The sequence below is a fragment of the Lampris incognitus genome, chromosome 6, assembly GCF_029633865.1.
Source record: "Lampris incognitus isolate fLamInc1 chromosome 6, fLamInc1.hap2, whole genome shotgun sequence".
NCBI classification, from domain to species: Eukaryota; Metazoa; Chordata; class Actinopteri; order Lampriformes; family Lampridae; genus Lampris; species Lampris incognitus.
The window spans coordinates 48,679,231-48,743,881 of NC_079216.1; the positions used below are offsets into that span (position 1 = coordinate 48,679,231).

Sequence of the window (64,651 nt, forward strand, 5' to 3'; positions counted from 1 at the left end):
ATGACCATTTCAAACACTCTACTGCTAGTCGGGGGAATTCATGCTAGCTGGTGGTCACTCGCAGCCTCCAAGCAGGGCACCTTCTCCGACGCACCCCAGGAAACACGAATTCGTCCCAAAGGGTTCTTGTAGACGGTAATGTTAATACAATAGGTAACACATTCACTCCACGTACAGTACGTGTCTGTCTCTCTAGTGTAGAGTTCGTATTTCCATTCGAAAAATTTTTTTGTTCAGCGACCCACACACAGCGGCAGCGCTCTCGCTCACCGCGCCTCTTCTTTTTTTTTCTCCCTTCCCCCCGGTGTGTTACAGAGCCTCACTCTGATTGGTTACAATGGAGGACGCTTGCCTGATACTAATCCTATAATATACGACTATACTCAGAATAGTTGCATACCCTGCATAAAACACAGTGACGTCAGATGGTATCTGAATAAAGAGTCTGGCCATCCTTTGATTTTTGCAACACGCGTTGTGATTGGCTGAGAGCCTGTCACGTGCTCGACCGGCGCCATATTGCCTACCAACGTCCGACTGTCAACATGACGTTTCAATGATTTTTCCTGCGTTTTCGGCCCATTTCTCGCCGATTTGTAGCAGTTGAAGAGGAAATTGTGTGTTCTGCAGTTTGGGGCTGTTCCGTTCGGCCGGGACAAGGCCGTATGATGCATCGATTTTCACAGGATGCAAAGGAGGGCAGTTTGGACCGTGAAGATTCACAGGCTGGACTGGTTCCCCTCAGCGTATTCATACTTGTGCTCAGTGAGTTCATTTCAGTGTTTACGATTTTTCGATGAACTAACTTCCCTAGAGCAATCCGAGAGTCTGTAAGGTATTTATGTGTGGAAATCAGTTGTATAGCACATCCAAGCCATGTATAACCGTTGACAGAAATCAGGCAAATGTAAACAGTGTCAGATTGTCATATGGGATGGATTGAGTGACAGGCCTGAGCCTGAGCCGAGGCAGTGTTGTAAACTAGACATGAGCCCCGATACAGAACTGCACTGGCTAAACCTCAAAACAGGTTGGCCTAATATTTCTCAAGTGTCCCTGATATTATTGCTAATTAATTATCATTCACTAGTTGCCTACTGAACGTTGCAAATATGTAATACTGGTACTGGTCACCAATTTACCCACCACACCAGTAGTGCAGTGGATAAAAACTAAAGTCTCTGGAGTAAATTCTTTTGGTTGAAATCTACATGTATGCAGAGGCCCCTGCTCAGTGTCTGTGACTGTGTTATGATCGTTGATGGACGACTTCCTGATTTCATCACCTTCATCATGGACTGAAAAAATAAAATATGTTATTACCATAGCCTCTACTCCTGATCTGGTGTTAAACCACCTACTCTGACTACTGGTATGCAATGATAAAAAAAAATTCTGGTTCTCTCAAACTAGGATGGAAAATCCATAATTTCTTGAACCCCAAGTACTGGTACCGAATTACGTAAAATACATAAAGTGCCTCTCAAATTTATTTATGCAGTGGTGTGGCCTTAAAAGGCCAAACCCCTTTCTCAATAACTTCAATATGTTGTCTAAATTTTTAATCTAATAAATTCTTGTTTCCTCTAAATTGGGGTCAAAGTCTAGTCATAGAAATTAACAGAGTGATCCATTCATGGTACATTACACCCACAAAACAGGGTAAGCTGTGAGCCTGATTTTGCCATGTGATCAATTAATAAGGTGACAGACACAATAGCCATGTTAAATTCTTATTTAACAGTAGTCAAAAATGAAGCGACTTTCGGTCAATTATCTCATTAAGCTTGTCATATGACATAACACAGCTCATAGCTTACCCTGCTATATGTAGTGCTTACCCAATTAGCTTACCCTATTATATAATCGTCTTCCTGATTTCTATTACTGCACTTAATCTGTGACCCCCGACTTACAGGAACATGCATTTATTAGATTAAAGAATTTAGACAACATTTTGACACTATTTAGAAAGGGTTTTGAGTTTTTCTGAGGCTGCCATTAGCATTTTTAAGACTTGCATACCACTGCATAAATACTTCTGAGAGGCATTGTAATTTCTGGTGCGTACTGGTATTGAATGATGGAAAAGACACAATTTCTGGTACTCTGACTACTGATAATGAGTGATGCAAAATACATAATTTTTGATACTCCAAGTACCTGACTGCATGTTGGAAAATTCGAAATTAATGATAATCTTTGGTACTCAGTGATACAATATACATAATTTCTGGTATTCTTCATAACATGGAATGATGCAAAATACATTGTGCATCATTAAATCTTAAGTTGTGTACAGAAAATACCATAATCTATTTCCACAGTGGCATGTGCTGTATGACTGATACATGGTAGGTGTGACTGAGCTGTTGGGCTCAACTGGCCTGACTGATTAATCTACCTTTGATGGTGTGAGCTGATAGTTGATAGTGGGGTGTGAGCTGATAGATGGTGTGAGCGGATAGCTCATAGTTCACACCCAACCATCAAAACACACAACAACCCACTCCACAGAGAGATCATGAAGTGAGCACAATTTTGAATAGTGTGCACATGGGGCTGTCTACCAGTTGGTAGGCAATATGGCGCCCGTGTAGCCAGTTGGCAAGACATTCTGATCCACACTCCATACCAGTTGGTGGCGGTAATGCACCAATTCGTTGTTTGCCAACTGCCAATAAACACCAAGTAGAAGAAGAAGCCTGTCAGCTCGTCATATAGACTTTTGGTAGCTGGATGCGTCATGTCTTGTCTCAAGCCTTCATTGCTGTCTGTAAGTTTGTTTGTTTATTAAAACATTGTTCTAGCCCAGTCTGTCTCCGTTGTCTGCATTTGGGTCCTAAATTCTTGCTCCCAGCGTGACACTGTATAGATGGTTTGCCGGTTTTGTCTAACAAGTCACAGACCACACAAAGGATGGATTCTGTGGAAGAAGGAGGCAAGATGCGCCTTAGAGAGTGGTTAATTGCGCAGATAGATAGCAACCGATACGGAGGGCTCAGTTGGGAGAACACGGACAAAACTCTGTTCAGGATCCCGTGGAAGCATGCTGCGAAGAAACTACAATGAGAATGAGGATGCAACTTTTTTCAAGGCCTGGGCTGTGTACAAGGGTAAGGATGAGATAAAGCCGACTCCACAATGTGGAAGACATGCCTCAGCTGTGTGCTCAACAAGAGCAAAAACTTTGTGGAGGTCCCTGAAAAGAGCATTTCTGACATTTCTGAACCCTACAAAGTCTTCTGTATCTATCCAGACATCAACCCAACAGAGTTGCTGCAGAATGAGAGTCAGATGAAGGTCCAGGTGAGGAGGCCCGGTTCTCCTCTGAAGAACCCTATTCCTGTACCCACAGCTTCATTGTCAACGGGAACCATCTGAAGGAATGCAGGAACCAAGGAATGTGAATGCGGCTCTGTTGGGGGAGCACATGTACTGTAAGTTTGGAAAAGTGAAACCATATACCTCAGCCCCTTCGGTCCTCCTCAGCCCCATAAATTCCATATCTGACTTTCGCATGCAGGTGAAATTATTTTACCAAGGCCAGGTGGTGACTGACGTGAACACCAGCAGCCCAGATGGTTGTTTCATTCTCCAGGGCAGCTTTACTTTGGGAAATGAGAAGATCTATGGGCCGTGCAGTGGCCAACAGGTTTCCTTCCCTACGCCAGACCTGGTGCCCCTGCAACCAGGCATAGCTGACACAATGGGCAGCCTCCTGTCCCATCTAGAGAAGGATGTCCTGGTATGTGTGGCCCCAGACGTAGTCTTAATCAAAAGGTTTTGCTGGGGTCGCGTATACTGGAGCAGTCCAATGGCTGAACACACTGACAAACCCAACAAACTGGACAGAGAAAGGACCTTCAAGCTCCTTGATATGCCCATATTTCTCAACAAGATCCAGCAATACCGCCCTAGGATGGGACCATCACCCCGGTATAAGATCGAGCTTTGCTTCGGGGAGGAGTTCCCAGATCCCAGCAGTGCCTCCATTTATATAGCCCACCTATCCCTAGTCTAATCAGGGAAGGGCCCTGAGTTCTTTAATTCACTTAACTTAATGTACAATACATAATACTTTTAGATAATGTGCTCCTGTTTCTTTTACCTATATAAACCTTTTATTGTCTTGAGTCCCTTTATGCACCACTAATGAACGGCAACACACATTAATAGGCTATGTTTACTTAATCCTCCTATCACATCTATACACTGAACTCAACCTTTGAGCAGTTAGACTAATGCTATTGCAATAAAATGTCTATCACTCCTTTTATGAAACTGTCACTAATATCCATTTCCTATGTTTGAATACCTCTATTAAAAAGGAGTAACTAAACATCGTACTGGAATCAGTTTTAAAATAATGAATTCCTGTTTACTTTTAAAATGTTATAAACAAACAAATGAAATAATATTTAGTAAGAACTTAGTTTCATTATTTTTTTTACATTCCTTTAAAATTCCAAAGGACAAGGGGTTGTTTAATATCTGATCCCTAACAGTGTAATACTCTACAGAGATTCCTCTCTTTAACTAACCACAAAGTGACTGGTTTTTTTTTATGAGTAACTGGCCACTTCTTATTTCTGGCACAATTTCTATTGATTTTACTTGTCAAATGACATTGTACACACCTACTTAAAATATTTGCATTAGACAAACTTAAACATTAAAAAAAAGGTTCAAATTGTTTTTGATAATTAATTTTCTGCAAAATAATCATGTTTTTTCATGTTGCATTAGTTCAATGTCAAGTTGCAGACGACAGATCTCTTACTGAGGCCCTTTCCGGTTCTTGAAAGCAGAGCATCCAACATATCAGATATGGTTATTGACTGAGATTTAGTATGTCAATTATGGGGAAATCTCAAGCAAAATCCAGTGTTTGGAAGAAGAAAAAAAACCATCATGACACTGATGCCGTAGACACTGTCAGTCTGTCACAGTGTATGATGTTGTCACTCAATGGCAGTCGCATCCATTTAACCAGCATCCAAATCAAATCACAGTACAATGTACAAGTGTCTTCCACATGAGGGTGCAGCTCAACACTCAAAAGCATAATTAATTAACAGTCTGCCACACGCTTCCCTTCACCAGGAGGAATAAAGTTGTTTTTTATTTATTTAGTCAGTCATTTTTCAGTAATGGCTACACAATTCCCTTGGCTTTACCATACAATAATCTGTTGCAGTGGTTATCTGGAAATTCCCATCACCTGTCAACTCCATGAAAAAGTAAACAAAATCAGAATCGAGACAGAAAAGGAAATAGTCATTAATCCACATCACTCATTCGTTGTTGCCTTGAGATAATTCTGCAATGGCACTTCAATGTTCAGATAAAAAAAAATCACTTGTGAGCTCTGCTAAGGGCAGTTTGACGCAAAAATGTTCAGACTTTTCAGCAAAAATGTTTAAAGTGCTTGGGAAGAAAACAAACAAACAAACAAACATATCTAAGGATCTTACACAGTAAACAGGAAGCGGTGTTTGGTTGTTGTTTATTCTTCCTTTTTAGAAGATATTATCACTTATTAGAACTCATCCCTATGATAACAATGACATTTAACATTGATAGCTACCCTCCACCCTAGCTAGAGAAATAGACTCTTGCAGGGAAATAGATTCATAACTTTGTATATAGTTGACATATCTGAATACATTCTAATCACCCTACGACGTACTTAATTATACTTTGTTGAAAAGTCTTGTTTATTCTGGTAGGCTTTCTTTGTGATCACCACCACTGAAGTTGGGTTTTCAGTGACCTGTGCCTTTTATAGATAAGTATGTTTGGGAGTTGTGTTTTAACACTAGTAGTTAACAGTTGTTGTATGTCAACTGTTATTTCCCGTCTCCACAAGTGATAGGTTATCTCCAAAATGTGCCAAGGAAATGAAATAGTTATATCAGATTTATGGAATTATAGAACATGTGAGTTTTGGGTTAAGCCATGTGCGGTATATGTGTATGAGTTATAGTACCTATATACGGACAGACGTGCAATGTAAATTAGACATAAATCTTTTTAGTTTGGCGGGTCAATGGGTCTGTGTCATTAGAAAGTTACTTTCCAATATACTCTTAAACATTCAATATGTCCACTCTTGTATTCAGTTGCATTCAGAAATAAATACATTGGGAGAAAAAGAAAAAAAGTAATATGGTCAAGCATATGGCTTTGGTCCTGTGATTAAGGGTTGTAAACATCAGCAAAGGAAGGTTTTACCTAACCGCCTAAGGTGGTTACATACAGTCAAACAAAACAATGCAATATCGTGAAATGTAATGGGAGACACAGAACTTCAACACATCATGAAATACAGTTGCATGGTTTTGAAATTTTGCGTTAAGCTGGGTTTCCCCCTCCAACGCATAACAAAAAGGCCAGGTCAAGTGACACTAACCACCATCAGTCACAATTTACATGTTTATAACAAATGTGAAATGTCAATAATCCCTCACAAAGACATTTTTTTGTCATCAGGCGCAACACATGCACAGTGCCTATTTTTCCCAGCTGCCATCTGAGGACGACAGCCTCATCTTCCTCCTATCCTAAGATGAAGGATGAAAACTACTGTGCCGTCTTGAATACATGGTAGGATGACTCAAGAAAGCTCGTATCGACTAGATCCATGTAGGGGTTTTTCTCACTGGCTTAACAGATACTTTGGCAACATCAACTTAAGGCTGTAGAAATCAAGCTTAAGGCTTCAACACACAGACATCAAGGAAAGCCAAGAATGCAGAGACAGTTGTAAAAACATCTGCTCTGTGTTAAAAATATGGTAAGAGTACCTGCAAGGACAAAAATGTTTTTTGAAGAGAAAAGTTGTTCTACAGTATTGCATGAATGTGTCTCTAAATGTTAATTTGTGCGCCTTTTTTTTTTAAATACAAAATAGAATAGTGACAGGCCTAAATTCTAAGCTGTCCACTCTTTCAGATAAGTTCTTATTTACAACACATTGTTGTTCGAAAATGAGTTGAAGAAATGCTTTTGGAAGGAAAAGCAGTTTGAGAGAAAGTGCAGTTTGGTATTGAGATTACATAGTGAAGAAATTATCATTGAGTTAGCTTTAGTTTCAGAGTATACTTTGAGCCGCCACTGCAAGAGTTTGACGAGGAGGCATTTACATCAATCATTTAACCAACTAACATATAATGAGGTGTTGAATATCTGAACCTAACTGAAATAGAAGCATTTTATTCTTAAATATATGACGTGCCATTTTTATTATATTATTGGGTTTTACTGGATTCCTCCCGATCAAAGTCAAGCCCCAGCCACAATCATTCACCTCTTTATCAGCCTAAAAACAAACTCGACAACAAAAATACTTTTTTTGGGAATGTAAACCAATGTCTGGGACTCAGTCGCAGTGATGTCATGTGTCTTGGCACCTTCCACACACATAAGAAGCATCCAGATCTGTCCCTTCAATCTACCCTGGAAGCAATTAGTTTGGCAATTGTAGGACTAAGAAAATGTTTTGATTCAAAACAGCAAGAACAGAATGGTGAATGGGTCTCAGAGCTCAAATATAGTGGCAGTGCTCTTATCTCAACTCCAACAAATGACATATTCCATCCCATCCAGGATACTTCCCGAAATCATTTAAGGAATGTACTTGACAACCTTGTGAATTTTACCATTTCAAACTTAAAGTGATTCTTACAATTCGACAGCTTAGCTTAAGGTAAATTTGAGATCACTGACATCATTGACACAGCTAATACAGTGTATGCTTTTTTTTGGGGGGGGGTATGTATTTTCTTTACCTCCTGAAAAAACTTGACCAGACTTGATCAATCTAGAGCATAGGCCCGACTCTCAGCACATGCTTAGCCCATCGCATTCACACCCCAGAGTCTGTGTACATCCCGTTGATCAAGTAGTCCACCTGTGTGTAGTCCTTCCTGCGATAGCTTTCATAGGCCTGTGTCACAAACACTGCAACTGTAACCAAGAAGAAGAGCAAACCAAAAAGCAGGACAGCCAATAAGGAGGAAGTGTCCACCAACTGGCTAGTCAGAGCATCCCCAGGAACCGCTACGATGCTAATCCTGGTTCCGATGGCAACCACTGGTTTGTCATGATTGACAGGAGTGCCAGCAGTAGCGTTTGAAGTGGTAACAAGTCCTAGCGGTGAAGCGGAGGTGGATTTAACAGGTGGCAACTCAGTAAATGCGGCATTCAGTTTTGGAGTTGAAGATGTAGATGGCTTCTTTACAGCTGTAACTGTTAAGGCAACTGCTGTGGTAGCTCCTGTGGTTGTGGTCGTTTTAGATGGCATAGAAATTTCTGTTGTTAGTCTCAGTGCTGGTGATGACTGGGTTGTGAATGGTTTCGTTGTTACTGTAGTGTGATTTGAACCAACCACTGATTCAGTGGTATTAGCTGCCGTACCTTGTCCTGGTACTGTAGTCTCTAAATCTGTCTCATTCCTAGGCGCTACTGTTGTGGATACATTAGTTCTATTGCCAATGGCTTCATTGTTGCTATTATTAGCAGCCACCAAAGGAGAATTATTAAAGGGAATTGTGTTGTCATTGGAAACATTATCTAGAGGTTGACTAGGTTGTGATAAGGATGATGAAGACTCATTAGATTTTTGTAGGGTGTCTACAGACTGATTTATTTGTCGTGTAGATGTGGTGGTTAATGGTGTGAACTCATTTTGTGACTTGTTAACAGGAACTTGTTCGTTGTATGAAGGGGTGGACATGTTCGGCAGGGGTGGAAGAGGGTGTGCAGATATTGATTTTGAAATGTTGGTCTGTGGGTGGAGTTGTGCAGAAACTGTGGAATTAGACTCCTCAGCTTTGATTCCAAGGGTACGACCGTCATCTGCACCTGGGCAAAGGATAACACATGTCATTGAAGCCAAGACAGGAGAAATACAAGGATGATTAATATTGAGCAATTGCTCAAATATCGAAAACAACAAAAAAGAAAAAGTATACATACAATAAATAAAAGTCAGTCTGGGCGTATAGGACTGTAGTGTCAGCATTTTTTTAAACATTAAAACTCAACATGAATATTGATCTATGTAAATATTGATCAATCTATTGATATTTATTATTTAAACACTAACATATTTTGTGATGGATTGCTTAAGACCTTTTTGACAAACTAAACACTAAAAATATGTCAGCCAGATTATGTAGATTTCAAACACACTCGTCCATTTTAGGATAGGAGTTTGATAGCTAGTCAAGCATGGGGAAAATCCAGCTGACAATCAGCAAATCTTTTTTTTTTTGACAGAGATTACATCAATTAAAAAAAAAAAGACCTTCCCTTTGAGCTTTCTGACAATACCTTCTTCTTGAGAAGAGGTTTAGACATGTTCAACAAAACACTCTCAGGGAGGAGCCCCATGACTAGACTCTATGCTATATCTCCTTCCAAGTCATTTTAATATGGTATACATGCAGCTCTGCAGGAAAGGTGCACTTTGTAATGTACTTTCTCACCTGGCCAAAGACTGAGTTGCTGTTTCAAACAGCAGTAAATTGAAAGAGGCACAATGAGACACAGAAACTGAACTTGAAAATGGCTTTAAAATGACCATTTAAAACAGTACGGACTGGGTTTCGCAAGCTGTTGCTAGCTCACCAAAAACAAATTCAAAACTTGTCTAACTGCCAATATAAGTGTTTGCCAATCCATGTCAGACAGAGCTATATATCATGACCAAAATGCAAAAACAAATTCTTCAAATAGGATTTTCTCAAGTTCTGTGATCCGAGATAAACTCTGATAGTGTGCATGTGTAGATTATTTATGTGTGATTGCAACGCTGCTGTGGCAACAGTGCCACAAAGAGAAAACACAAGACAAACTGCTGGTTAAGGGAAAATGCTGCCAATTGATGAATATTTAGAATTTACATTTCTGTGTTTCTCTTCCATCTTCTCCTCTTTCTCAACTTTTCTCTATTCTGCTGCCTTCATCTTACTGCGTCTCATCTGTTGTTTATGGTGAGCTGTAATTCTTGGGAAGTGTTACGTATTCAAGGAAAGTTTGAGCACAGACGAGCGAGCATTGCTGGAAAAGGCTTCATATTGATTGTGATGCATTAATATAGTTACAGACTCACATCTGGGCACTGCTCACTTCAACCAAAGTCCAATAAAAGCATTCAAAGTGCACCGCGAGGTAGTTGTTGCAGAACAGGGTGCAATTCACTCACTTTCCCCAACTACGTGTTTTGATGCCAGGATTCAAACCAGCAAACTTCTAATCAAAATCCTGTAGACTTCTCATGTTTTTAGCCTACCACCAACCTCTAAATAGGTTAATTACACATCTGGCTGTCTGCCTAGTTCCCACAGATGTTCTTGCCCCGACACAGATGTACAGAGCAAAGGAGCAAGTGAAGAAACAATATATTTTATTTGAAAACATCTGACTACACTGAGCCAGATTATGTATTCCCATTCACAACTGCACTCGTGAATGGGAATTTTATTCTCAATACTACTTGGGATTTGGCAAGTATTAAGTTGACACATGAGGTCAATGTGTAACAATTAATAAAATGTCCTTCTTGTTGTTAAATGATCAAACCGGCACTGGGTCACTTTGTGGATTTTATTGTCAACTGTAGCAAAGACAACTGAGAGGCTTTATTTCTTGATAGCATAGCATATTTATTTACAAGCCATAGTTCAAAAGACTATCATGGGAGAAGAGGAACTATGATGTTCACGGATGAGGTAGAGTAAAATATCTATACTTGCATGCACGCCATAAAAATGCCAGTATGACAAACTGCATTACAAAAACAAGGCTTGTCATCGCACTGACCACAATCAATCTGTTAAAGCAAAAAAAGTTACCTGGTGCAGCTTTATTTCTGACAAATGACAACTTATTTGGTCTTGTTATTTTCAGCTAAGAAATATTGTGAAAATACGCTCAGTTTTATCCAGGATCAAATGTACTTTTGTCTCTTCCTGCCTGGAATTTAGAATGCATTATATACTCTCTTTAGCCAAACATCAGCTTAGCTTCAACTTGTTTGGGTCCGTGCTGCTAGATCACTAACAAGGGCTGAGTAGGGGTCCCGTCCTATCATCCCCATCCTGGCTGTGTTGCATTGGCTACAAATTTAAGTCAGGATTGATTTTAAAGACCTTTTCATTATGTATGAGGCACTGCATGGCTTGGGCCCCATCGTACATCAATGAATTGCTGATTCTGTAGGAGACTGCCAAAAGTCTTCAGAGCAAGGTCTCCTGAATGTCTTGCATTCCAGATTCAAATCAAGAGGCGACTGTGCTTTTGCTGTCCTGGCAGCCAGGTTGCACAATAGTCTCCCTGTAGGGATCAGGTAAAGTAAACTCTGTGGAAAGTTTTAAATCGTGCCTTAAAAAGATATGAAACAGCATTCAGAGCATTTTTTTTTTTGCTTCTTAATAGGATGTATTTCAAAGTAAAACAGGATATTATGGCAGGACAAAATGTAAGGAGGGATGTGATTTGAACCTTCAGGATTTGATTACTGGTAGGAATATTGCTCGCCCGCCTCCTCAGACTTGGGGATGCAATCACAAAAACTTGGCTGTTTGAGAAGTTATGATTAGAATTTGATGTGAAATAAGCAAAAAACCCATTTTTGTGACTTCTTTGGCACAACTTGTTGAATAGGTACGTAATGTAATGTGGTTGGGGGTAATGAGTTAAGAAGGTAAAAAAAGTAAATTTTTATTTCAAAATTTCTTTAAAACTTATGTTCACTCTGTGGCATTTTACAGATATGTGTGTTGTGCTTTTTATTGTTGTTTTCTAATCTAAGCACTCTGTGATTCGTGTTTTGAAGAGAGCCACATAAATTCCGTTTTACTCATTTGCTTAATTACTATGTCTCTTTAGAGAGGGGCTGTACGGTTGGCCAAGGGACTACATGGATCATGAACAAACAAATACAGACACCTCAGAAGCCCTTTCATCCTTAATGTGAACCACATGGCTAAATTCACAAAACCTCCACCAGGGAGGGAGACGTGATTAAGCAAATACACAAACAGGACACATAGATTTGGCTCTTTCAATATATACGCCTAAAACTAAGACAGATAATTCAAAACTCCCACTCATATGTGTCTCTACTGCCCATCTTTCCTTTACTTTCACCTTCTCCATATCTTTCTCTGGTCTCCCCACTCCCTCCTACAGTAAGGCTATAAGTGTAGGATCTGATGTATCTAACTGTTATTTTAGGTAGGATGTTCTCTTACACACACTTCAGAATGTAACTTTTGTTGCTGTGGGCTACATTCATAGTCTAAGTTGCAGTTTTATACCAAATGTGCTGCATCAAAGTGCAAGCAACCAACGACGACACTGTGGCAGACACTTTAGAATGAATTTAATTGATTGGCTTATGGGCATAGGCATATTTGATACTGTTATATGGTACTTTGCATGCATCTTAACATTGAGATCATCACAAATATTATACTGCCCACTACTAAATGGAGCACAATAAGCTGTCGCTGAGCCCCACTTGGCATGTAGCGTGACAATGCCTGGAATAATAGTGGATTATATCCAAATGCCTCCAATCTGCAATAAGAAATTAGTTCTGTTTTAATGAAACAAAATACTAAGAATCAAGCATCAATCAGTCAATAAGAGTTGTTGCTAAGGACAACAAGTGTCTCTAAGGAGACAGCAGAATTGGTATATTTTTATTTACAACGCCATACTGGGTAAACTCTCTCCTTATTTGTGTAATCTCCTATCACTGACCAACAGCTGCTGTGATTTTCGCTCCACTAGACGGCTGCTCTACCAGGTACCCAGGATTTGCACAGAACTTGGTAGAGCAGCTTGCACCTATTTTGCGCCCTGGTTATGGAATAACCTTCAGAACACACTACAGCTTAATGATTTTTTCTTCCTGAGAGAGTTCAAAGCGCTGATAAAAAAACTGTGAAACTGAAGAGTGCAATCGCTATTCCTAAAATGGATTTTGTATTATGCATCTGTTGTCCCTTGTCTGTTTTTGTCATGCTCCATTTTACAATTTTTGTAACTTTGAAATTGTGTGCAAGGTCTCCCTTGAAAAAGTGGTTAAATAAATACAACAGAATAAATTTCTAACTATCAATGGCTATAAACTACGGCTTTCTTTAGCTTTGGGTCATAAAAATTAGTCAGGAGAAAACCTCTACAAGTCTCATCACACACAATATGGTGATATGGTATGTGCAGTATTTGTCCTTGCGCTAACGAAAAGAAGCCTTAATTATTACCCTAACAATTTATTCGTACAATTGTATGAAATAAATACAACTACAGACTTGCACACAGTGAAGCAGTTGCTTTCTTATTTTGTGTTTAATGAGTATAAGTCTGTGGTGTTGCAGGTACCTGGAGGATTTTCAGCTGTGGTGGCATACACGGAGCTGTCTGGGACCAGTAGCACCATGAGGACAAATCCCAACAACAGACACAGTGGGAACAGGGAAGGATAAAGGGACATGGTGGGGTGGGACGCAGAAAACACAGCCACTCATATACTCAAATTTCCAAGAAAACACGGACAAACAGACAGACACAGGCCCATTTATATAGTCTCACACACAGACAAACACACACACACATGCACGCACACAACAGGCTACAGGGCACACACAGGTGATGAGGTTGTTTTAGAGCAGCAATGGAAGATGAGGATCGATGAGGAAAGGGCAGGGTGTGACCATCCAAGTTCTAGACCTGAACAAAACAACAGTGACATAAAGCGGATGACATACTTTGAAACCACAGAACCAGAGATACAAAAAACGTTCACTGGACAATATACACATAGGCCATTCATTTAGAAGATATGTATTTAAAAAAAAATGCTAAAAAGTGGGCAAGGGGCTGAGAGCGGGGAGGGACTAAGGAGGGGTGTGTGTGTGTAGATGTGTAAGGCAGGAGTAGCTATGGAGATCCTCTAGAGCAGTGTTTCCCAACCCAGTCCTCAAGGAACCTCAATCCTGCAGATTTTCTTTGCAACCCTGAATAGGTACCCGTTTGTAGTTAGTCAACCAATCAGCAATGAATTATGTCTTGCATAATTAAGTGCTGTGAGATGATTTATGTTCAAATTAGGATAAGGGCTGAACATAAGTAAAGGCTTCTGGAAACATCAGTATGCTACACCATTGTCCGGCTGGGGTCCGCTACACCGCCAACCTCCGATTAAAGGGTGTTAACACTTTTTTTTTTTTTTTTACATTTCATTACGTCGACAAGGCCCAACCGGTCGACTCTACGTCAGCATTGGCCTTGCAAGGTGGGCTGGTTTAAAACAGTAGATGGCGTGTTGAGCCATTTTCAACCCAAGAAATGCCGATTTTTACACATTTGAATGCCAATATTAACACCAGCAGAATCAGAATACTTTAGCATTGATGTGTTTCATCGCCATACAGTCATATTATTCAGTTTACAGCTAAAAATAAACAAAACACGTTTAAGTGTTTAGTACCTCTTTAAAGTCAAATCACTAAAGACCATTCTGGAACCGTACATTAGATATACACTAGAGGGAGCAGTTAACTGAACAGTTTAGCAGGGCGGTAACCTGTTACAAATGCTCTCTGAACTCATAGAAAAGGCAGTTTGTTCCTACTTTGGGATCATAGTGTAAACTACTAATAAGACGCGTTAGTCCCTAGATAACGGGTCCAACCCTTTAGCCGAGCGGTTAGTGATGTCGCCTTGTGGTGCAGTACACCCCGTATCGAATCCCGCACCAGGCAAGAAAATAACCGGTTACAATAGTATGGCTACGGTAATGTTAATGCAATAGTAAACCTAATTTTGATGTTGTTAACAGCAAAGTATGAAAAGTGTTGATTGTAGCGGACTATATGGGTACAATTCACCATAATTGGTAGACACGGGCCCTTTAAGAAAGGCTTTCCGGGTTGAGAGGGCGGAGCGAGGACTAAGTTGGATGAAGCAGCGCCATGTTGTTGGGGATGGTGATATTGTAAATGATACAGCCCTGTGATGGCCTGGCGGCCTGTCCAGGATGTCTCCCCGCCTGCCGCCCAATGACTGCTGGGATGGGCCCCAGCATCCCCATAACCCTGAGAGCAGGATAAGCGGTTTGGATCATGGATGGAATAAGTGATACACGCGTTCATGTAGTCAATGAAAAATTATCTGTCGCTACCTTCCTGCAATTCCCACATCGGGACGTTTCCAGAGACAAATCTTTATGAGCATGACAACCAATGCGGTTTCTCTCAAGCTGCCAGAGTTCCGGGAGTCGTCAGCCTCGGCTTGGTTCGCTCAGACAGAAGCGCAGTTCGCATTGCGGAAAATCATCGCGGACGCCACAAAATACTATTAAGTGGTGTCGGCTCTCGGCAGTTCAACAGCAACCAGAGTGGTGAGCCTTCTCCAAAATCCTCCGCAGCAGGATAAATAGAAGACACTCAAGGCTCACCTGTTGAAAACTCGAACTTTCGGACGCTGAGCTTTCTGCCAGCCGGCTTTTCTCTCTACAAGGCCTTGGTGACAGTAAGCCGTCTGAACTTATGGTCAGGATGCTGGATCTCCTGGGAGAGGCACAAGCCCGATTTCCTCTTCAACTGTTTCTGCGACAGCTGCCTTCTCAGGTACGGGCAGCTTTAGCTAACACCGCCATCACTGGCTGCTGTGCTCTGGCCGAGGAGGCTGATACATGTTTTTCTGGCTGGTCAACAGCACTGTGCGACTGCGTATTTTCCTGCCCAGACATTTTCATCACTGCCTGGAGACACAACAGCCGCAGCAGAAGCAGCTCCTCAACGGCAGCAGGACCATAGCCGGTGTTTTTACCACCGTACCACCCGCAGGTCAGTGGGTTGTGCGAGCAGTTTCATCGCTCTATGAGGCCGCTCTTCGGGCCAGCCTCAAGGACAGCAGCTGGGTTGACAGGCTCCCGTGGGTCATGCTAGGCCTCAGGACCTCCCCTAAGGAGGACCTCCAGTCCTCGTCTGCTGAACTGGTTTACGGACAGCCGCTGCGGGTCTCAAGGAGGGGATTTCATCCCCAACACCACAGCTCCCTGGTCTGCAGCCCACCAACGGACCACGCTCCTGGATAACGCCAGAGCTTTCGCACCGGTCCCCACTTCGCAACACGGCCTCCCACAGTCTCACATCCCCACAAGTGGTGGTGATTTTATACGGAAGAACAAATGATACACGTGTTCGTGTAGTCCAGCGGTGGCTAACCATGTGCCATATATAGCCATGTGTATGCAGGTTGTCATACCAACCCGACTCCACACCAGGTGATTTCACTGATACATTCTTCCTCTTTGGTTGTGAAATCACCTGGTGTGGAGTCCAGCTGGAATGAAAACCTGCATACACATGACTCTCCATGGCACATGGTTAGCCGCCCCTGGTATAGTCAATGAGAAAAATTATCCTACTCTACTTTCCTGCTTTCACCATAGGATGGTGGTAATGTTAATGCAATAAAGAAATCATTTGAATTGTGTTAACAATAAAGCACGATGCGTCTTTTAAATAAAATGTCGAACGCCCTTATCAGAAAATCCAGACTCAAATCCAGAATTTATATTTTCATGTTGTGTTAAATTACACACTTAAGTTGAAAATGTAAATGCGAATTGGCAATGCGTTACATTTGAATACAGTAAACTACATGCTTCCATATTTAACACGTCCAAAGTACTCACCCAAAACAGCACAAGGATAGGTTATGTCATATCAAGTGTATTGGTGAAATATTCCTTGTAGGCTATATTATCCGCAATTATTTGATCCAGTATGCCAGTATCCCAACAGACTGGAGGAAGCAGAGAAGCTCAGAAATTTAGGTCAACTGCTTGATGTCGAAGATACAAATAATCAAACTATATCTGGGGAGACACTAGGAATAAAGTTGATTAACCTTTTGCCCAAAGGCCGACGACCCAATTCAGCTGTAGTAGGCCAGTACACAGCGACCTGACCTCCCAGGACTCAGGAAGCGGCATATATCAGGTTAACGTTTTTGCCTACGTGGAGGGCTGACAGTCGCAACGAGTTGATAGTTTGCCCACACTAGATAAACTGCACGCTTGCTACACCCAAGTTAATCTGCAACGGTAAACTTCGATAGTCACCGATAGGAAACAGTCTGGCTGTCTTCGCAGTGTATATTTAATACCAAACTGGCGTGAAGGTTTACCAATTTGCATCCGAGAATATGAAACAAGAAACACACCAAATACTTGGAAGTTTGGTTTGGCACACTCGAAATATGAGAACGCAGTTGCCTGATTTTGAGAAAGTAATCCAACTATGGCCAGAGAAAAATAAACTTTACGTCAATAACCACACTTTCCTGTATCTAGCCAGCGCTCGGTAGTCCGTGACTTATTAGTGTTGGATGCTATATTTTGCGAACCCATAACGTTTAGTTAACCATTATGAGTTAGCTGTTAGCTAACTGACGTGCACATTGTAGCTAGTTGACATACATTGAGTGACTTACCAGTGACCAGCGATATGTTGTCTCTGTGATTACCAACACAACGAGCACAGGTCTAGCAAGCAAGGCTATCTTCTCCAGTGCTGCAAGACACGATGCTATGTGGGAGTTTAGCTGTGTCAGTAACCACCAGTGCGTGTAACGCCGGTTGTAACTTAACAGGGACTTGACTGGTTGTGCTCATTGGTGGCTGATCATCGATCCAAGTTAGCTTAACATATAATAAACGGTCCTTCCCGGATTCCGTTAGTGAGGCCGCTATTGACGAAACCCATAACAACGAACACGTAAAGCCTTGTGCTCCTGGCCGGGGAACGACAGCTTTCGCAACTTTCAACTATCAATTCAAGAGCTGTCCAAACGGACATACGTGAGCTTTCAGGAAGCGATCGCTACTTCCGCGTGTCGTCATCGGTTGCCGTGGAAACGAAGTGCGCTCATGACGCTACAGAAATTTTCGACCCCCGCGTCGGAATCCCAAGTCCCCATTCGCGTGAACGTGCACACATGCCGCACTCGCAGTCTTGGATCTCTGCAGAGTTCGATAGGGGCTAAGTCCTAATATTCGCAATTAGAGAAATGCATTCCTGCCGTGGCTGCTGAACCATGCTTATTCGGAGACTATTCGATAGAATCAACAGAATAAGACGTCTTTATTATTCACCGTGGGAAATCATCTACATTTGGCCCATCCTACTACGAGCAAGAGCGCTAAGCGGCCACAGTGCGGCGCCAGGGAATAACGTAAACGTGACAAAACTGTTCTGATTAACCCGTTTCTGTTACTCCCCCATTTGACACTGGAGAAAATGCATTGAGAGACAACCAAGATAAATTCACAAGTGTGCATAAAGAGCCCCCCCAATCCAAAAAATGGCACAATACTGGGCTAGAATGCAGCTTGCTTTGACAGATAAAAAGTTCGTTTTGCCTTCACAGTTAGTTATTATAATATAAACCTCCATTTAAATTGGTGAGGCATGTATTAATTTTAACCCGTTACATAAGCCTAGCCTGTTTTTCAATAAACGCACGACATATATGTAAATAATTCTATTTGATTACATAGTAGCCTGAGGTGAAATGGCATAGCCATTACAACCTGATCTATGTATGCGGACGGTTTGGTCCAGAGAAAACCACACCAAGCTAAACCCCTGCCTGGCTGCTATTTACTTACTTTTCTTCATGCCTTTAAAATCATCTATCCACAGATTCAGACCAGTAGATTCAAGGAACATTTTAATCTCAGTAATATTGACTGCTTGGATTGTGAGCTTCCTGACATGTGGACAACACACTATCACAGATGTGCGTAACATCATTTGGCACAGGACAGCATGTTGTCCCCTCTCCTCCACATCATGTATAGAAAGGTGCCCTGGCACTCCCTGGACACCACTTGGTGCAATGCCATGATGATAAAGCCTTGGTAAGTAACCAGTTATGGGAGGAGACAGATCACATTCCAGTTTTAAAAGAGATCATTGACAGATGCAAACTGTCCCACCTCCACTTGAGCACTAAAAAAAACAACAACAAAAAAAACTAAACAAACAAAAAACAAACAAAAGAGGAGCTTCTCATTGACAGTATGGACCACTTCACTCTCGTACCGTGATTGCCTGAGAGGCCGATGAAACGTTGGAGGAGTACAAACATTTTGGACTTATCACTGACAATCAGCTCTTCTGGGACTTGTGTTCAGAGGTCAGTGTAAAGGAAGGACAGCAATCCACATATTTTTTTCAGGAACTCTTTTAAAGTCTACCCAATAAACCTCTTGACTGCATCTGTATGATCTCATTTTTATAGTCAAGTCAAGTTAAGTTTATTTATATAGCACATTTAAAACAACCACAGTTGAACCAAAGTGCCGCACAAGCTTAAAATACAATATAAAACAAGTGACACATATCAATATAAAACATATGTAAAGAAAACATAATAAAATGAAGAATAGAGTAAAAGTAAAAGAGTAAAAGTACATTTGCACAATAAAATCATGGTATCAAGCTCAACTTGAATTGAATGCCAGTGAGAAGAGGTAGGTCTCTAACAAAGTTTTAAAAGTCTCTAGGGTCTGAGCAGATCTTATGTGTATTGATAGATTGTTCCAGAAATCAGGGGCAGCCACTGCAAAGGCTCTGTCGCCCCTATTCATAAGCCTGGATCTCGGAACATGTAGGAGCATCTGGTTTGTTGATCTGAGTGCTCTGACTGGTGATGATGTATTAGCTCAGATAAATAAGGTGCTGACAGCCCATTTAAAGACTTAAAAACAAGTAATAAAATCTTAAACTGGATCCTAAAACAGACAGGAAGCCAATGAAGCGAGGCCAGTACAGGTGCTTTGTGATCACGTCGCTTCTTTCCTGTCAGCAGGCGAGCAGCTGCATTTTGTACAAGCTGCAGGCGACGAAGCGACGACTGAGCTACGCCAGCATACAATGGTTTACAATAATCCAAACGAGAGGTAATAACTGCATGAATTACCCTTTCAAGATCATTTGGAGATCATTTCCCAGAAGTCGTAATTGAAAAAAAAATTGTCTTGACGACTGAGCTTATTTGTTTGTCAAAGTTAAAAGAGCTGTCAAAAATCACACCAAGATTCCTAACAGAAGAGTGACTGTAGGAAGCTAAAGGGCCAAGAGCGCTACCATAACCATCCAGAAGATCAGGTTGTCCATATACAATAATTTCAATCTTATTTTGATTTAGTTTCAGGAAGTTTAACTCCATCCATGTTTTGACATCCTTTAAACAACTAAGCAAAGCCCGTATAGAACCTTTGTTGAGACAGACAACATATCACAATGCAACTAGAAAAAAAATCAATGCCGACGTGTTTAAGTCTTTCACTTACTCCATCATGAAACATGTTGCCCAGAGTCATCATGGGATGAAACAACTACAGGGCTTAGCCACAAGACAACAGCATTAGGCAACAACAAACAGAAGTCATTCCACAACGGAAGTGAGAGATGGACTTGAAGTTGTTTTTTTTCCAGTAAACTTACTGTAACCTTGTTCGGTTTCAAAGCGCCGGACTCCTTGGCCCTGTTTATACTTGGCGTCAACATGCATCTTGGGTGATCCGATCACAAGTGGACAGTGCACCAGTGTGCGCTCAATGTGTCTTGAGATCCGATCGCTCAGGTCACATTCGGAGGTCGCCTGGGTCGCATTTGTCCACATCACATTTGAAGCGTAAATGCACGTGATCCAGGCCACATTAATTAAACAAGCGTACAAACTGTACAAACAAACAAGTAAACAGTAAAAGGACCACCTAGTCAACTGACGTCTTCTGCATAAGCAATCGAAATAATATCCAGTCGCGTTGAAAGGAGCCAGTTGTGGTGGTTCGGGCATCTGATTAGGATGCCTCCTAGGCGCCTTCCTCTGGAGGTTTTCCGGGCACATCCAGCTGGGAGGAGACCCCGGGGAGATAGACCCAGAACTCGCTGGAGGGACTACATATCCAATCTGGCCTGGAAACGTCTTGGGATCCCCCAGGAGGAGCTGGAGGATGTTGCTAGGGAGAGGGACGTCTGGAGTGCCCTACTTAGCTTGCTGCCACCGTGACCCGACCCCAGAGAAGTGGCTGATGATGAGAGGAGATGAGAAAAAATATCCTGCGTGATTCTGCAACTGAACTGTCAGAGATGATGGATCAAATGCAAACTGAACTGCAGGTAGACTAAAAAAGCAGCTGCTTAGTGAATAAAAACACCAACGCCTCCTCCGGGTTTAGTTGTTGTTGCTTTGTTTGTAATTTCTGACATACATCAAACCCACAACCGTACCGTATAAGAGCCCCCCACCCGCTTGCACATTCAAGTTCAACGTCAGGTTCAAGTTCATTTATCCACCGCAGCGCAGCGCAGCGCAGAGCCCGAGCCCCTCAGACCCGTTGGAATACTTTAATAATCTGAGTCTGAACCGACGTGATCGGGTTGAGCCTGACAGCGTTCGGGTTGAGAATAGTAAACTCTGGTGTTCAGACATTTACATTTTCCCACATAAGTTTTGAGAATGAGGTTAAACTTTTGCTGTGTATTTTGAGCACAAAATGTAAGAGGTAAAACATTCGGAGCCGGACGCTCCTAATTTTCGTCATCAGATTATTTGTCTCTATTTGGCACCACCTGCATTTGCTGCGTCCATGCCATTGTAAAAATGTGAAACTATTTACCCATAATCAGGCGCGCCACACGCGGGAAGATGTTTTGAGTAGGGGGACTGCCAACTAAAATGAAAAGTATTGTGGCGAGCCGGCGTGGAAGAATGAGGCAGGGATCTCTTTTAATCGTAACTCCCGTGCCCCATACACCGCACGACCCCGGGAATGCTCTTTTATTCACACCGGCCAGAACGGACCAGAACTGACAACAACGTAACGTAACAACTGGGACGCATTGGACCACATATATTTTGATGTTACACAGCCACCTGCCACTAATGGTGGCTCCCGGTTGCTGCTCCACCCCCTCTGCCAAGCCGGGGAGGGCTGCATGCTATACCACAGGCCTCCAACGATACATGTGGAGTCGCCAGCCGCTTCCTTTCACCTGACCTCGAACAATATCATATTAAGAAACACGATAATCGTCACCCCCACAGCCTTGCAGAACAGAGTCCTACAGCTCACCCACGAGGGACACCAGGGCATTGTTAAGACAAAAACACTCCTCAGGACAAAAGTTTGGTTTCCAAACATGGACCAGCAAGCAAAAGCTGCAGTCAAAAACTGTATAGCATGCCAGGTGAACACACCAGTCACACACTCAGAGCCACTGAGTTACCAGAAGCCCCCTGGCATAGCACAAGTGCAGACTTCTCTGGGACCTCTCCCCACTGGAGAGTATCTACTTGTCATTGTGGATGAACACGCACGGTACCCAGTAGTTGAGGCGGTTAAGTCAACTTCAGCTAATGTAGTCATTGTGGTGACCCACATCTATATAACTAGAGACATTCACCTAAGAGGACAGTGTACCTTTAAGGGAAGAGGTGAGGGGTCAGATACTGAACTTCCGCTTCCGGTACACAGTTCAGTGTCGTTGTCGAACGTATGACATGCAAAGTTGGAGCTAGTAAACTACCTCGACTACGTCTACTCTCACGTCTCCTGTCTCGTTGTTTTCTAACTCCACATTGGTGACCCCGACGTGATCGAACTACTAATACGAGTACGTCTGACAACGACGACGCCGGTGCTAACAACATGGCTATTGCTAACGCTAGCATTTACACCGCTACTGTGAAGCTACCCGACTTTTGGCAGCATAATCCACGGCCGTGGTTTCAACATGTGGAAGCCCAGTTCCAGCTGAGAGGGATAACGCAGGATGCAACGCAGTACTTCCACGTAGTGGCGGCGTTAGACGCATCGACAACGGCGCGAGCAATGACGCTGTTGGAAGCTCCGCAAGCTGCTGGCAAGTACGATGCTATAAAGACATTCCTCCCGAAACTATTTGAACTGTCGGAGCTGGAGAAGGCAGACCGTTTACTGTCCCCGAATGGCCTCGGCGACGGCAAACCGTCTGAGTTAATGGAAAAAATGCTGTCTGTGCTGGGATCGGCTGATCCGGCCTTTCTTTTCACACACATTTTTCTGAGGCTGCTCCCCGCACCTGTACGCACAGCACTGGCCAGTTCTCCTCTCGCCGCCTCCAAGGACTACCGTTCTCTGGCTGCTGAAGCAGACAGGGTTTTCCTGGCCAACCGGCAACAGTTTGTGCATGCCCTGCTACCCCACCAGACCGCCCCACCACCACCTGTGTACGACTATATGGACACCGCGGCTGCGGTGACAGCCCGCCGCCAACCTGACGACGGGCTCTGTTATTACCATGCCAGGTTTGGGGCAAAAGCAAAACGGTGTCGCAAACCCTGCAGTTACAGGGTTCAGGGAAACGCCAAGGCCGGCGCTCGTTAACGGCTATGGGCGCCGGCCGTGACTGCAAGCTGTTGTTCATGAGAGACTCCTTGTCGGGCCGGCGGCTGCTGGTTGACTCTGGCGCTCAACGCAGCATACTACCAGCACAAGCTGTGGACACGATGACCGACAGTCACGGCCCCCAGATGGCGCCAACGGCACGTCCATTCGGACGTACGGTATCAGACATGTGGACGTGTGTTTTGGCGGCCGACGTTTCGGCTGGGACTTTGTGATGGCTGCTGTATCCACCCCGCTCCTAGGTGCGGATTTCCTCTGTGCTTTCAACCTGCTGGTGGATGTTAAAAACTGTTGCGTGATTGATGCCGTCTCTTTTGCGTCATACCCCTGCACGCTTGGGGGAGCTGGAGCGCTGTGCCTCGCTAACACACTCTCCACCGGGGATCCATACCAACGTCTGCTCGCAAATTTCCCCGAGCTCACCACACCCACCTTCTCCTCGGCGGTGGCCAAGCACGGCGTGGAACATCATATCACCACAGTGGGCCCCCCAGTTTACGCCCAGGCCCGACGCCTCGACCCGGCCAAGCTCGCAATAGCCAGGGAGGAGTTTTCGACTATGGAGCGCCTCGGCATTGTCCGCCGTTCTGACAGCCCGTGGGCTTCCCCTCTACACATGGTTACTAAGGCCGACGGGGGTTGGCGCCCGTGCGGGGACTACCGTCGCCTAAACAATGCCACGACCCCCGACCGGTACCCCATACCGCACATACAAGATTTCTCTACCCACCTGGCGGGCGCTGCCATCTATTCCAAAATCGACTTAGTGCGGGGGTATCACCAAGTGCCGGTCCACCCACTGGATGTCCCAAAAACGGCTGTCATCACACCCTTTGGGCTCTTTGAGTTTTTACGTATGCCTTTCGGCCTTAAAGGGGCGGCGCAGACGTTTCAGCGCCTTATGGATTCTGTGCTCCGCGACATGCCATTTTTGTTTGTGTACTTAGACGACATCCTCGTGGCCAGCGCGTCGGCGGAGGAACACATGACGCACCTCAGACAGCTGTTTGACAGGCTCAGCGAACACGGCCTCATCATCAACCCAGCTAAGTGTCAGTTTGGGGAGTCGTCCATCACCTTCCTCGGGCACCACATCACTCCACAGGGGGCCGTTCCCCTCCCTGCCAGGGTTGAGGCTGTCACCATGTTCCCCCGCCCCCGCACTGTGCAGTCGCTGCAGGAATTCCTGGGCATGGTGAACTTTTATAACCGTTTCCTGTCCCGTGCCGCCCACATCATGCGTCCCCTGTATGAGGCCCTGCGGGGTAAGAAGTCTAAGGACGAGCTGGACTGGTCTTCGGGGATGGACGAGGCTTTTGTGGCCGCCAAGACCGCGCTGGCCAACGCTGCGCTGCTAGCTCACCTGTCGCCTGCCGCCCCCATAGCCCTTACAACGGATGCCTCCGACTACGCCGTGGGGGCCGTGTGTGAGCAGTGGGTGGGGGGGGGGCTGGCAGCCGTTGGCGTTCTTCAGTAAACAACTCCGTGAGAGCGAGCGCAAATACAGCACCTTTGATAGGGAACTACTGGGTCTCTTCCTCGCAACCAGACACTTTAGGTTCCTATTGGAGGGCCGACAGTTCACCGCTTTCGTGGACCACAAACCGCTGACGTTCTGTATGGCCAAAACCTCAGAACCGTGGTCTGGGCGTCAGCAGCGCCATCTCGCGGCGGTTTCCGAGTTTACCACGGACATACAACACGTGTCGGGCAAGGATAACTTCGTCGCCGACTGCCTTTCACGAGCGGTTGTTAACGCCGTTCACTTGGGACTCGACTACGCCGCTATGGCAGCGGACCAAGCCAAGGACGCGACCGTTCAAGACTACCGGTCGACCCCTACGGCGCTACGGCTGGAGGACGTGACGTTCGACGCGGCCAACACCACCCTCCTCTGTGACATCTCCACCAGTCAACCGCGCCCCCTGGTGCCTACTTCCTGGCGGCGCCGAGTTTTCGACACCATCCACGGCCTTTCCCACCCGGGAGTGAAGGCCTCGACCAAGCTGGTGAGCGTCAAGTTTGTTTGGCCTGGGCTCCGTAAGGATGTTAGAGCCTGGGCCGGCTCGTGTGTGGCGTGCCAACGCGCCAAGGTGCACCGCCATACCAAGGCCCCTTTGGCGCCGTTTGTGGTTCCAGAGAGGCGGTTTGACCACGTCAATGTTGACCTGGTGGGTCCCCTGCCCCCCTCCCGTGGTTATACGTTCCTCCTCACTATTGTGGACAGGGCCACCAGGTGGCCAGAGGCTATTCCCTTGTCCTCCACGACGGCAGCAGAGGTAGCACGGGCGTTCATCGGCTGCTGGGTGGCCCGTTTCGGCACGCCGGGTGACATCACGAGCGACCGGGGCTCCCAGTTTACCTCGGAGCTCTGGACGGCGGTCGCTGAGCACCTGGGGATGAAGATCCACCGCACTACGGCGTACAACCCGCAGAGCAACGGACTTTGTGAGCGGTTCCATCGGGACATGAAAGCCGCTCTGCTGGCAAGCCTCACTGGCTGCGACTGGATGGACCGGCTCCCATGGGTCATGCTCCGCCTGCGTTCGGCCCCGAAGGAAGACCTCCAGACCTCCTCCGCTGAGCTGGTGTATGGCCAGCCCCTGCGAGTTCCGGGGGAGTTTCTTCCGGATGCTACGGCTCCCTGGTCGGCCGCCTCTCACCTCAGTGCGTCCCGGAGCGCTGCCGGTGCCTTCGCTCCCGTTCCGATGTCTCAACACTGCCTCCCCCGGTCCTACGTCCCCAAGGATCTGCCATCGGCGAGGTACGTCTTCATTAGGCACGACAGCCATCGGTCCCCGCTGCAGCCCCCATACGACGGGCCCTTCCGCGTCCTGGAGGCGGGGGATAAGAACTTTGTGGTGGACATGGGGGGCAGGCCGGAGCGGGTCGCTATAGACCGTCTCAAGCCCGCTCACTTGGACATTGGGGAGCCAATGCAATTGGCCCTACCCCCGCGGCGGGGACGCCCTCCTAGGTCGGCCCCGGCACCTGCCTCTGTTCCTGCTTCGGCCCCGCCTATGGCCTGGGTTTCGGCCCCATCTGTTTCCCCTCCTGTGAAGCGCAGCCGTTATGGCCGCAGGGTCCGCCCCCCGACTCGTCACTTGTTTTCCCCGTGACTTTGCACTATGTTATTGACTGTTCTGTTGTAGAGTCTATTTTTATGTTCATGACTTGCACTTTTGCTGTTTTGCATTGTTCTGTGTAGGTGAATTCTGGGGGGGCCTGTGTGGTGACCCACATCTATATAACTAGAGACATTCACCTAAGAGGACAGTGTACCTTTAAGGGAAGAGGTGAGGGGTCAGATAATGAACTTCCGCTTCCGGTACACAGTTCAGTGTCGTTGTCGAACGTATGACATGCAAAGTTGGAGCTAGTAAACTACCTCGACTACGTCTACTCTCACGTCTCCTGTCTCGTTGTTTTCTAACTCCACATCATACAAGTTATAGACAAAGTATTCTCCATGTTTGGAATCCCCAGAGTGCTCAAAACAGACAATGGTCCTCTGTTTAACGGTGACTAGTTTGCCCAGTTTGCAACCTAACTTGGGTTTTACCACCGCAAAATCACACCCCAGTGGCCTCAGGCTAACGCCACTGCAGAACGTTTTATGCGCGCACTAAGCAAGACCATCCGTGTTGCAGGAACGCAAGGCATACCATGGAAGTAGCATCTCAACATCTTCCTTCGGGAGTATCGTTCCACACCACACAGCACCACAGATGCTTCATCAGCAGAGCTTCTGTTCCAACGGAAGATCTACATCAAGATTCCCACAGTCTACCATGCCACTTCCAACAGCTCAGATCCTGGAATCCGAGCAAAAGACTGAGAAGCTAAAGCTAAGATGAAAGCTTATGTCGACACACGTCGTCGCACAACACCAAGTACTCTCACCCCAGGAGACACCGTGCTCCACTGCTAGCCTAAGCACAACAAGCTCACCACACCCTACAACAGTAAACCATACACTGTGTCAAAGATCAAAGGCTCAGTGGTCACAGAAACAAAGGATGGACACGCCATCATGAGGAATACGTCTTTTTTCAAGAAAATCCCGATTGAGCTCCAGCGCATGCCACCAGAGCCAGATGACAATAGCGATGAGACTATTGTCAACGCACGACCTCCAAGATATCCTGTTCGGCACAACAGACGTTCTCCTCCGTACCTCCGTGAGTATGAGTCGTCTCACGAACCAATATGGACTGTTATGGACAGAGAGATTATTCTATCTCATGGACTGACAATGTTGTTGTCATTTGAGACTGTTTACAAACAAAGAGTATTGTTCCATGGACTGTTCTATATAAACAAGCTTAAAGCACAAAGGACTGTTTTGGTTGCACTATAGAAGTTGACTTCAGTTGTTGTTTCATGGACAGCTACAGCATATGCGTTTATTGCAAGTCCAGTTGCACTTGATTCAACTCTTTTGGATAACCATGACCTGGAAGAATGAGAACATTCACAGACATTGCAAGTAAGGAAAAAGTTAAGACCATTGTGGGTTTTTATTTTGTATTATGGATATTTGAGAATGCTTACAAGGAAAGTACTTCAGTAGCACTTTGGAACTTGAAACTGAGTTATTGTTAAAAAAAAAGAAAGACAGAAAGAACGAAAGTGTGACGTAATGTCCACAAACTGACTGGGCTCTAGTCTATGTACGCCCCCTGCTGATAGGAGGATATGGTAGCCAGCTAGGTAGTCAGGCACTCATGTTCAGCCAGGAAGCCAGCTACATCCTGTGACACTAAAATCATAGTTCACTCCAGTCGTTGTCTGTCCATTTACTGATGTTATGAGAAGCACAAAACATCACAGTCAGTTGATGTTGTGCAGAGTTTTGGAAAAAGTTTTGAAACAGCGCATACGTTTATGGAAATGTACATGTTGGTGGAGGCTAAACGCACCTAAATGCACACACCGTCTTAGGGCCAACTTGCATTTCCATGACATAAAAGCCTCCACAAAGTAAATGGTAAATAAATGGCAAATGGACTGCATACATATAGTGCTTTTTTAGTCTACAGACCATTCAAACCGCTTTACAGTGTTTGCCTCACATTCACCCATTCACACACACACATTCATTGGTGGAAGCTGCCAAGTAAGGTGCCAACATGCTCATCAGGAGCAGCTACGGGTTCAGTGTCTTGCTCAAGGACACTTCGACACGCTTTCTGGAGGAGCCGGGGATCGAACCAGCGACCTCCCAAATACTAGACGACCTGCTATACCTCCTGAGCCATGCCGCCCAAATCATGCATTTCAATACATGCTTTTCTGAAAAAACTTTGCCCAAATTGGTATGTTTTATTTTTTTTATTTACAACTGCACTCAAACAGTAACCTCGTCTGAACTCTTGCCCTATCACCATACCCCCCCCCCCTTCTCTCTCTCTGTCTCTCGCTCTTTCTCTGTACTTCCCCCTTACGTCGCACTTGTTAGGTATACAAACCGAAACCAGTGTTACTGTGAAGGACAACACTTTCTCCTATCTCAGTGTAACTCTGGGGGAGCTTCTCTTCCACAACACGTCTTCCCTAACCTTATAATTTGTCGCAGTCTTTGGGGGCAACCAGCTGCACTCCAGTGTCGGCATGTCTGCTCTGAACGTCTCCGCCCGCCTTTTGAGGAGCGCACTGAAGACGCAGTCGGTCCGAAGAGCCGACTTGTCCTCCAAACCTCCAAAGCATGTTATCACAGCTGGGGTAGGTTGACGGCCAAATCGAGTCATTGTAATTTCTGCTCATTGTTGGTGACTTTGCCCGCTTCAGCTGGCCGAATTGCCTTTCGGTTGTTTCGGTGTTGCCCTTGAACATTACAGGTCCGCCATATGGTCATGCGCCAATAACCATGACGCACCGTTCCTGGAGTGGGTATTTCCCACAGTCTGAGCGCTTCTGTCATGCAGAAAAAGTAGTTGCCTTTCGTCGTTCAAGTTGACAGTTTTATTTCTGCGGGTATATTACGTGTGAACAGTAGAAGTGGGTAATATTTCTATCTTGAATAACGTCAATATCGACGTGCGTCACAGGGGATGGCGCATTACGGCGTGACTCGCCCAACCCTCACACCGGCGGGCGCTCTTCGCACACTAGAGACCGTTTATTGGGAAATAAAGTCACAAACAGCCAGGCTAAAGTCTAAAACGTCCACCTCGTTTTAGCTCCCTCGCATCGTAGGAGTCGGATTTCCGAAAATTGTGTTGTCTTTCCGCGACCTTTGCCAATCTGAATATCCGCCAAGTTTCTGCGCCCTTGCTGCTGAACGCCCGTGCCAAAAAAGGATCAAATAAAGAAATGTGGGAGCGATCGCAACTGACAAAGGTCATCTGGGTATTGCTCCTAAATGTCTGTAGAGAGCCTTTAGGGACGAGTACTATTTCTCCCAAACTTCAGTCCAGTAGGTCAGTTAACTAAGAAGAGCGCAATATAGTTTTAGCTGTAGAAAATGACTTTAATGCCAGATATGCAAAAGAGTCCTGACAAAACAAGCGGACTTTTTTAATCATTAATCGTTACAACACTAAGAAATATCGCCCATATATGGACGTGCCCAGTGGCTCGCTACAGCATGGGGGCATTTCTGAAAAGTGTGGATTTTGAGTTATGTTCATGAGGCAGCTTATGCATGCATACACGAGTTAATGAAGGACTGCAGCCACAACATCTGGCGTTGATGTCCTGGAGAAAGCATTCGTATAGATAGACAGCGGTCACATAGTAGAAAACAAAAAGTCAACGTGGAAATCAGCGATAATTTGTGCCCTCAGATTAGCAATCCTTGCCCACAAATGAACAAACCTTACTCTCAAGTTCATTATCATTGCCTTCCACTGGGTAATCTCTGTCCTCGACCGTGAAGACTGATTCTGTGAGCAACAGTTTGTTCACTCAACTTCAGATAACTGCATAAAACAATATCTCTCATATCTTGCTCACAGAATCCATGTACAAAACATGAAATGTAAGGAATTATCTGATGAATCCTAGCCAGCGGCAGGGTCACAACCTAAAACTTCGGTATGCAATTTTTTTTTGGCCCAAAAGACATCTTTTTGTAAGACTTTTTTTGTGTGGCGTTTATTGGATAGAAGATAGTGAAGTGGCTGAAAGGAAACGAGGAGAGCGAGAGACGGGTAAGACATGTGTAAACTACTAATAAGACACGTTAGCCCCTAGCTAACGGGTCTGACCCTTTAGCCGAGCGGTTAGTGATGTCGCCTTGTGGTGCAGTACACCTCGTGTCGAATCCCGCACCGGGCAAGAAAATAACCGGTTACACATGCAACAAAAGTCAGGGGCTGGACGCAAACCAGGGACGTTGCGGTTATGTGGCATGCGCGGTAACTACGCGGCTGCCAGGGCGCCTCCAAAATACATGCACCGTGCAGCTGGGACGCTTGGAGGCTGGCAGTTGGAAATTTCAACTGGTAAATTCCGACCTTGGACTTTGAATGGAACGCAGCGTTGTAGCCAGTGCTGGCGGAGCGTGCGTCCGCGTCACATGACTGCCGAATTTCTGTCTGCCAAAAGAAAACAGACAAAAGGCTAACATTCTGTTGTGTAGTCGGTTCATTCATTGTTCATAAATTGCAATACCACCACGCCACCAGAGGGCGCAGTAGTCTAATGATTGTTGCTGAGTGTGGTGTATTGGATCGAGCACTCGGTGCTCGATTGTGTTGGACTGTCACCACTACTGAGTTCTGTAATACACTGGTCGAGCCGAGTAGTGTGTGATGTCTCCGTCAGTAAAGATCAGACTTGTGCCGCATCCTCGTCTCCGTGTACTTATATATAATAGTGATTAAGTTAGTAACCCACGAATAGTAACACTACAATAGTGTACATAAGAGAAGTCACAACATGGTGTCAGAAGACGGAGTTACGGTATAATTTGAGGGCGGTACTTCAACGAGTTCGCTGGTAGCTGAGGCAGCTAGCTAACACGTGCTAGCCTGCGCACAAATATGGAACAGTTCAAGCCGCCACCACCGCTGATACTTACCGGGAATGTCGCAGAAAACTGGAGAAGATGGGAGCAGCGTTTCCAGCTGTACATGACCGCTTCAGGTGCGTTGGATAAGGAAGAGACGGTTAAAATAGCCATTCTGCTTCACACCATCGGCGAGGAGGCGCTGGAAGTGTATAACACACTCACCGTCATCCCAGAAGGAGACGACGAATCGATGGAGGACGTTCTGAAAGCCTCCAAGGACTACTGCAGCCCTCGGAAGAACGTCGTGTTCGAACGCCATCAATTCTGGTCGCACACGATGTCAGCAGGAATATCGGTGGACAGATTCATCACAGAGCTGCGCCAGAAGAGCAAAGACTGTGAGTTTGGCAGACATGAAGATGGCATGATAAGGGATAAATTAGTGTTCAGCATAAATGATGCCCGTTTGAAATAAAGACTGTTACGTGATAATGAGCTTACTTTGCGCAGGGCCGTAGAGATATGTAGATCAGCCGAGCTCGCTAAGTCACAAATACAAGCGATGCAGACGTCACATGTTGTCCAAGACGCCTCAGTGGAGGCATTGAAGAAAGCAACAGGGCAAACGCGCACGGGCAGCTGGAACAAGAACAAAACGAGCAGCAAGAGGCATGTAGCAACAACTCTCTGCCACAAGTGTGGAAATAAACATGAGCCCCGTCAATGCCCAGCTTATGGTGCAGTGTGCCACAAATGTGGTAAGAACAATCATTTTTCCAAGGTGTGTAAATCAAGCACTGAAAAAAGCGGCAATTACAAGACAAAGACAGTGCATAATCTAGTAAGTGAAATTGATTCCTTATATATAGGAATGATTGGAAAATACAAAAACAAAGCAGCCCACCAAGCTAAAGGCACTGTATGGCGTGAAACAGCCACGGTCAGAGGCGTAGCAATTAACTTCAAGTTGGACACAGGCGCCGATGCAAATGTGCTTCCTATGCGCGTATTCCGGCAGCTACCAGGTCCCGTTCAGTTACGGCCCACAAAGACTGTGCTGATTGCTTTTGGTGGTGCACGACTACCCTCAGATGGTGTTGCATCTCTAGATTGCCGCACATCTAAGCATACGGCTATATTGGACTTCCATGTGTCTAACCGAGCTGACAAGCCAATCCTGGGTGGAGATGCGTGTGAAGAGCTGCAGCTGGTGAGAAGAGTCGAGGCGCTTGCAGTGGAGTCCCCACAACCAGCAAAACCTCCGGCCACCAAAGAGGAGCTGCTGCAGAGGTATGCAGAGGTCTTCACAGGATTAGGCGAATTTCCTGGAGTTCATCACATACACATTGACCCCAGCGTCACGCCTGTGATTCACGCGTGCAGGAACGTACCACTCTCCATCATGGACTCACTAAGAGAGACACTCACAGACTTGCAGAACAGGAAAGTCATAACTCCTGTCAATGAACCTACAGAATGGGTGAACAGTCTTGTTGCCACAAAGAAAAAAAATGGTGCGCTAAGGGTATGTTTGGATCCTTGCAACCTGAATGAGGCAGTCAAGCGTCAACACTACTCCATTCCCTCCTACACCGGAAGACGTGCGCAGCAGGCTAACAGGAAAATCCATCTTCTCCATCCTAGATGAAAAGGATGGATACTGGCAGATCAAGCTAGATGAGCCGTCGTCTAAGCTATGCACCTTCAACACGCCGTGGGGCCGGTTCCGCTTCCTCAGACTCCCATTCGGGATCAAATCGGCCAGCGAAGTGTTTCAACAAAAGAACTGTGAGACCTTTGGCGATATCCCAGGTGTGTACATTATAGCAGACGACATGATCATCGCAACGTCATCAGAGCGGGAACACGATGAAATCCTGCAGAAAGTAATGGGGAGAGCCAAGACCGCACATGTGAAATTTAACAGGGACAAGATCCAGTTTAAAGTTGATACTGTAAAGTACATGGGACACGTCATCACGGCAGCAGGACAGAGAGCTGACGACACAAAGATCAAAGCGATTGTTGACATGCCAACCCCGGAAGACAAACAAAGTCTCCAACGTCTGCTGGGAATGACAAAATTCCTACCGCAATACATACCAAACGAAGCCTCACTCACGGCACCCCTCAGACAGCTGCTCAAGAAGGATGCAGCGTGGCAATGGTGCCCGCACCACAGCTCAGCGCTAAAGGCACTAAAGACCATCCTCACACAAGCCCCTGTGCTGAGATACTACGATCACAAGCAGCCTCTCACTCTACAAGCAGACTCCTCAAAGGATGGACTGGGAGCCTGTCTGATGCAGGACGACCGCCCAGTGTACTATGCCTCACGAGCGCTCACCGACACAGAAAAGAGGTATGCACAGATAGAGAAAGAGTTGCTCGCTATAGTGTTTGCTGCTAAGAGATTCCACCAGTATGTCTACGGCAGACCAGTAACTGTCCAGTCCGATCATAAGCCTCTGGAGGTCATCATGCGCAAGCCGCTGAGCAAAGCACCTGCGCGGCTGCAAGGTATGCTTTTACAACTGCAGAGGTATGATCTGAGTGTAACATACACACCAGGCAAGCACATGTACATTGCCGACACACTCTCACGCGCTACAGCTAGCAGAGAAGGTGACCATATTGATGAAAACCCTTGTGATGAGAGAGTTGTGTATGCCTTGGATGCCACAGATGCCTTGAGCGAGGAAACACTCAGCCAATTAAAGAAAGCAACGGCAGCAGATAGCGTGCTGCAAGCTGTGTGTGAGAAACACAAGAAAGGCTGGCCCATGAAAAAGAAAAGTTTGGACAGAAAACTACACGCCTACTGGGCAGTAAAGGACATTATAAGCATGGAAGATGACATTGTCTTGGTTGGAGACAAAATCATCATACCCCAGAGCTTCAGGAGCACGATTTTGGAGAAGCTGCATCTTGCACACCAAGGAGTGCAGCGCACAAAAGCCAGAGCAAGAAAGTCTCTCTACTGGCCTGGCATGGCACGAGATATAGAGGCAATGGTGGAAAAGTGCGTGCAATGCCAGCAGCTACAGCCCAAACAGCAGGCTGAGCCACTTATGCCGCATCAGGTCCCAGAACTGCCATGGATGAAAGTCGGAGCTGACATCTTCGAGCTACACGGTCAGTCATACCTGTTGTTAGTTGATTACCTAACCAAATATCCTGAAGTGCTCAACATATCTGACAAAACAGCATACACAGTAATCCAGAGGATGAAGTCTGTGTTTGCCAGACACGGGATTCCTAGGGAGATAGTGAGTGACCATGTCCCATTTGCCAGCTATGAGATGAAGTCATTTGCAGCTTCATGGGAGTTCAAGCTCACACACTCCAGCCCAGGTTTTCCCTCTTCAAATGGCATGGCTGAGAGAGCCATAAAGACAGTGAAACATGCGCTGAAGAAGGCAATGCAGACCGGCACTGACCCACATCTGGTGACGCTGTCACTGAGGAACACACCGGTGACAGGACTGGACGTATCACCTGCACAAATGTTGATGGGGAGAGTTCTACAAAGCACACTTCCGTGCTCCAGTGCTGTGCTGACACAATCAGTCCCACAGCACATTCACAGCAAGATCCGGAACCTGCAGTTCCGCCAAAAACAACGTTACGACCAGTGTGCAAAGCCCCTGCCAGTGTTGACCCCAGGAGACACCGTACACATGCAAACGCGGCGCGGCTGGGAGCCTGCCGTTGTCATCCGACAGCGAGATGAACCACGGTCCTACACTGTGCAGACACCGGCTGGGAGGATGCAAAGAAGGAACAGGCGACATCTGAGGAAGATACACCCGAGCCTATTCAGAGACACGGACAGTGATGAACATTTTGACCCAGAGGTACAACCCTCACCCTCACAAGCGCCTGTGCCAGTCGACTCACCACCACATGACCTGCCACCACACGACCCTCCTCCGGTGACTACAGGCAGTACACCCACATGCTACACAAAGTGCGGCAGAGCAGTTAGGCGCCCTGCCAGATACAATGACTAACCTCAGGGTTCTTTTGTGTGATCATTCAAGTGTTTATTAAAAAAAAGAAGAAAAAAAAAAGAAGGTGAAACAAAGAGCCCAAGGTGTGTTTAACGTGAAATGTTGCAAGAATGAGAGTCATCTGTCATTTAAAAAAATGCTGTATTAATCATTGAAGTATGCAAGTAGAAAAGACTTGTTCAGTGTTAATGCCATAGTGTTAATGGTTCGGTAAAGGGTCTACTGTTGAAGCAACTGATGAGTAGGCCACATCTCAGTTGGAAAAGAGGGATGTGGTGTATTGGATCGAGCACTCGGTGCTCGATTGTGTTGGACTGTCACCACTACTGAGTTCTGTAATACACTGGTCGAGCCGAGTAGTGTGTGATGTCTCCGTCAGTAAAGATCAGACTTGTGCCGCATCCTCGTCTCCGTGTACTTATATATAATAGTGATTAAGTTAGTAACCCACGAATAGTAACACTACAATAGTGTACTTAAGAGAAGTCACAACACTGAGTAGTACGGTGCTGAGGGTGATGAAGAAGTGAGATAAAAAGAAAGGAGTTGAAAACGTACGGTGCTCGTCTCTTGCCTCGTTATTATTTTACAGCTATACTAATGTTATAAAGTCTAGTATAGGACAAATTGGCGACGAGAAATGGCGACTGCAGCTGTGCCCGTACCTGCTTTATTTCTGCCGTGTGCCGGACAACCTACAATTCCGTTCGACATGTGGGCTAGGATGTTCGAGAACTATCTGCTAGCCATTGATGCGGATGGTGATGACTGGCCAGACACGAGGTTACGTGCACTTCTTTTACATTGTCTGGGTACAGAGGGCCAGCGTGTGTTTTATACACTTGCAAATGCAGGTAGGACTTACAAAGAAGCGATGATGGTGTTATGTATGCACACATCGACAGTGCTGCATTTGATTTGGTGCTGTTCTATTGTGTTGGGATCGATTGGTGATGCCTGCGGGCTCTGGGTTGTTTGATCGGGTCTGCCTTTGATGCTGTGTCAGTCTAAATAAAGAATGCCACGGAGAGGTTGTGTCGAGCGACAGCGCTGTGTCCTGACGTGATTTCTAAACTTAATATTGGCGACGAGGATGGCTGATATCTCCCTCCAACCACCTGCCCCCTTCCTGGCATTACCTGGCGAGCCTCCGGTACCATGGACTCGCTGGCTACATAGTTTTGAAAATTACATCATCGCCTCAGGGCTCGACGACGTGAGCCAGGCTAGGAAGACGGCTCTGTTGCTACACTGCTTGGGAGCAGAGGGTCATCGTGTGCTCGGGTCTCTGGGGAACGTCACAAGCTTTGCCGAAGCTGTGGGACTTATGAGCACCCATTTCGCTGCTCCACAGAGTGCCCTCCTTCGGCGATTTATATTCCGTCAGCGACACCAACTGCCTGGTGAGTCTGTGCGGCAGTATGTAGCTAATTTGCGAGGGCTAGCTTCAGTTTGGCGCGCTTCAGGACGAGATGGTTCGCGACCAGCTAATCGAACACACCAACAACGCAAAGGTGCGTGAGACTCTCCTGCTGGAAAAAGACGGTCTGCTGCTGTCCACAGCAATTACCATCGCACTACAGGTTGAGGTAGCAGCTGAGTGTGCTGCTATGCTAAATACACAGCAAGTGGCCACCTCCAGTCAAGCTGCCAACGACTCCTCCCTCTACTCACGGCTGCCCCTCGGGACGCAACCCAGCCAGAGCGAGGCGGGCGCCGACTCCACTGGGGACGTCTTGCAACTGCAACGACGGCGTTCTCGGCCCCGCCCTCAACAGTCCTGTGGTAACTGTGGATCTCGGTCTCATGTTTCAAGGGCTCAGAACTGCCCTGCCCGTGGCCAGACATGCCGTAGCTGCGGTAAGCACAATCACTTTGCCAACGTCTGTCGATCTTCCCCGGCTGGGTCAGAGGGCCACACCCCCCAGTCTTCAACCGCCGTCATTCACAAGGTGAGCTCTGCGCCAGTGTCATTCAAATCATGCACAGTCAACATTAATGATGTGTGCATTCCCCTGCTGTTGGACACCGGTGCAAGTGTGTCTCTCCTGAATGTTGATACCTACAGTCAATTTTTCGGTTCACTGCCACTGTCCGCACCCTCAGCTGTCCTCTGTGGGTATGGTGACTCCAAAATCGATCTGGTTGGCTCTCTCCAACTGACTGTCCGCTATGGAACCAAGCTGGTGCCTAATGCAGTTTTTCATGTGGCACGCCGTGGGGCCAACCTGATGGGCCTGGACCTGTTCTCTGCTCTGGGGTTCTCCCTCTTAGACACAAGGGGGGCAGCAATCCTGACTGTCGCCACACCTTGGCAGCAGAAGTGGCCATCGCTGTTTATGGGGCTGGGCTGCCTCTCCGCCTTCACCCATCAACCTCTCCTCAACCCTGCTGTGAAATCTGTCATCCAACCACTGCGCCGCATCCCGTTGGCTCTCCGTGATGGGGTCTCCGCCGAGCTGCAACAACTGCTGGAAGCTGGCATCATTGAACCGGTGGACGCGTCACCTTGGGTCTCAAACCTCGTGGTGGCTAAGAAGAAGTCGGGGGGCCTGCGTGTCTGCGTCGATCTACGTGCAGTAAATAAGGCAGTGGTCCCTGATAAGTATCCACTGCCCACCTCAGAAGAACTCACTGCTCAGTTCTATGGCTCTGAGGTGTTCTCCAAGCTCGACCTCAGACAGGGGTACTTACAGGTGCCCCTCCACCCCAGCAGCCGAAACCTCACAGCCTTTGTGACACATGCAGGAGTGTTTCGCTACACCAGGATGCCTTTCGGTCTCAGCTCCGCCCCTAGCTGCTTCCAGAAAATCATGGTCTCCGTGCTGGCTGGCATACTGGGCGTGGCCATTTATCTGGACGATATAGTGGTACACGGGCCCACCAGTGAAATCCACGACAAGCGCCTTAACATGGTCTTCGCAGCCCTGTCCAAGCACAAGCTAACTCTCAATGCTGAGAAATGTGTCCTGTCTGTGCCAGCCATCGACTTCGTGGGGTTCCGGCTGTCAGCGAGCGGTGTAACTCCACTACAATCCAACGTGGACGCCATTCAGGCCATCCCTGAGCCCAGCTCGGCCGCCCAGGTCGCCTCCTTCCTGGGTATGACAAGTTACTACCTGAGGTTTCTTCCCCAGTACTCTGCGACCACAGCCCCCCTGCGCCAGCTGCTGCGTAAGGACGAGCCATGGGTGTGGTCAAAGGCATGCAGTGACGCTGTGCGTGATCTCAAGACTCAACTGACTTCACCACCAGTGTTGGCTCACTTCAACATCTCCAGCTCCACCTTTGTGACCTGTGACGCATCAGCCACAGCGATAGGGGCCGTGCTGTCTCAAACCCAGAACGGTGTGGAGAAGCCCATTGCCTTCGCCTCCCGTGCCCTCAACCTGACCGAGCAGCGGTATTCCGTGGGTGAGCGTGAGGCGTTAGCCTGTATCTGGGCTTGTGAAAGGTGGCACCTCTACCTCTATGGCCACTCCTTCACCCTCAGGACAGATCACCAGGCCCTGACAGCGCTGCTGTCCACATCTGGGACAGGCCACAAACCCCTGAGGCTGCACCGCTGGTCTGACCGCCTCCGCCAGTACAACTTCAGCCTGCAGTTCACCCCAGGCAGAGACAATGTTGTCGCCGACCTGCTCTCTCGCTCTGTCTCCACCCCAGCTCCACAGACGGACACTGACTGTGTGGAAAAGGACATTGTCCAAATGCTACACACACCCCTCCAGGCCACTGTCTCTCTGCAGGAGCTGAGGGCAGCCTCCGAACAGGACCCTGTCCTCTCCCAGCTCCGCACCTACATCCAGAACGGCTGGCCTCACAAGGTCCCAGAGGAGCTGGCTGCGTTCGCCCGAGTCAGACAGGAGCTCTCCTGCTGGAACGACACCTGCGTGGCACGTGGGTTTTGCACAGTGGTCCCAGCTGCTCTCCGTGCACGTGTTTTGAATACGGCGCATGAAGGCCACCTGGGCATTGTGAAACTGAAACAGCGCTGCCGAGACCTGGTGTGGTGGCCGGGGATAGACAGAGATATTGAGGCTCTGGTGAAGGACTGTTCTGCCTGCCTTGTGAGTGGCAAGACTGGCCACCAGGCTCCCCCACCCCTGCAACCTCTCACCTGGCCCTCTCAGCCCTGGGAACACCTGCAGTTGGACATTTGTGGTGAGATCCATGGAGTTCCCCACCACCAACGCTTCATGGTGGTCGCCTACGATCTACACTCAAAATGGCCTGAACTCACCACTTCCGGCACTGTGACCTCACAGATCATCATCGACTTCCTGGACTCTCTTTTCTCTCGCTGGGGCCTCCCAAAGGCCATCACCACTGACAACGGCCCTCAGCTGGTCTCTGCTGAGTTCACTGCTTATCTCGAAAGCAAGGGCATCCGTCATATACGCACTGCGTACTACCACCCCCAGGCCAATGGCGGCGTTGAACGTTTTCACCAGTCACTGAAGAACGGCCTCAGAGCACACATGGCCCAAGGGTGCTCTTTCACGCAGGCCATCCGTCACACTCTGCTACACTATCGGGCCACACAGCACTCGACCACAGGCGTCTCCCCAGCCTCTCTCATGCTAGGCCGGGAACTGTGCATGCCCCTTGACAGGCTCCGCCCCTCCACACCTCAGGCACCTCCCTCTGGGGTCAGAGCCTCAGTCACTCGTCAGCAGACGCGGATGAAGCAACGGTTTGACCAGTCAAAACGAACCAGGGTGCCAGACATCAATGTGTCAGACTGGGTCAGGGTCCGCAGGCCCCACAGGGACAATAAAATGGCTTCATACTGGTCCTCTCCTCTCCAAGTCACCCGTCAGCTGGGCCCAGCCACTTACCTCCTCAGCGATGGCACTCGGTGGCACTCCAGTCGTCTACGGAAGGTGTCAGCTCCGCCACACACAGCTGGTGACACAACCATAGCCATTCCCTCAGCATGGCGAGACGCCCCGGGGCTTCATGCAGCTCCTACACGGGCCCCAGACATTTCTGGGCCTCAGCTCCCCCTGCCATCTCCCTCCCCACCTCGGCCTGCCCAGCCTCAGGCCGCCCCGCGACCTGTTCGCACACGTTTACGCCCTGGCCACCTAGAGGACTTTGTGTCAACCTTTCATGTTTGAAATCCTGCCGGGGGGGGGGGGGAATGTTATGTATGCACACATCGACAGTGCTGCATTTGATTTGGTGCTGTTCTATTGTGCTGGGGTCGATTGGTGATGCCTGCGGGCTCTGGGTTGTTTGATCGGGTCTGCCTTTGATGCTGTGTCAGTCTAAATAAAGAATGCCACGGAGAGGTTGTGTCGAGCGACAGCGCTGTGTCCTGACGTGATTTCTAAACTTAATAGATGGCACTGCGTGCACACTTCAACCCAGCCATAAATGTTGTGGTGGAACGTCATAAGTTCAGACAGAGAATACAGAGACCGCAGGTGTCCATTACAGAGTACGTTGCCGCGCTGCGCGAGCTTGCCACAACATGTGGGTTTGACAACAGTAGAGACGAAATGATACGTGACCAGATCATCGAGCATATCCATTGTGCAAAGATACGCGAGAGACTGCTAGGACAAGCAGATGCAAATTTGACACTTGAAAAAACACTCCAGATTGCATGCCAGGCGGAAGCTGCCATCGGGTATGCGCGCACGCTAGGTTCAGAGTCCCAGGTTCCCGTGCAAGCTGTAACGGCGAAGCCTAAACGTCCATTCAAAAATAAAGGGAAATACAACCACTCTGCAGAGCCTGCAAACGCCACTCCAAGACAGGACAGATGCTGTTTTAGGTGTGGGTCGTCTACTCATCTTGCAAATGCTCCAGACTGCCCTGCCCTGAAGATGACTTGTCGTAAATGCAATAAAGTAGGTCATTTTGCCAAAGTTTGTAAATCTTCTGAAAGGTCAGGTGAAAAGTCTACCAAAAAAGTAGGTGAAGTTGTTGTGCAAGTGCTGGGAATTAATGCAATCCAACCAGCTCAGAAAATATCATGTGAAGTGACTATTAATGCCAAGTCAACTTCTTGCCCAGTAGAGCTAGTGGTGGATACGGGCGCCGCTGTGTCCATCATTCCTGAACAGAGAGCATTTCAGCGATGTGCCCCTGACAGAACCAGAGGTTAAGTTAGTGTCATATACAAAGCCAGACATCCCAGTAATAGGCTGTCTATCAGCTACAGTGCAGCACGAAGATACTACAGTTCCGGCTACACTATACATTGTGAAAAAGACAGGTACCGCTGTCTTGGGGATGGACTTATTCAGGGCACTGAGACTTTCTATAGTAAATAATACTGTGCTCTCAACTGCGGCTCCAGTGACAGAGGTTAAAACTGGACCAGTGAAACTGGGCTTAGCCAAGGGTTTTGTCCACCGTGTTAAATTGAAGGAGGGCAATGAAGCAGTACAGCCCATCCAACAGAAGCTGAGGAGACTTCCCCTCTCCGTGAGACAAGCTGTCTCCACAGAACTTGAGAGACTGTTAGAAATGGACGTGATAGAGAGGATTGATGCATCTCCATGGGTTTCACCCATCGTGGTCACGCGACGGAAGAACAGTGCGGTGAGACTGTGCGTGGACTTACGTGAGCCTAACAAGGCTATAGTGATGGACAGTTACCCACTTCCACACATGGATGACTTGTTCTCCGAGATGAGCAGTGCTACTGTATATTCTTCCATAGATCTTGCAAACGCATATCATCAAGTCCTTTTAGTGCCAGAAAGCCTGGACTTAACCGCATTCATAATGCACGACGGACTTTTAAGGTTCAAACGGGTCCCATACTGGCTGTGCTCCGCCCCAAGTGCGTTCTCCAAGATGATGTCGCTCGTACTTAAAGGCCTCAAGGGGTCCAGTACTACTTGGACGATGTCATAGTGTATGGCAAGGTCAAGGAGGACCACGACTGCAACCTGCAGGAGGTGCTCGCTGCTATCAAGGGCGCCGGCCTCCAACTAAACGAGGAAAATGCCAGTTTAACTGGTCCAGCCTGCGGTTCCTTGGGCACTCGATCTCTGCCCAGGGCCTGCAGCCACTCACGTCAGAGCCATTACAGAGGCGCCAGTGCCAAGTGATGCTACAACACTTCGCTCATTTCTAGGGCTCACGGCATGGTACCAGAAATTCGTAAACAACTACGTGTCGCTCGTGGAGCCTATGCGAGCATGTCTGCGTGAGGACACATTTCAGTGGACTTCAGCAGCTCAGGAGAGCTTCGAGGCGGTGAAGGACCGTATTGTAAACAACCCAGCACTGTCCGTCTTCGACCCCAGCCTCCCCACCTACGTGTCTATGGACGCATCCGATTATGGCTTGGGGGCCGTACTGACACAACTACACCCGGATGGGACAGAACGTACAGTTGCATGTGCCTCACGCACACTTAGCCCCGCTGAACGCAAGTACTCCATTGTTGAAAAGGAGGCGTTGGCCTGCGTGTGGGCCGCTGAAAAATGGAGGACCTTCTTATGGGGTACTAGGTTTACACTACGCACGGACCACCAGGCTTTGACCACACTACTTGCAACAAAAGGCCTGGGCCACGCAGGGATGCGTATTGCGCGTTGGTCTGCGAGACTACTGTGCTTTACATACGACGTGGCGTACCGTCCTGGCTCACAAAACCAGGCGGCCGACTGCTTTTCCCGGTTGCCCCTCCCTGCAGACGAGGATACAGAGCCAGTGACCGAGCCGGAGCTTGTTGCTCTGTTGGACAAAGAACTGAAAGCTCTTTCAGTAAAAGACTTTACGGAGGCATGTGAGGCGTGCCCTGAGCTCACAGCTCTTAGAGCACAAATAAACAGGGGCTGGCCTAAGACAGCTAAGTCCCTACCAGACGAGCTTAAACCATACTTCGCCACGAGAAATGAACTGTCAATACAGGATGTGATTATTTACAGGGGGCCTCACCGACAGCTTGTGCCAGTTGCCCTACGGAAGCAGCTGGTGGACTTGGCACACGAGACACACCAAGGGGTGGTCCGCACCAAACAGAGGCTGCGGGACTTATACTGGTGGCCCGGTATGGACACGTGTGTGCAGGAGACTATCCACTCATGTGGATCGTGCCAGATGAATGATAAAAGTGCCAAGACGCATTCTGCTCCTCTCCAGCCCATCCGACTCCCGGATGGCCCATGGCAGAAAGTGGGGATAGACATAGTGGGACCGTTCGAGTCAGCTGCTTGGGACTGTCGCTTTGCTGTGACGCTGACTGACTACTACACAAAGTGGCCAGAGATCGCTTTCACTTCAACTATCACTACCGCTGCAATCACTACCTTCCTGTCTGCTGTGTTCTCCCGGTTTGGAAATCCTATCGAACTGGTGAGTGACAATGGAACACAATTCACCTCTACCGAGTTTGCAGACTACCTTGCAGCGAGAGACATTAAACACAGTAGAGTGTCTCTTTACTATCCACAAGCAAATGGAGCCGTGGAGTGCTGGAACCGCGTTCTCAAAGAAACACTACTCTCTGCCGAGCAGGAGAGAAGGCCATGGAAGCCATACGTACAGGATTTCTTGTCCACCTACCGTGCTACCCCACATGGCACCACCGGGGTGTCACCATATGAACTCATGTACAACCGACTGATGCGCACCAAAGTGAACATTGGCCCTGCACGAAAACCTGACCCACTGTCGGAGGAACAACTACGCAGTCAGGTTGCTGCCAAACAGGAGGCATCGAAAACCTACACTGACAAGAAAAGGGGAGCACGTGTGCCTAAGATCAAAGAGGGAAGCTTAGTCACAGTGAGGAACCCTTTCCATGTGAAAAAGGGACTGTCTAAGTTTCAGAGACCTACCCGAGTGATGCGCAAAGCTGGTTCAAGTGCTTATGTGCTAGAGGATGGGCGTACGTGGAATGCTGCCCACCTCTCTCTGGTCCCTGAAAGCGGAACAAACAGGGAATCCGATCCAGAGCCAGTTGCCAACCCTGCTCCAGTGCCGGAGTCGGCCCGACAACCTGAGCTGCCCCAACAACCAGTTGGCACTGGGGTCATGGACAGACCTGTGAGAATAAGAAAGGAGCCTGCTTGGCTGAAGGACTATGAACACTAGTTAGTCCAATGGACGGTGAGAAATGAGGAGAGAATAAGTGGACGTGAAAATGTGAAAAAAAATACTGTTGGTGCTAAAATGTGAAAAAAACAATGCTGTGACTAAGAAAAAAAAAGAAATGTTTGTTTTGCACTGATTTTGATTGATACCAGGTTACTGTGATTTTAGTGCCTTGTGATTGAAAGTGCCTATGTTACACTGATTAACATTTTTGGGATTTCAGGTTCAAGATTTCCTGCTATATTTTATTTACAGTAATATTACACTGGAACTGTGGTTGATGGTTATTGTGGTTGATGGTTATTATAACATTTCTATTGTGGGAAGTTGTGTTGATGCTGATAGCACTTGAGTTATTGTACTACTGATGTCTGTGACATGGGACATAGTATTTCATGTACGGGTAAGCTTCTTAAGAGGGGGAATATGTTGTGTAGTCGGTTCATTCATTGTTCATGCATTGCAATACCACCATGCCATCAGAGGGCGCAGTAGTCTAATGATTGTTGCTGAGTAGTACGGTGCTGAGGGTGATGAAGAAGTGAGATAAAAAGAAAGGAGTTGAAAACGTACGGTGCTCGTCTCTTGCCTCGCTATTATTTTACAGCTATACTAATGTGATAAAGTCTAGTATAGGACACATTTCCTTCATTCTCAGTGGAGAAGTCAATATTCAAAGATAGTTGCGGAGTTAAAATGCATTTTGATAGTATTTCTAGCGAGAAATATGCATTTTATTTTCCTAATCTCCGTTCAGTGAATGTATATGATCTTTAGTTTTCAGTCTCCAGACAATTATTGGAACGCAACGTTATTGACCACAACCCCAAAACGCGTTTCGACAATACTTGCTAAAATATCCTAAATAAATCAACATTTATATGCTTTTTTTTTGGGGGGGGGGGCTTTTTCTCCCCAATTGCATCTGGCCAATTACCCCACTCTTCCGCGCTGTACCGGTCGCTGCTCCACCCCCTCTGCCGATCCGGGGAGGGCTGCAGACTACCACACGCCTCCTCCGATACATGTGGCGTCGCCAGCCGCTTCTTTTCACCTGACAGTGAAGAGTTTCGCAGCGCGTGGGAGGATCCCCCCCCGACCCACATTCGGCTTCCCACCCGCAGACACGGCCAGTTTGGTCTATAGGGATGCCCGACCACGCCGGAGGTAACGCAGGGATTCGAACCGGCGATCCCCGTGTTGGTAGGCAACGGAGTAGACCGCCACGCTACACTGATGACCCCCCCCCCGCCAATTAAACCACCTAAATGCAGTGTAATTTATATTTCGGCTACAGTAAATACTTATTGTATTCTGTAGATATATGTTTTTTCCTCCCCTATTTACAATGCTATTTTGAAAACCGAAAAAAAACTACAACTATGGTGCTTATCTGTATCAGGCTGTATGGCACAGCTCAAGGGAATTGTAGTTTTTAAAATTTAGCGTTTCCTAGAATTGGAAGTTGTAAGTACTGAATTGAGAGTGCACCAGTTCATTAACCAATTCTAGACGTCAATTCATGAACAAGGTCCAATGTCGGTGTAACTAAATGAATAATTGTTACAAGCATCGATTATAAACTGCGTCCCTCATGGCGTTACTGTGGGCCTTGTTGACAGGTGGACAGAGTAAGTGCCATTGCTTTGAAAACATTTATCTTTATCTTTACACTTCACCTGGTATAAGTACAAAAGTGCCTCGCAACAATATCGGTGTTACTAAGAGATTCGTTAATAGAAGGCATGAATAGGTTACCAACAATACAAGTTTTACCAGCCAGACCTGTGCACGCCCATGGACCTGGTTTGGAGGGAGGGGCTATGGCAGGGGTCCCCAATTACTTTTCATAGCGGGCCACTTTTAGGGCCACTTTTAAAACCACGGGCCACTCAACCTCCAGCAGCATGTTGTTCGTTAGTTTGTTTTGGTGTCGATACGTTGCAGGTATTATAATTTAAACAGAGATTTTTCATCTATTTTTCGATATATTACTAGTCTTACTTTTACTAAGAATTTATTTATTTATTTATTTTTTTGGTAGGGAAATAAAAAAAATTCTTCCTTCTGGCATTTCTCCAAAAATTCTCGCGGACCATAAATCAACCCGTCACGGGCCGGACGTAGCCATCGGGCCGCCTATTGGGGACCCCTGGGCTATGGGAAGGAAGGAGGAAGCAGAGAGAAGATGGATGTTGGATTTCTTTGGTTGTGTCCTCCCAAAATTTAGCTCAGTCTTGCTCATTTCTCCAAAGTTATATGTTGCAGCACTCATCATTACATAATATGGAATTAATTGTCAAAATACAGATAGGTCCTGCACAAATTCAGGCAGATATTCTAAAATTCACGTTTTAGAGTATTCTGGTTTGGTTTGGTTTCTTTATTTGCACACATAGAAAATTTAAAGAAAAAAAGATACAAAATATAATTTGAAAAGGAACATGAAGGAGAATTGCCTAAAAACCCTCCAAGGGCTTGAAAAGTGGCATTCTCCAGGCAGCATAGTACAAGAAACAATTACAGCAATGTGGTATCCACAGTTTGTATGTATAAATCAATAATTCCAGACATAGCAAGAGACGAAGACACTTCAGCACAGCACCCAACAACAGTGCATCCTATAAACACCGACGCTACACAAGTACAATGAATCAGTCACAGTCACAAGACACACACACACACACACACACACACACACACACACACACACACACACACACACACACACACACACACACACACACACACACACACACACACCAATAACACTCATTCATGATACATGCAAGTATACACAAACACTATCATTAAGAGGGTAAGAGCATCCACTCGTGACATGGCTAAGAGTTTTCATAGGACAACAAAGATAAAGGAGAAAATAGACACAAATTTTACATATATATAAGAAAAAAAAACCTGACATCCATATGTGCTGCAACACACAATTCTTAAAAGTGAAACCTGAATCAAAGTTTAATGTCCATAATTTCTGGCATCTGCACCAACTTGAAGCCATCAGGCAGCTGTTCATTGAGCGTCCCAGAGGTATGCAACAGAGTGTTGTTCGACGTTGGCTAATTTGTGCAAGGAGGAGGCAGACCCACACAATTAACTGAATCCCCAGGCAGAATTATATCAAAAATATTTATACTGCTGGAATAGGCTCCAGCATCCCCACAACCCTGAGAGCAGGATAAGTGGTTCAGATAATGGATGGATGGCTATTTATACAAGTAAATATCACTATGCATTTTTGGCACAATTACTCCATTGGCCAATACCCGAGGACAGCTGAAACTCCTTTGCCTCTCTATTTACAGCCGTGAATTATAATCATAGTGTTGCTTTATTTGTGCATTTACATACATGAAAATATACTCTACCTGCGGGCTGCTTTTCTTAAGGTTCTGCCTTATCTCGTACTTAGTTATTGCTAGATCTCTGTTGGTGATAAATGAACATTAAATTGTTCCCGTAATGCTTTTATTGTAAAAATGTCATTTATGTTTGCTTTTACGTTGACCTGTGTGCTTGTCTGTTTTTGCCTGTGTGTATCTGCATGAATGTGTGTGTATATTATTTATTCTTGCACATTATTCACTCCATCCTCATTCTAATTCAGTTGAATTCTTTTTCTTTTTTTTTAAGCATGACAAGAAAAAAAGCAAGGCTCTTACTGCCTATGTGATGCTGTTAACTGTGGCAAGATAAGTAATATATTATCAGCAACCATCTTTCTGTTTCTCTCTGCTCATCCTAGGAGCAGGCTATTGCTCTGACAATCATGTCTGCCACCATCCTGTGCCCCTCTGGCTGGATACTGGCTCACCTGAAGGACTACCAACATAGATCTTAGAGGAAAAGGGGAACGAGAGATGAAGAAAGACGAGGATGTTGGTCGGTGGCTTAGTGGGCAAAGGCTAACGCTACATGGTTGAATGTCATTCACTCGTTCCCACTATCTCTATCTCTTGTCACTGTCTTCCCTGAGAAGAGAGAAACAAGCCTTCCTCTGCTGGTATCCTGCCAACTGCATTCCCTCTCTTCTGATCTCTCAGCACCTATCACCCTCTTAACAATAAACTGATGTACCAATTGAAACTGGGCTTATTCTGTGTTTTGTATTCATGTGGCTATTGTGGAAGATTTGTGTGTTTTTTTAAAGATTATGGTTATATTATTAATCATGAGAAAGTGTTGCTTCTAATTTCAGCCATACTTTGACAGCATGGAGGGAAAGGGGGGTAGACAGGAAATATAGGGTGCAAAAAGGGGGATGAAGAGGTGGTACAAATGTTCTGAGCCGTCCACAATTCTATGATGACGTGATCTGGCCTGAGCTCCGCTGGAGGATTGTTTTAGTTTCTAAACTCAACACTGACTTTGTAATTTTAAAACTGGTTCAGTTATCTTGGCCCGTGCATCTTTTGGTCATTTGATTTTCCTTTCAGAAAAGGGTATTTAAAAAAAAAAAGAGAAAAAAAAGTGGTTATTTGATTTTTATTTTAAAATTCAAAAATTAAAATTAAAATACAAGGCGTTTCTCTTTTTCATGGTCAAAAAAGGATGAGCGAAATTTTAAAAATGGGTTTGATTTTCATTTTCGATTTTGAATAGCAAAACATAAAATCGTTACAAAACAAACGCAAAAAGGCCTATTGTTTTCATAATCTGAGACCGCACATGGTCATTTTACAAGGCATGAGAGCCAATGAGAAGTGTCGTGCAGAAAAAAAAAGAAAAAGAAAAAAGACGCTGTGTAATCGATCATGATAGATGGACACGGAGCATTATGTCGTTTTCCGATATAATAAAAGACTGTGTCTCCGGGAAGAAGGTATGACTACAGAAAAACTTAGTCGCATATTTCAAGTTAAAAAAAAACAAAAAAAAACAATAAAAAAAATCAAGGTATAGCTAGTGTAACTTGCACGGATAAATAGACTCGCTAGCCCTTGGCTAACGGGTCGGAGCCTTTAGTTGACTGGTTAGCGCAGTCGCCCATCGTGCGGGAGACCCGGGTTCGCGTCCTGGCTGCGGCAGTTCCCGGCTGTCCCCCGAATTCGCCACATTGTTGTCAGAAGTGGGGTGGTGAGACTTTGAGGCCATCAGAAGCGCGTGCGCCCAGAGGCGTGAGGGAGCTGATGTGCTGAAGCGCGGAGATGCGCTTCCCGAAGGAGGGGGGTAGTGTAACGTGCATGGATAAATAGATTCGCTAGCTGTGATTGCATTGGATAAATAGACTCGCTAACTGGTTAGCGCAGTCGCCCGTGGTGCGGGAGACCCGGGTTCGCGTCCTGGCTGCGGCGGTTCCTGGGCTGCCCCCCCCACCCCGAACTCGCTACTAGCTGTAGGGAATATGAGGGAACGTCACGCCCAGTAATGTGCAGCATTTGATTCTTACAAGCCCTACATCAATTTGGTTTTGGAGAAAAGTTTGTTGGTGTCATAAGCATGAGATACAAGAATATATGTCCTTACCTGGTGGTACCTGCCGGAGATTTGGTATTAATTGGGGCATTAGACAAGGCTGCTGCAGCTCCCCTTTATTATTCATGATTGTAGCAGAATTACTTTCTATTCTACTCAAAAATTATAACATTGATGGCCTAGAGGCCCTGGACAGCAAATTATTGATAAGTCAACTTGTGGATGACACCACACTTTTCTTAAAAAATGCCTCCCTAATCCCCATGGCCCTTAAATCGGTTGAGCTCTTCACTAAGGCATCAGGTTTAACTCTGAATATAAGCAAATGTGAACTTCTGGCTATACATGAGCATCATTCTAGGTCTTGTTTTGGTGTCCCTGTTAAAACTGAAGTTAAATATTTAGGCATTAACTTAAGTAAAAACCATGAATCAAGAGAAGTGATGAATATTCAGAATAATAATACACATTGTAAAGCTACATTAAACAGCTGGTTACAGAGGGACATTACGCTGTTTGGGAGGACTCTACTCACCAAGATGGAGAATCTTTTGAGATTTATTTATCCTGCTTACTCATTGGCTATTTAATCAAGAATGATTAAATCCATAAACCAAACTTAAGTTCAGTTTTATTTGGAAAAACAAGTGTCATTATATCAGAAAAAGTGATCTCTTGAAAAGTTATGAAAATGGGGGGTTGAATGCTATTGATTTTGACATTATGAATGGTGTGATTAAACTGAAGTGGCTAAAAGCCTTTGTCATAGATGAGATTGTGATTTGGCATGCCATTCCTAATGCAACCTTTAAAAAGTTGGGAGGGATTGCTTTTTTTTTAACTGTGATTTTGAACTGTCCAAGTTACCGTTATGTTTATCTGCCTTTCATAAACAAGTTTTACAATAATGGAAACTGTTGTTTAAACACAACTTTACCCCCCATGAAGTTCCAATTTGGAATAATCTTTGTTTTTGGAAGAGTGGTGGAAGAAGGGTATTTGGTCCATTACACACATCATGGATGACAGAGACAATTTATTGAATTATAATGAGTTGGGTTTGAAATATAGTTTATCCTCCTCTGAAAAGGTGTATGACATGGTAATAGGTGCGATCCCTATACAACTCAAGATGATGGTCTCACAGCGTCTTATTTACTCCTCTGTCAGCCCCACACTTCACCCCTTAATGATTGACAACTTAAAGTTTGTCGATAGAACCTGCAATAATTACTTTATCAGAAACTCGCTGTTGAAGATACACTCACCGGCCACTTTATTAGGCACACCTGTCCAGCTGCTCATTAATGCAAATTTCTAATCAGCCAATCACATGGCAGCAACTCAATGCATTTAGGCATGTAGACATGGTCAAGACGATCTGCTGCAGTTCAAACCGAGCATCAGAATGGGGAAGAAAGGTGATTTAAGTGACTTTGAACGTGGCATGGTTGTTGGTGCCAGACGGGCTGGTCTGAGTATTTCAGAAACTGCTGATCTACTGGGATTTTCACGCACAACCATCTCTAGGGTTTACAGAGAATGGTCTGAAAAAAAGAAAATATCCAGTGAGCGGCAGTTCTGTGGGCGAAAATGCCTTGTTGATGCCAGAGGTCAGAGGAGAATGGCCAGACTGGTTCGAGCTGACAGAAAGGCAACAGTAACTCAAATAACCACTCATTACAACCGAGGTATGCAGAAGAGCATCTCTGAACGCACAACACGTCGAACCTTGAGGCAGATGGGCTACAGCAGCAGAAGACCACACCGGGTGCCACTCCTGTCAGCTAAGAACAGAAGCTGAGGCTACAATTCGCACAGGCTCACCAAAATTGGACAATAGAAGATTGGAAAAACGTTGCCTGGTCTGATGAGTCTCGATTTCTGCTGCGACATTCGGATGGGAGGGTCAGAATTTGGCGTCAACAACATGAAAGCATGGATCCATCCTGCCTTGTATCAACGGTTCAGGCTGGTGGTGGTGGTGTGATGGTGTGGGGGATATTTTCTTGGCACACTTTGGGCCCCTTAGTACCAATTGAGCATCGTGTCAACGCCACAGCCTACCTGAGTATTGTTGCTGACCATGTCCATCCCTTTATGACCACAGTGTTCCCATCTTCTGATGGCTACTTCCAGCAGGATAACGCGCCATGTCATAAAGCTCGAATCATCTCAGACTGGTTTCTTGAACATGACAATGAGTTCACTGTACTCAAATGGCCTCCACAGTCACCAGATCTCAATCCAATAGAGCACCTTTGGGATGTGGTGGACTGGGAGATTTGCATCATGGATGTGCAGCTGACAAATCTGCAGCAACTGCGTGATGCTATCATGTCAATATGGACCAAACTCTCTGAGGAATGTTTCCAGTACCTTGTTGAATCTATGCCACGAAGGATTAAGGCAGTTCTGAAGGCAAAAGGGGGATCAACCCGGTACTAGCAAGGTGTACCTAATAAAGTGGCCAGTGAGTGTATGTTATCCTAACCCTTTAAGAAGGAATTATATTTTAGACATGTACTCAAATTTGAATGCCCATAAAATTAGAAAAAGATACATTTCATTCCCTATCCCCCCCAAAGCCAAAGAGATTCACTTCAAGATAATCAATGAAATTTACCCCTCCAATGAAGTTATAAGATTAAAATTTAATGTAGGCTGTAATTCTTGTCAATTTTGCAAGACAGACATACATAGAAACAACGGATCATTTCTTTTTCCACTGTAGTATTACTTATAATCCATCCATCCATTATCTTAACCGCTTATCCTGCTCAAGGTCGCGAGGATGCTGGAGCTTATTCCAGCAGTCACTGGGTGGCAGGCAGGGAGACACCCTGGACAGGTCGCCAGGCCATCACAGGGCACGCACACACACACACACACACACACACACACACACACACACACACACACACACACACACACACACACACACACATACACACACACACACCCATTCATTCCTAGGGAACATTTAGTACCGCCAATTCATCTGACTTATGTCTTTGGACTGTGGGAGGAAACCGGAGCCCCCGGAGGAAACCCACACAGACACGGGGAGAACATGCAAACTCCACACAAAAAATTACTTATAATTTTTGGTATAATTTGTATGTATGGATGAAATCTAGCATTGCTGCTCTACCTTCATTTCTACTAGAAAGTGTCAAATTTGGAATATTTATAGAAGATAGAAATATAGAATTCTTATTCCAGTATCCAGTATCTGAACCACGTATCCTGCTCTCAGGGTTGCTGGAGCCTATTCCAGCAGTCATTGGGCGGCAGGCGGGGAGACACCCTGGACAGGCCGCCAGACCATCACAGGGCCCACACACACACACACACACACACACACACACACACACACTTAGGGACCATTTAGTATGGCCAATTCACCTGACCTACATGTCTTTGGACTGTGGGAGAAAACCAGAGCCCTCGGAGGAAACCCACACAGACACGGGGAGAACATGCAAACTCCACGCAGAGGATGACCCATCAAGGTTAGACTACCCCGGGGCTTGAACCCAGGACTTTCTTGCTCTGAGGTGACCTCGCTAACCACTGTGCCACCGTGCCGCCTAGAATTCTTATTGAATAATGTAATTATTTTGGCAAAATATTTTATAGACAAATGTAAATATTGCAAAATGCAACCCTGCTTAGCAGCCTTTAAAAACGAATTAGTAACTTTTTCCAAATCTCTAAAATGTATGAAAAACAGAAATGCCCAAAAGTTATTCTTTGCATTTGGACAATTTAATGTAACTGAACCCCTGGAATATTGTATTGTCCTATTTTATTTTAATTTTTTATTCATTTTATCCATTTTTAATTTACTATTTCTGTTTCCTTGTTTTGTTCTCTTTGTCTTTGACATGTTTGATGTACTGTTCTTAGCCTACTCTGTTGTTATAGAGTATACTAGCTTTGCTGATGTGTTTGTATATTTGAAGACCTTAATAATAATAAAAAAAAACTTTGCTGCATTACCTCATTCCACCCTCATCTCCTTGTCTTCCTTCCTCTGTCCTGATGACACACCAATGCCCTTCCTCCCTAGCTTTCTCCCTCGCTATTCCTTGCATGGTTGCCCAGTCATCCAGCAACTCTCCACTACCACCCAGTGCCTGTTTTAACACCTCCCTGAACTCCACACAACAGTCTTCCTTCAACTTGCACCATTTGTTTCTTGGTTCTGCCTTGACTCTCTTCTTATTCTTGGCCTCCAAAGTCATCCTACAAGACCACCACCCGATGCTGCCTAGCTACGTTCTCCCGTCACCACCTTGCAGTCTCCAATCCTTTTCAGTTCGTGCCCTCTACATATGATATAGTCCACCTGTGTGCGCTTTCCTCCACTCTTATATGTCACCCTGCGTTCCTCCCTCTTCTTGAAATATTTATTCACCACAGCCATTTCCATCCTTTTTGCAAAATCCTCCACCATCTGTCCTTACACATTTCTCTCCATTACACCACACCTACCCATCACCTCCTCATCCCCTCTGTTCCCCTTCACCAACATGCCCATTGAGGTCCGCTCCAATCACTACTCTCTCCCCCTTGGGTACACTCTCCACCACTTCATCCAACTCACTCCAGAATTCTTCTTTCTCTTCCATCTCACACCCAACTTGCAGGGTATCTACTACTACTTTCGGCTGCTCCCGTTAGGGGTCGCCACAGCGGATCATCCGTTTCCATTTCTTCCTGTCTTCTGCGTCTTCCTCTGTCACATCAGCCACCTGCATGTCTTCCCTCACCACATCCATAAACCTCCTCTTTGGCCTTCCTCTTCTCCTCTTCCCTGGCAGCTCCATATTCACCATCCTTCTCCCAATATACTCAGCATCTCTCCTCCACACATGTCCAAGCCATCTCAATCTTGCCTCTCTTGCTTTGTCTCCAAACCGTCCAACCTGAGCGGTCCCTCTAATATAATCGTTCCTAATCCTATCCTTCTTCGTTACTCCCAGTGAAAATCTTAGCATCTTCAACTCTGCCACCTCCAGCTCCGCCTCCTGTCTTTTCGTCAGTGCCACTGTCTCCAAACCATATAACATAGCTGGTCTCACAACCATCTTGTAAACTTTCCCTTTAACTCTTGCTGGTACCCTTCTGTCGCAAATCACTCCTGAAACACTTCTCCACCCACTCCAACCTGCCTGCACTCTCTTTTTCACCTCTCTACTGCACTCCCCGTTACTTTGGACAGTTGACCCCAAGTATTTAAACTCAGATGCCTTTGTCACCTCCACTCCTTGCATCCTGACCATTCCACTGTCCTCTCTCTCATTCACGCATAGGTATTCCGTCTTGCTCCTACTGACTTTCATTCCTCTTCTCTCTAGTGCATACCTCCACCTCTCCAGGCTCTCCTCGACCTGCACCCTACTCTCGCTACAGATCACAATGTCATCCGCGAACATCATCGTCCATGGAGACTCCTGCCTGATCTTGTCCGTCAACCTGTCCATCACCATTGCAAACAAGAAAGGGCTAAGAGCCGATCCTTGATGTAATCCCACCTCCACCTTGAACCCATCTGTCATTCCAACCGCACACCTCACCATTGTCACACTTCCCTCATACGTATCCTGCACCACTCCTACATACTTCTCTGCAACTCCTGACTTCCTCATACAATACCACACCTCCTCTCTCGGCACTCTGTCATAAGCTTTCTCTAAATCTACAAAGACACAATGCAACTCTTTCTGGCCTTCTCTATACTTCTCAATCAACATTCTCAAAGCAAACATCGCATCTGTGGTGCTCTTTCGTGGCATGAAACCATACTGCTGCTCGCTGATCGTCACCTCTCCTCTTAACCTAGCTTCTATTACTCTTTCCCAAATCTTCATGCTGTGGCTGATCAACTTTATACCTCTGTAGTTGTTACAGTTCTGCACATCGCCCTTGTTCTTGAAAATCGGTACCAGTATGCTTCTTCTCCACTCCTCAGGCATCCTCTCACTTTCCAGGATTGTGTTAAACAATCTAGTTAGAAACTCCACTGCCATCTCTCCTAAACACCTCCATGCCTCCACAGGTATGTCATCAGGACCAACTGCCTTTCCATTCTTCATCCTCTTCATAGCTGCCCTCACTTCCTCCTTGCTAATCCGCTGAACTTCCTGATTCACTATCCCTACATCATCCAACCTTCTCTCTCTCTCATTTTCTTCATTCATCAGCCCCTCAAAGTATTCCTTCCACCTTCTTAGCACACTCTCCTCGCTTGTCAGCACATTTCCATCTCTATCCTTGATCGCCCTAACTTGCTGCACATCCTTTGCAGCTTGGTCCCTCTGTCTAGCCAATCGGTACAAGTCCTTTTCTCCTTCCTTAGTGTCTAACCTGTCATACAACTCACCATACGCCTTTTCCTTTGCCTTTGCCACCTCTCTCTTTGCTTTACGCTGCATCTCCTTGTACTCCTGTCTACTTTCTTCATCTCTCTGACTATCCCACTTCTTCTTTGCCAACCTTTTCCTCTGTATAATTTGCTGTACTTCCTCATTCCACCACCAAGTCTCCTTGTCTTCCTTCCTCTGTCCTGATGACATACCAAGTACCTTCCTAGCTGTCTCCCTCACTATCTCTGCAGTGGTTTTCCAGCCATCTGGCAACTCTTCACTACCACCCAGTGCCTGTCTTAACTCCTGCCTGAACTCCACACAACAGTCTTCCTTCTTCAACTTCCACCATTTAATCTTCGGCTGTGTCTTCACTCGCTTCCTCTTCTTGGTCTCCAAAGTCATCCTACAGACCACCATCCGATGCTGCCTGGCTACGCTCTCCCCTGTCACCACCTTGCAGTCTCCAATCCCTTTTAGATGGTGCCTTCTACATAAGATATAGTCCACCTGTGTGCACTTTCCTCCACTCTTGTACGTCACCCTGTGTTCCTCCCTCTTCTTGAAATATGTATTCACCACAGCCATTTCCATCCTTTTCGCAAAATCGACCACCATCTGTCCTTCCACATTTCTCTTCTTGACTCCATACTTTCCCATCACCTCCTCATCACCTCTGTTCCCTTCACCAACATGTCCATTGAAGTCCGCTCCAATCACCACTCTCTCCTCCTTGGGTACCCTCTCCACCATGTCGTCCAACTCATTCCAGAATTCTTCTTTTTCGTCCATCTCACACCCAACTTGCGGGGCATATGCGCTGATAACATTCAGCAATAAACCTTCAATTTCCAGCTTCATACTCATCACTCTGTCTGACACTCTCTTCACCTCCAGCACGCCCTTGACATACTCTTCCTTCAGAATTACCCCTACCCCATTTCTCCTCCCATTCACACCATGGTAGAAGAGTTTGAACCCACCTCCGATACTCCTGGCCTTACTCCCCTTCCACCTGGTCTCTTGCACACACAGTATGCCTACCTTTCTTCTTTCCATCATGTCAGCCAGCTCTCTCCCTTTACCAGTCATAGTGCCAACATTCAAAGTTCCAACTCTCACCTCCACATGCCTACCCTTCCTCCTCTCTAGCTGCCTCTGGACATGCTTTCCTCCTCTCCTTCTCCTTCGCCCAACAGTAGCATAGTTTCCACCGACACCCTGCTGGTTAATAGTACCGGTGGCGGTCGTTGGTAACCCGGGCCTCGACCGATCCGGTATGTAAGTCTTATTTATGATCCGCATATTTGATTTGGCAAAGATTTTACACCGGATGCCCTTCCTGACGCAACCCTCCCCATTTGTCCGGGCTTGGGACCGGCACTAAGGATGCACTGGCTTGTGCATCCTCAGTGGCTGGGTTACCCAACTTGCAGGGTATATGCGCTGATAATATTCATCAATACACCTTCGACCAGCTTCATACTCATCACTCTGTCTGACACTCTCTTCACCTCCAGCACACTTTTGACACTCTTCCTTCAGAATTACCCCTACCCCACTTCTCCTCCCATTCCCACCATGGTAGAAGAGTTTGAACCCACCTCGGATGCTCCTGGCCTTACTCCCATTCCACCTGGTCTCTTGCACACACAGTATACCTACCTTTCTTCTTTCCATCATATCAGCCAGCTCTCTCCCTTTACCAGGCATACCGCCAACATTCAAAGTTCTGACTCTCACCTCCACACTCCTCTCCCTCTGGACATGCCTTCCCCCTCTCCTTCTCCTTCTCCCAACCGTAGCATAGTTTCCACCGGCTCCCTGCTGGTTAACAGTACCGGTGGCGGTCGTTGGTAACCCAGGCCTCGACCAATCCGGTATGGAAATCTGAGTTATGATCTGCATATTTGATTTGGTAAAGATTTTACACCAGATGTCCTTCCTGATGCAACCCTCCCCATTTAACTGGGATTGAGACCGGTACTAAGGATGTAGTGGCTTGTGCATCCTCAGTGGCTGGGTTGTAAAGTTGACATATTGTGTTAGATCAAACCAATCTAACATTGCTTTAAAATCTTTAGTGAACATATTATCAGGTTATTAAAATTAACATTTAAATCTGTCAATAGGCTTATATTCGGGGGCATTGCACTGAGGGTGGTTAAAACTGTTGAGAGTTCAGTGATAAAAATATTCGATGCCTTAGGTGGTCTGTACAGAGCAGCAATAATGATGGGTGTAGGTCCATAGAGCTTAATAGCAGCAGTTAAAAGGAAGATTGATCCGGTAGAGAGTGATGTTAGTTTTACACTATCGCAATAGAGCAGCGCAAGGCCGCCTCCTCTGCCTGAAGACCGAGGTTTCCATATATAAACAAATCCTGGTGGAGTTGCTGAATTTAGCTGTAGAAAGTAATTCAGTGACTGCCAGGTTTCCGTGAGATATAAATAGTCCAGTTTGTGCTCTGTGATAAAGTCATTCACCAGAGGTGCTTTGTTGGTGATAGACTGGATATTGTAGAGGGCAAACTTATGACAGGTCATGTGCATATAAACAGCTGATTTAACTAGAGGAGTTGGTACACTGTGGTCTACATGCCTGTCATGTTGTAATATGTCATGTGGATGAGAGGCCTGTTGCCTAATAATAAATGATAAGCTTATTATATTACTTACAGTTAATTTGTCATTTCAGAAACTCATTTGTGAACTAATCATTTCAAATGAATTTATATGTTTAAGTTGACCCTCATTAAAGTTCAAAGAGAATTACTTGAGTCTACAAATTTTCATTACTCCATGTGTTATTCTGGCAAGCTATTGCTGGTAGCAGATGCTCAAAGTAAACCTTCTTCAGATGCCAGATTTTCTCCATTGTACATTCTTGGTTGTATGGCACACCTACGATAACGTGTTTATTTGGGGTGGCCTAATTCTGATGCCATTTATCTAATAACATACACCATATATACAAAAGTATTGGGACACCTGGCCATTACACCTACAGAAGCCTTTATGACATCCCATTCTAAATCCATGGGCATTAATATGGAGTTGGTCCCCCCTTTGCAGCTATAACAGCTTCCACTCTTCTGGGAAGGCTTTCCACAAGATTTTGGAGTGTGTCTGTGGGAACTTTTGCCCATTTACCCAGAAGAGCATTTGTGAGGTCAGGCACTGATGTTGGACGAGAAGACCTGGCTCGCAATCTCCATTCTAGTTCATCCCAAAGGTATTCGATGGGGTTGAGGTCAGGGCTCTGTGCGGGCCAGTCAAGTTCTTCCACACCAACCTCACCAAACCATGTCTTAATGGACCTTGCTTTGTGCATTGGGGCACAGTCATGCTGGACTAGAAAAGAGCCCTCCCCAAATTGTTCCCACAAAGCTGGAAACAGAATTGTCCAAAATGTCTTGGTATGCTGAAGCATTAAGATTTCCCTTCACTGTAATGAAGGGGCCTAGCCCAACCCCTGAAAAACAACCCCATACATTATCCCTCCTCCACCAAACTTTACAGTTGGCACAATGCAGTCAGGCAGGTAACGTTCTCCTGGCATCTGCCAAACCCAGACTCGTCCATCAGACTGCCAGACAGAGAAGCACGATTTGTCACTCCACAGAACACGTTTCCACTGCTCCAGAGTCCAGTGGCAGCGTGCTTTTACACCACTCCATCCGACGCTTGGCATTGTGCTTGGTTATGTAAGGCTTGCATGCAGCTGCTTGGCCATGGAAACCCATTCCATGAAGCTCCCAGCGCACAGTTTTTGTGCTGATGTTAATGCCAGAGGAAGTTTGGAACGCTGCAGTTATTGAGTCAACAGAGCGTTGGTGACTTTTACGCACCTCAGCACTCATTGACCCTGCTGTGTGACTTTATGTGGTCTGCCACTTCATGGCTGAGTTGCTGTTGTTCGTAAACGCTTCCACCTTTCAATAATACCACTTACAGTTGACCGTGGAATATCTAGCAGGGAAGAAATTTCACGAACTGACTTATTGCAAAGGTGGCATCCTATGACAGTGCCACGCTTGAATTCACTGAGCTCTTCAGAACAACCCATTCTTTCACAAATGTTTGTAAATGCAGACTGCATGGCAAGCTGCTTGATTTTATACACCTGTGGCAATGGGTCTGAATGAACCACCTGAATTCAATGATTACGAGGTGTGTCTCAATACTTTTGTCCATATTGTGTATCTTCCATTATATGTTTTACATCATATTTGTTTGATTCAGTAATTTTAAGCAGACTGCCAAATTGTGTGCCTCAAGCTTCTTCAGTGTAGGACACCTAATCTCAAGGATGGTGTCTGTATCAATGATTCCATCAAGGCTGGCACCGAGCCAGTTTTCTTTCTAATGCGCAACGAGACCTGCAGTCAGTGTCGGCGCCAGAACAAATCTGACGGCCCGGCCTACGGTTTTCACGGGGGGGCATGAGCATTAGGCTGTCAAATTTACATTCTATATTTGCATATTCTTCGATTGTGAATTTTTTTATTAATTATTTGCTAAATTAACCTTCGAATGTGCGCTTAGAATCCTTACTTGTGCTCTGCTCTTTCCCCCCGTTCTTTTCCATTCGCGCACAGACGCTACAAGCAGATCGCGTGAGCTTACTCGCAGCAAACAGCCCACTACAACAACACACTGATATGCTAGCTGCACTGCGTCACAGTAGGCTACTAAATGGCTAAGCCGAAAGAACCTCGAATCAAAGTAAAAAAGTGGTGTGTAAGGTATGCCATTTTTGAGCAAGTGTAACACTCCACAACTAAGTTACGAATTTAAAGCAACATCTTCAAACAAAGCACCCATCAGAATTCGTGCAGAGCTGTGACGAGGCGCCGGCTTCAAAACAGCCACGCCTGACAGCGTTTTTCCAACAATATTGTAACGTGCATGGATAAGGAGACACGCTGGCCGCTGGCTCGCGGGTCTGGCCCTTTAGTCTAGCGGTTAGCGATGCCTTCTGCGGTGCGGGCGATACGGGTTCGCGTCCCGGCCGCAGCAGTTCCTGTGGTTGCGTCGTCCCCCGAATTTCGCTACATCGGTGTCAGAAGTGGGATGGAGCGACCGTAAGGCCATCGGAAGCGTATGCGCCCTGAGGCGTGAAGGAACTGATATGCTTCCCGAAGGAGGGGGGTAGTGTAACGTGCATGGATAAGAAGACACGCTGGCCGCTGGTTCGCGGGTACGACCCTTTAGTCTAGCGGTTAGCGATGCCTTCTGCGGTGCGGGCGGTACGGGTTCGCGACCCGGCCGCGGCAATTCCTGTGGTTGCGTTGCCCCCCGAATTCGCTACAATATGTTGCATCCCCGCCCCGGCACTTCTGTGCGATCAGAACGTGTTTTTTCCAATGCTGGGAACATCGTTAACAAAACACGTGCAGCACTCGCCTCTGACCAAGTAAATCACCTTGTATTTTTAGCAAACAATCTCTAAAATAGTCATGCGAGCTGCGAAGTTGTCAAACTCAAATGTCGATTTTGCCATGTTTTAAAGTATCCCTTTCCTGTGTGTCACACGCAATTACAACCTGAATGGACAAAATCACACACTGATGTTCCGCTCCGGTGTCCGGCTGACCCCGCTCCTCCACAATCACGAAATTTAAGCATTTTATTTCATTGATTATTATTATTATTGATTATGTATTTAAATGTGCTATGTGCATTAATTCATTTTAATTTTTACATGATGTTTAAGTACTAATTTTCACATCATCACTGGGTAATTGGCGGGGGGGCACAACTTTCATTTGGGGGGGCGAGGCCGGGCCAATGCCCCCCCCGTAGCGCCGACACTGCCTGCAGTCTCCACTGTTTGCGCTGTGGTCTCCTCAAAACATTTTCTAGCCAAAGGCTCAGATGTTTGACTGTACCTAGTGGCTGTGCTTCCAGCAAACTTGCAGTTCAGTTTTTTCCCCATCCAGTTTCTTGGGTCTGCTTTTTTTTGGCACTTCAGATGCCTCGCTACTGGTTATTCTAATTTTTCTCTGGTCTAGCCAAAATTGACAATTCTGGCCTTGTGTGTTTGTTTCTATTTTCTCTCTTTCATCTTTCCCACATTTGACGCATCTTTCAAAAACTAAGTTGCAGAGTTTACATTTGTGTTAAGCACATTGTGCATGATCTTTGGGAAGTTCTTTAATAATTGCATTCTCCTATGGCTGTACAGTTAACAGATTATTTAAAATGGTTCCAGGTATCCTGGCTAAGCCAGCCATCTCAGGGGTTGAAAAGTGTTGAATGACATCTTCATTTGTCTCATCAAAGGTGGAGAGGAACAGAAAGGTATAGAGGAACACAGCATTGATGCTGTTCTATTTATGATGCTACAGAATAGACTTTCTATTTATGATAAAGAGGCTGGCCATTTAGGTTAAGTTGAAAGCAGGCTAACTATTCTGACTGGTTGCTGTTACATGTGATGCCTTGTTCAGATAATGGCTGCCAGCCAGGTGTTACACTGTTACTAAATTGTACTCAAAGTAAAGCAGAAAAAGCAGTACAACGATGTCGGTTTATAAAGTTTATAAAAGTTTATAAAAACGGTGATAACAAAAAAGAAAAAAGAAAAAAAGAAGACACGACAATTCTGAATGGGCCGTGGAGTGTGCAGTGAAAAAAACAAACCTATTTTAACACTAGAAAAGCCAAACCTTTAATTTCACATCAACGCCCAAACGTGAACATGCACGTATCAGTGGGGGGCGCTGTTGCAGAAAATGTTTGCAGTAAAATAATTTCTATTACATACTTTTAATGCAAACGTAATCTACAAATCCTAATGTTTTATTTTTTCAAAAACAAAACACAACCAAATCAGTTTCAACACTTTTATGTTACAGAAAACGGGTTAATATGGTAATTTATCAGCCAACAGAGGCTCAAGCAAAATCAAAATAGCAAAAGTTATACACCTATACAAAACCGGAGATAGACACCAAATTACAATCTACAGCTCGATTTCATTATTGTCAGAATTCTCCAAAATACTAGAAAAACTAATTGCTGTTAGACTAGACAAATGAATTGAGAAGCACAAGCTGATGACCGATAGCCAGTACGGGCTCCGACCAAACAGATTGACATCTCTGGCGCTCATTGAATTAATTGAAGAAATAACTAATTGCATAGACCAAAAAAAAATTTAATGTGGGAATATTTATAGACCTAAAAAAGCCTTTGACACTTCCCCCAGGCACATGGAGTTGCCGAAAGGGCCGTCGGGACGGCCAAAAGAATTTTGCGGGAGCCTGACCCTCACCTAGCGCTGATGTGCTACCGCGCCACACCAATTGCTGCGCAGCTCATGACCGGCCGCCAGATCCGGACCAACATGCCTGTGCTGGAGAGGAAACTCCGGCCACAGCTCTTCGACCACAAGGAGGTGGAGAAGAATGACAGAAGGGCAAAAGAGGCTTATAAGTTTTTCTTTGACAGGAGACACTCTGCACGTGCCCTAACCGAACTGCACTCAGGTGAGAGGGTACGAGTCAAACTAGACGGGCAAAAGGGGTGGAAAATGCCCGCAGTCGTGTTGAATCCCTCAGGGGAACCACGCTCCTACACGGTGCGTACGGAAGACGGGGCTGTCTTCAGACGGAACCGCAGGCACCTGCAATCCGTGCCTGCCCTTGCAACTGTTGCAACCCAACCAGCCAGAGACAGCAATGACTTGCAGCAGGAACAACTCAGCCCACTGGTCGCCACCTCATTGGGCACTCCCACGGAGCCGGACGTGCCAGCAAGGCCCTCTGGGTGCACCATCACCTCCAGTGGCAGAGTTGTAAAACCCCCAAAGCGGTATGATGTTTAGATACTGAGTGAGCAATGGGGCAGAATAATCCCCACACTCAGTCGAAGGGCTGGGCAGTCTACCCCACCCTTAGGGTTAATTTTTGAATTTTGAAGTGCATGTCTTCATTGTTAGCTGGTTGTGCCGTTAATTAGCAAATTGCTAATATGGTATTGCTGTTGCTATGTTTTATAATCTAGCAATGTTATTGTTTCCATTGGAACATACATGTTCTTTAAAAGGAGGGAGATGTGATGAGAACTACAGTGCCCAGCATGCTGTGTACGTAAGAGGAGGGGCACGCAACTATATGTTTTAGCGCGGTTCTGTACTGGGACATTCTGGGGATTGTCCGGGTTGGGGACTGGGAGCAGATGGCTGAATAAAGCACGTTATTAATCGCGACTCCCTTGTCTGTCGTTCATGCACACGACAGACACTGTTGACATTTGTTCTGCTTTCGGTGTGGGAAGATGTGGCGGCGTGAATTCACATTTACAGCAGC

At 46.1% G+C, this 64,651-nt stretch overlaps 1 protein-coding gene and 1 pseudogene across 1 annotated transcript; one reads left to right on the forward strand and one right to left on the reverse strand.

The window, feature by feature from the left end:
- Nucleotides 1-2,919: 2,919 nt before the first annotated feature.
- Nucleotides 2,920-4,024, forward strand: LOC130114559 (interferon regulatory factor 4-like; annotated as a pseudogene).
- A 1,076-nt stretch (nucleotides 4,025-5,100) lies between these two features.
- On the reverse strand, nucleotides 5,101-17,811 carry wu:fa25f02 (uncharacterized protein C11orf24). Its single transcript, XM_056282019.1, has 3 exons — nucleotides 17,524-17,811; nucleotides 13,402-13,749; nucleotides 5,101-8,868 (listed from the first exon to the last, which is right to left on the reverse strand). Exons 2-3 carry the CDS (start codon nucleotides 13,511-13,513, stop codon nucleotides 7,871-7,873), a joined length of 1,110 nt encoding a protein of 369 aa, XP_056137994.1. The 5' UTR covers nucleotides 13,514-13,749; nucleotides 17,524-17,811; the 3' UTR covers nucleotides 5,101-7,870.
- Between the last annotated feature and the right edge of the window lie 46,840 nt (nucleotides 17,812-64,651).

Coding starts and splice junctions, on each gene's coding strand:
- wu:fa25f02 (XM_056282019.1), bottom strand. CDS start 13,513: ATGTCCCTTTATCCTTCCCTGTTCCCACTGTGTCTGTTGTTGGGATTT. Junction 8,869..13,401: donor CACAGCTGAAAATCCTCCAG/GTACCTGCAACA, acceptor TCCTTTGCCCAG/GTGCAGATGACGGTCGTACC.